We start from the raw sequence: 72,089 nt of genomic DNA on the forward strand, positions 1-72,089 counted from the left end.
ACTTACCTTAGGGCTACTTGCCAATTTTGTTTGTAATAAAAAAAAGAAACTAAAGAAAATAAAAAAAAAATAAAAAAATGCAAATAACAATTCACATTGAATTCTAACTCTAATCTCCTAAAGGGGTTAAAATTCCTAATCAGTTACAACTACCTAATGGTCTAAGTCTTCTAACATGATCCAAATACTTCATAACACCTCTTGAATTAAAAGAACACAGAAAAATAGATCAAATATCAATTAGAACCTAAGAACACACAAGAACTTACATAAACATACAAATTTCAGATTTTGGCAAATGGATAGTAGTAAGAAATCCGATTTTTGAAAAATAGTTAGACATGCCTAAAAATCATGAAAAAATTACATAAGATAGCTAAAACATCATACAAGATCATAAAATTTATAAACCAAACAAAACCCTAGCCGAATGGTCTACACAAATCGTAACTTTTTACAGTGACAGAATCGCACTATTTTTTTGTAAAATTCATAACTCGTCAACCACAATAGATATGAATGCAAAACCAATTGAAAAAGATTCACAAGATTTTGAACTAATTTTAGATACTAGATTCACACAAAAATATTAACAAACAAGAGAGATATGGGCTTCACAAGTCAGGTATTTTATAAATTAGGTTTTACAGGAACCCTAAATTCAAACAGCCATAACTTACAAAATATAAAAGCCTTTTTAGTGATTCTTGATCCTAAAATTAATAAAATTTTGTTTAGAATATGAATATAATTTTTCTAAAATTTTTACAGATTCAGAAGATAATAAAAAATAATAAAAATATGAGAGATAAAAAACTGAGTATATGTAGAGTTGTGTATCTCCTAAAATTAAATATGATTACATAATCTACATGAACATGTAAGCTAAATTAAAAAACAATGAGTATAGAATTAAATATTACAGGGCATAAATCTTAAAAAGAAAATGACAAAAACTAACCTTGAGGAAAAATCTTGTAAGAAAATCTTCTTGAAGAAAAGAAAAGAACTAAAAGAGTTTTGAATATCTCTCTAAATCTCCTATAGCTCTAAAATATCTCTAAAGAGTTCTGAATTTTCTGAATCTCCTTTTTTTCTCCCTTTTCCACTAGGGTATTTATAAGGCTTTGAGAGAGAGGTGTGATAGAGTTTGGAGTCTTAGGGTGATAAGGTTCAAATAACTTAAACAACTGGGGTTGCAGAATTTGAGTGAGACTAGGATATGATTGTGGTGTTTAAACCAATAGGAAGAGAGGGAGAGGGGGTGGCACCAATAGGGAGTGAGAAAGAGAGTGGGGCCGAGTGGGAGAGAGAGTTTGTATGGGAGAGGGAAAGATGTGTGGTAGGGTTTGGGATCCTAGAGTGATAAGTTTTAGATAATTTAAACAAATAGGATTGGGGAATTTGGGTGAGACTGAAGTATGGGTGAGGTGTTTCAACCAATAAGGAGTGAGGAAGAGAGTGGGGCCAAGGGGGAGAGAGAGTTTGTGTGGGAGAGGGATAGAAAAAAAGATATTTTCTTATTTTAATTTTCAAAAAAATAAATTAAATATGTCATATTTAAAATTTCCAACTAGACTTTCTTAAGTCAATGGGGCTTAATTAAACTTAATTATATCCATTTAAGAACTACCCATATTAAATTTAAACAAAACAAATTTTTATTTAAATTTAATTAAATTAATTTCCTAAAAAAAAATATTATTATTATTATTATTATTTTTCAAAATCATGCTACGAAATTAATAATTCAGTTCTATGCCTTCAATTACATCTTAAAGTCAAATAATTTTTCATTATCGGGTTTTTCACAGCCTCAATGCACATTCTCATCACAAAATAAGGGTCTTCACTCGCATTTGATTAAATTGATTGATTGAGGATTGTGAGGGTGAGCTAAGCTCCCCAAAAGAATACATTTTGTGATTACAGGTCAGATGAGTTAAGAACTCATCGTTGGATGGTCCAGGTTATAGCTGGACTTTATCCAATTGTTTTCTTTAAAATGAGCTCAAAATATGGGTTTTATGGTTGTACTAGAGAATAGTTAGGCTTATTACGGGGTTTGAAGGCTTTATGCTGATCCAAGTCTTAGTGTCGATCCGACCCATAGTTTGGGTCGTGATATTTCTTCTAAATTAATGAAAAATAAAGAGAAATGAATGTTATTTATGTTAAAATACTTCTATATTTATAATATAATAGATATAAGAAAAAAAAAGAGATTCTAATACTTATTTGCCCTCTTTTCTTTAAAAAAAAGTATATTTCTTTCATATTCTAATAATTTATTTAAACAATATGAAGTAAATTAATATTATTTTATTTTATTTTTTTATTTTTTTTCTTGTTTAATTTATCTTCATTTATCTTGCACAATTAAGGATTAAAATAAAGGGTTAAGATTCTGTCGAAACTATTATACAAAGAAGAGTTTCACTGATCTAGTTCTTAAAAAAAAAAAAAAAAGAGTTTCACTAGTCTAAGTAATTTGTTTCGCTGTATAGCTGGAATTTGCAGATTTTTGGGTTTGAAATTCTAAGGTATGTGGTCGGGAATTATTAGCGCAATACTTAATTCTATAAATATTTTTATAATAATTATTGAATTTTAATTTTTTAATAAAATTTATTAAATTTTAATTTAATTTTATAAAAATTGATTTTTTTTAGGTGGCCTAATTTAAAAATTAATGAGTTTATTTTCTAATAATTTTAAAATTTATTTTTTATTATCTCAATTAAATTGAAAAATTAATAATTCGGATTTTTAAATTTTTTTTAAGTAATAAAAGAATTAAAAAATATTCGAATAGAGTAAAATATATAAGACACCTGCATGTAAATGCTACCTTCTTTTCAACACGAAAAAGGCGGCTGCATCTATTTTAAAATTTTAATTTTTAATTTACAGTAGGTTAAATATAGGTATATTTTTAATGGGCTATCATATTTAACTTTAAAAAATTTCTAACAAAATTTTAAAAAGTTACTTTTTTTATTAGCTGATTAAACAAAAAATTTAATTAACTAATATTTTAATAATTTAAAATTTTATTTTATTGACCTAATTAAATTAAAAAATTAGTAATTCATATCTTTAAATTTCCTTTAAGTAAGACATATAAATTCTAAATGTTTCCTTTATCATTACTCTTTTTTATCTAAATATTGTGTCTATCATTTATTGATATTTTTTATTGATTTAATTAAATAAAAAATTTAATAAACTAATATTTTAATAATTAAAAAACTTTTTATTAACCCACCTAAATTAAAAAATTAATTCTCTATATTTTTAAATTTTCTTTTAGGTAATTAAAAATAAATTTAAAGAAATCCAATTTGTAAATAAAATACTTCAAACGTTTAGGCCTAAATATTGTAAACATCATTGACTTTCAATCTTAAATATTGTCTCTATCAGTACATGGCAACCCATCTGCGGTGTAGAGCCAATATTGAATTTTTTTGGCCGAATGAAGATTCTTGAAACTCACTGTTGTTTCATTTCACAATAACATTGTTACGTAATCGTTTTTGCCATTGTCAGTTGTATATAATTCAATCTTCTCTTTTGTATTTTGAACTTATATTATCTCCGCAAAGCTTGGTGATTATGGTTTTTTTTTTTGGGTTTTTGAACTATTTAAATACATAAAATAAATTACTTTTTGATAAAAAAATAATAATATATTATCCATCTTCACTCAGCATAATATTGGAATCAAAGTGAAAAATTGAGTTTGAAAATAATTATTATCCCCACAAGAAAGGTGTTTAATTGGAGTTCCATTGGTCACTATTATTAATAGGAGGATGCTATAATGACACTTGTTTGAGTTAATTTTCGTGGGTTTTGTTCTCTATGTTTGTGAGAAAATGGAATGTATTGAAATGAAATATAATAATTATCAGTTTATCACTATAGAACTTGTTATCACAATATAATTTCTTAATGCTATGTTTTTATTTAAATTTATGTTGATTTTCTAAAAATAGAAATTTATTTCATTTTGAATGGAATATAGTTTTTTTTAACAGTTATTTAGTTCTTAATCACATTAAAAAAATATCATTTTTATATTTTGATTTTAGTTTTATTTTTAATATAATTATATATTTATATGCTATTAAGATAGTAATATATATATATATATATATATATATATATATATATATATATATATATATATATATATATATAACACTTAATATTACTTTTTATTTTTCGTTTATTATTAATAATTTTAATTATTAATATATTAAAGCACCTTATATCTTTTAATTATAAGTGTATTAATATATTTTATAATCTGTTTAATTTTTAATTATATATGCACCTTATAATTAAAAATTATATAATTAAAAAATAATTAAAAACATATTATATCATATACTTTTACTATTATTTATATAATAGGTTTAACTTCTTAAATATTATATATACACTTTATAATTAAAAATTACATAATTAATAACTAGTTAAAAATATAATATATACTGTATATTAATTATAATTGAGAAATAATTAAGAACCCAAAATTAAGAGCTTTAGTTGTTATGCCTTCAGCTCTGGTTGTTGAGCATATTGAAATCTAAGTTGACAAGTCTAAATTAGAAACTTTGAGCAATCCATTCTAAAGCAAGGAGCTGATAAAGTATAGCAAGAAAAATTTAAGCAAGTGGTGGAGATTTTAGAGACTTCAATGAAAATTGAAGAAAATCAAGTCAGTTCTTTCCTACTAAATTAAAGATTTCTTCTATTAAAGCTGTTGTTAATTTTCTATATTCGGATGTTTTCAAGGATTCAAAGGAAAGCATTAAGTTCTTTATTTCAAGCTCGTTGCTACCATCCAATTAGACACAGTTTATTATTCTTTGAATTTAATTCATAATTCTTCCACATTTCAATATTTAAGGTCGAGTTTTCTCCAATAAACTCCAATTTAGGGAGAATAATGCAGTATTAAAAAATATAATTTGAAAATTACATTCCATGTAAAGTTAGTAAGTTTAAATATTATTTAGGAAATATTAATAGTATTTACATTACTTGGGAATTCTATTACTATTATTATTTAGGAGATAGTATTTTAATTATTTTAAAAAAATTATTTTATTTAATATTTCTAATTACAATTGAAATTAGGTTCCTAATCCTACTGTGATTAGGATTTTAGAAAATCTCCACATATTCAGATCTGATTATTATGATCATTATTGAGAATTAAATAAAATTTTGATAATTAATTTTTCTAGAGAATTTGTTTCTCTTAATTTTTTGTTACTTCTTATCATCATTAAAATTTACATATTCTTCATGAGGTTCAGCTAATTTCCCTTTATGTTTTAGATGGTTAACCAACTCTGACTGGATGATTAACAGAAGGCATTTATCTTGAAATCTATTTTCATGATCATTGATACCATTCTCAATCAGGGAATCAGATTATATCTTAGGATATTTGCTGTATACTATGTCCAGCCTAATATCACACATTTGAGACTGAACAATTTGCAGCAAGAACAGGTTTAATTTGCATTGCGAGACTGGAAAGGAATATTCTGACCCTAAATACAGGTCTTTCTTGCCCTGAAAGGTGCATGCTGAAGGGTTGTGGCCTAGTAAAAACTGCCTCTCATGACCTTTTCTGTACTCGTACCATGAGACAGGTCCGCAGGGTCACAGCTAGCGAAAAAACTTTATTTTTGTAACTCTGCATGAGAATTTGAAACAATGATTACTCATTCGACTTAAATGAATCTAACAAGAACCGCATTGCCTTATCCCAGATTAAAAAGAAAAAAAATATCAGTTAAGAATCTTAAGAAAAAGAGCATGCCATCAAAACTTATGGTAATATTGTTACCCTTTCCCATCATTCCTTAAACAAGTGGTGCGACTAGAATGCTGTTTACTCTCCTTTGTGTTATCGGCAGAATTTGTTGACTATAAGCTTAAACATAACATAGTAAATCACACTGCATGCATCATAACAGCAACCTATATAGTCCGGCCATGATGCTCATACACCAGGTATTGGGAATTGAGTTGTAAGAGCTTCAACTCTTGTCTGGAGATCTGACACTCTATCCTTCAAAGAGAAATCAGGGGATGCAACAAATTTCAAGAAATCTTGAAGCTTTGATCCTGACACTGATTTCTTAGCTTCAATTGTTATTTGCACACCCTCATGAATATAATCAGCAGTCGCTACAAATTCTTTCTCTGTGAATCCTCTGGTAGTCATAGCAGGTGATCCAATGCGAATGCCACCCGGAACTAGGGCACTCTTATCTCCTACATAATTCAATATTAGAAGGAATAAGCATAGGGATGGTGGTATAGGTGAGGGAAATGAAACACAAAAAAAGGGTGGAGAATGAAGCACACCAGGCACTGAGTTCTTGTTGAGGGTAATGGATGCCAAGTCAAGAATTTTTTCCACCCGAGCTCCATCAATGCCCTGTTGATGCAGGTTGTTGATTGTTATCGAGTAACTAAATTGAAGAATATACGATGCATAGAACACTTTGATCCATGATATCATAGCTAAGCATTCAAAATAGTAATCAAGTCATAAAATATTGGGAAAAACTGTCTTATAAGATTCAGTGCACATATAGATAAATCTGAACCATTAGAATATCAGAGTAAATCTAACTACACCGTTGAATCATTTCTGCAGTGAGAATTCTTTTGAAAATTGGATAATTTCATTTGATCATTCTGTGTATCTAGATTTTACACTTTGAAATAGTAATTCAATCATAACAGCAGGCAGAGAAACAACAAAGAAGCAAGAAACTTACCAGTGGCCTCAAGTCTACAAGAACCAGGTGATTATCACTTCCACCAGAAACCAGTCTATATCCAAGTTCAACCAATCGGTTTGCAAGAGCTCTACAGTTGGAGATGACCTATAAAACACAGAAACTAACTAAAATTAGATGGATTAGGATGCAACTCAAACCAAGCTTAATCACTACTGTACACTACCTGCTTCTGATAACTTTTAAATTCCGGGGATTGTGCATGCTTCAAGCAAACTGCTAGTCCCCCAATTGTGTGGTTATGAGGACCACCCTGCAAGAATTTAAATATAGTTTTTCAGAACTCAAGTGCATTTAGGTGGAACTCCACAGATGCAAATGAAACTCAATGAAATTGTGACATGAATTAGCAACTAACCTGTAGGCCTGGGAAAACAGCATTATTGATGGCAGATTCCAAATCAACTCCAAGAACAGGATCCTTTCTGAAGAAGATCATGCCACCTCGAGGACCCCGTAGAGACTATAAAGAAAAGTGTGAATATATCAGGTTTTCCATGTGCAGGTCATAGCACAGAAAACTAGAAAGTTTGGACAGGTAATATGGTACTTGGAATCTATTGGCAACACTATTTCACAAGCACATCACCCTCAAATTAGTATCTAAACGAAATATAGCAGTCTACATTTCATGCTATATATTATGCATGAGCAGACTCAGACACAGACAGTAATACCATGTAAAGAAAACCCTTCTAACATTGTTTTTTAGCCTACCTTGTGCGTAGTTGTTGTCACAATATCACAATACTCAAAGGGGTCAGTAACTACAGAAGCAGCAACAAGTCCACTTATGTGAGCCATGTCCATCATGAGAAAAGCACCAACAGCATCAGCAATCTTCCAATAGATATTGATCATAATTAGTTAGTTGCTAAAGAAAGGAAAAGTACAAATAAATAAATAAATAAATAAATAAATAATAAAGCAAAAGAAAATTAACTAACTACATTGTAACCCCTTACCTTCCTCATGCGAGGATAATCAAAATCTCGAGGATATGCACTAGCACCAGCAATAATTAGCTTGGGTCGGAAGAGGGTAGCTGTTTTCTCAAGCATATCATAATCAACCAGGCCTGTAGGAAAGGTCAAGGAAATTATTAACAAACCATTCAGCAAATATGAGCAACCATTCCTAATCTGACTTAGAAATAAATGACCTGTAGATTCATCAAGTCGATATGGCATAGACTCAAAATAAATTGATGTGCCAGATACTCGTCTTTTAGGAGTCATAAACCCGTGAGACAAATGTCCTCCATGAGGTAAGTCCAAACCCTAAGTTAGCACACGTAAAAAAATGAGGATTTCTGCATTCTGAAACCACCACATTAATAATGAAATTGAATAAAGAGAGTAAAGAAGACAATATTGTACCATTATCCTGTCATGTGGTTTAAGAAGTGCAGTATAAACCTCAAAATTAGCAGGAGAACCAGACAATGGTTGGACATTAACACCCCACTTCTTGCCATCTAAGTGGAATGCAGCCAAAGCCCTTTCTTGACAAAGGATCTCAAGCTCATCAATATACTCATTTCCACCGTAGTATCTGATATTTAAAATAAGATTGTTAGCCATATACAATTACAATTACAATTAAAAAAACAACACAACACATGTTTACCTTTTACCAGGCAATCCTTCAGAATACTTGTTTGTGAGGCATGAGCCAACTGCTTCCATCACCGCTCGGGATGTAAAATTCTCAGAGGCAATAAGCTCAAGGCTTTTGAACTGCCTATTCTTTTCCTTGTTAATAATTTCACACACCTCAGGATCCGCTTCACTGAGGCCATAGTCTATAAAGCTGCTCCTTTCACCTATACATTGTAATGAAAATTTGCATTGAAAAAGTGTCAGGCTAGTATAATTCTCCACGGTTACAAGGCAGAAGATACAATTAGAATCAAAATAAGGTACAGGAAAAGAAATTAAATACATGATCATCGTTGATTAGAAGAAAAAAGAGACACCACGAGAATTGAAGCAGAGCCCAGTTACCTGCACTTTCAGGCACAGGGACAGACACAGAAGAGGGTGGCCTCCCAGTGACCAAGCTACCTTTAATACTAAAATATCTACAAGGCGTCAACGAATTGACCTCAATCTGATGTGGAAACCCAGTAACACTGAACCTTTTTGGAGGGAAGGATGATCCCTTGGTCCAAAGGGGCTGCTGTAAAGAACCCATCACTGCAGCTCCAGTGCAAGCCTGCATTCTCGCTTCAAATATTACACTGGACAAAGTTCCAACAGTTTCAGATGACATAATATAAGAACTAAAATAAGAAAAATAAATTTTTTTATTTACTATAAATACAAGAATCTTATTCAATAAAAATATAAAATCAAGCAACAAGCTTTTGAGTGAAAGAAATTAAAAAGTGGGCATAATTCAAAAGAAAAAAAAAAAAAAAAAAAGCGATCGATAAATGAAAAGGAAATGGATATCAAAGTATGGGAGAGAGAGGTTTACCAGAGAAAATTTTCTTCCTTTAATCTGGAAGATTGGGAAACAGTATCTGTGTAAGGAAGCTCCAGAGAAAAAGAGCTTAAACCCTAGAGTTGCTTGAAAAGAGTGAACCGCGCCCCCCCAGATATTATTTTTTAGCAGTGGAATTTGGGGAATGGAGACTCCAACCCGGATCCTGTCGCCACGCCCGTTAGATATTAGAAATTGAATACTAGATAACCTCAGATGTCCGTGCGGGAAGTGGAAAAATTCTCGGCCTGTTTGCTTGTAGAACTGAAATAATTTTTGGAAAAAAAAAAATTATTCAACCCGTATTATAGTCAAATTAATTATTTAATTATTATATTTTAAAAATAAATTAATTAATATTTAAATTTTAATTACGTCATATATTTGGTCTCTGAATTTTTATCATTCCTTTTTTCATTAACCACATTTGAATCTCTTAATTAAGAGTTAAATTAACAATAATAAATTGAGACGCCAAATAATCAATAAAATTAAATATGAGATACTAAATCAGTTATTTCTAAAAATACGATTATTAAGACATTAATTTTAATATAATCAATGGATTAAATAATAATTTATCTAATTATTTTTTAAAAACTTTTTTTAAAAAAATAAAACATAAAGTCATCAATTTATTAAGTAAAAAATTTTTAAAATTTTATTAACATTTAAAGACACAATTTTAAGTTAGTTTTATACTTTTTTTAATAAAAAATTTTAAAAAAAATAATTACTTTTTATAATAAAAATTATACTATAAAATTAAATAATTATTATAAACCTTAGAATCGCAGGATCCTATTTTACGAGTGAGGATACTTCAGTTGTAACTTATGTAAAAATTAAATATGAATTTCTTAAAAATTAAAAAATAAAAAATTATTTTCTACAAGTAAGCAGATTCTCAAATTTTATTTAGTGATTTGGTTATTATTCGAATTAATAAAAAAACACTTACAATAAAATTTTTATAAGTATATCCATCAAATTTAAATTTAATATTTTTAAAATTTTATGATATACGTAGAATTTTGCAGATTCATGAGAGAATGATATGGTGCATACCTAAGATCAAATATGGGAACATGAATGAAACATTTCACATTGAAAAGAGTTGGAAACAGAAAAACATTCATAAGAATGTGACATTCCTTATTGTATAGCACACTTTTATGTCTCAACAATGACCAGGCTTTAGGGTAAATTTATGAGGTTAAAGTGAATAATATTATGCACTTGAGTTGGGTGTTACATATAGTATTAAAGCACACTACTAAAATAAATTATTGACAATATTCATTATAAATAACATATAATAAATTCGACTTAGATTTATGATGGTCATTGTGGAGACGTGCCACGGGAGTTTTATGTGATCGTAAGATTCCCAATAAATTAAAAGGAAAATTTTACCGTACAGCCATACGACCGGCTATGCTATATGGTAGTGAGTGTTGGGCACTGAAAGAGTCGTATGCATCTAAGATAAGAGTTGCAGAGATGAGAATGTTAAGGTGGATGAGTGGTCATACTAGACTAGATAAAGTCCGTAATGAAAGTATTAGAGAAAAGGTAGGAGTGGTGCCAATTGAAGATAAGTTGAGAGAAGGGAGATTGAGGTGGTTTGGTCATGTGAAGCGTAGACATACGGAGGCTCCAGTTAGACAAGTAGAGCACATTAGGCTAGATGATAGAAAGAAAAAAAGGGGTAGACCTAAATTGACTTGGAGGAGAGTAGTACAGCATGACTTAGAAGCATTACACATTTCTGAGGATTTAACCCAAAATCGTTCAGAGTGGAAAAAGCGAATCCATATAGCCGACCCCAAATTTTTGGGATAAAGACTTAGTTGAGTTGAGTTGAGTTGAGTATTGTTCCCTAAACCAGAATCAACGGTTAAATGATTTCATTAACTCTCCCATAGGGAGGACTCACCACTAAGTCATAATGGATCTCCAAAAAGTCAAAAGAATGGACTACCTGCAGTTGATTCAAATCATTCACTACAAGTGAAGATAATTTTTATTCTTCAATGCTAGTTAAAAGAATCAAACTGAGGTTGGACGCGTCTAACTCTTAAGACTTACCACAAAGCAATCACGCTAGGTGGTATATAAAATTGGTGTTGAGCTAAATAAACTTCGTTGTTGTTATCATTGTGGTAGCAAATACCCCCATTGTTATTCTAAACGATATTGTCATCAATTACTCAAATCACAGGTTGACAAAATAAAAATTCCATTTTTTTTTTCATTATCCTGAGTCAAACTCGCACAGTTAGAAAAAAAAAAAATAAAAGAAAATTTATTTTTATATAATATCACAAATTTAACTCCAGTAGAGGCTTCAGTTAATAGTTATTATTTTGTATTAAAACAATATAATTTAATATAATAAAAAATAGTTTTAATATATCTAATTTATAATAATTCAATAGATGCAATTTAATTTTATAATTATATAAAAATTTTCTAAAAAAGTAAAACTTGAACTGAAATTGAGGCATCCCAGACTGAAGCACTTAAGAACTGAACTAAAAATATGAAAAATGAAACTATTTGGACTGCAAGACTTTCAGCAAATTTAATCAATTCTTTTAATTTTATCATTAGAACTAACGTATACCATAATTATTATAAAAAAAAAATATAACCCTTACCCCTAACTGATTAAATTAAGAGAATAAACCAAAATTGTAAAAAGTTTCAAAATTTATGAATTTTTTTTTTTAATTTTTTACATTAAACCTCCAAAATTTATTATAACAAATTACTCCTTATTGCATTTGCATTCTGCATTAACTGGATTTTTGTTATGCAAGATCGCACTAAACAAGAGGTTGAATCATTTTCTAATATCAAAAAAAAGAGTTTTAATCCAACAAACTCTTCAGTCAGAAACCCGATTATCGTCATTAGTCAATAACTAAAGTAAAAGATCCGAGCCACAAGTATATCAATATCTTTTCCTTCCTGCACATTGCACGCAATTATCAGAAAAGGGGAAAAGGAGAGATGGGAGTAAGAGATGCCATGCCACAACGGCTTTCGAACATTATCAAATGTACACAAAGTTTGATTTATTCCTTTTTATTAAGAAACATCACCCAGCATTTATTCTCCATTCCACATTTGAAAAGGTCTATCCTGTTCTGCGCGTGTCCTGCACCACGTATCATTTCCGTAAACAAAAGATAAGATAAAGCACACAGCATATATAGGATGAAATCGTTTCTGGAATATAGACGTGGCACGCAGTTGCAAAAAGATTTTAATATGCACCAACGAGACTTCCTATATGAAAGGGGTTTGCCAACTGTTTGTAGTGACCCATCAACCAATTGGCAGACTGGACGCACAACGCGGAGTAGAAACTACACAACTATAGTAAAGAGGTCACTAGAAACAAACTTTGGGCATAGACTACATCTCATTATTAAGCCTTTAATCAAGTCTTCCAAACATTGAAGTACAATATTCCATGAACAGAAATCTATGCTAAAAATCATTCGAAAAAGTGGTTGACACTTACTTGTGGTCTGAGGGATTGGGCCTAAGTTCATAAACAATTGTTGCAACAACATCCCTCTTCAACTGTTAACCATAGACAAGGAAAAAACGTGTCATTAAAGGTACCAACACTTCATCCACAACACGGATTGACAATACCACCAAACTTGATCTTTTCACATTATTACCTGGGTGGCTTCACCTTTAAAGCCAATATAGTGTATGCGACTTGTATCACCGCCAAAATTATCAGGGAAATGCAATGTGATGCTTGACACACTTTGAAATTTGGCATATCTATTTAGAAGAATTTATATTACATTAGAAATGGGGGATAACTGATGATCATATACTAAATTGTAAAGAAGAAATACAATTGCCAACTTGATATGGTATGCCGCCACGGAATTGTGACGAACCATTTGCATCTCTCTTTGATCAGCACTGTAATTGTTTTGAAGGGAATAATTACCTTGTCTGGTACTCTAGCACTCCTTGCAAATTTTCAACCAGATCCCACTCCTTAAAAAAAAAAAAAAAGAATATTTAAGTGCTGAATTTATCTATAAGTCACCAGCAAGCTAATGTGTAAATACCTGAACAGCTTGCATACTATGAGCGTCTGAGAAATCAATGCCATCTCGATTGGTGAACCTTACATATATTCCAAAAAACAATATCAGTTTTTTTTCTCTTATAAGAAAAGATATCAAGAAAGAATATCATTTAAAGGCAGCACTCCAATAATCAAATTCAATATTACTTTCTCCTATATTTGTTCTACATGAGACAAGTAAACATGACTAACACGCAGGGGAAGAGAAGAAAAAGGAAAAAGAGGAAAAAAAAAAAAAGACCCTTTGCAGTTGTGTCCTTGAGGAAGGGGATAGAGTGAGGTCTGTAATCCAATGACTCGAGAAGAGGACCAAACGATGGCAAGGCCAGAAACTCCAGTTAGCCTAATGCCTTGTGAATGTTGTACCCGAAGTCTTGGTTGGAAGCTTGTATTTATAGGAATGCTACCTCTAAACACACTACAGTAGTCAAAAGAGTGATAAAAACTGCTCAAAATATAGAGAATGAACTTACACTCTCATCTTTGAAGGGCTTGTTCCATCAGCATCACCAATAATTGAAATGCTTTTTATCTTAACATCCGATGTAAATCTATTAAATAGAAAATAAGATATCAGAAGAGTAGTTTCTGGGATATGATAAATAAAATTTGTAGGAAAAAACATGCAACTACACCAGTGAAATGATAAAAAAAGAACTTTCAGAAAAAAGAAAACAGAAAACCTCCAAATTGTACTATCGAAGATGAGGGCTCCCTGAAACAAATTACACTTATGAACAGTATAAATCCTGTTATTCCAAAACTATGTCTTGAAATTTGAAAGAAAGCAAAAAAGACAAGAAAGGAAAGAAGCAGAGTTGATTTAGATTGCTCGCAGAAACAAGTGCTTGGAGTCAGCCAATGGGTTTAGTCTGGAACAAGTTCTCCAAAGCAGTAAACGCAATTTCAGAAAACAATCTTTTTCCCACAAGGCAGTCACCATTGTGTCACCCACATCTAAGTATGTTACAGTATTTGGGAAGCCATGGTTACTGGTTAGATGCCAACACAACATACAATAAAGACCCCCTACTATACAAGTCATTCACTTGAAGCCTGAAGGGACATTGTAATTCTTCAAATTGCAAACCATCATACAACGAGATCTACAAACTAGTACAACACAAAATGAGAAGCAAAAATTCACCACATAGGATAGGTTTTATCAATCCAAAAAATTATATGAAATATATAATCATAAAATGGTACTATATAGCAATCACATACTGTGTAAATCTAAAATATATAACAATAAACAAGGCACACAGACTTTTTCACTCACGGGATATAAACAAGCAATTCAGGATCACCCTCGTTGCTTTCCAAGTGTTCCTGAAATGGCAAAAGAAGACAACACGAGGATTTTCAGATGCCTTCCACTATTAAGTAACAATATTTAGGTAAAGGAAGGAAAAGGCATACCCCGGAAGAGTCCAGGCGCTGTTCCCAAGCTTTAAAAACTGACTTAACACTTCCCCGAACCGCTTCGTTCAGAGCCGATACCTAAGGGACAAGCACAACAACAACAGAGGCAATTGGAAATCGAAATTGAGAGAAATCGGAAAGAAGCAGGGGATATAGAAATCATCAGAGGTTGAAACCGGATTATATACAAATTGCACAAAAGAAAATTGGTCATCTTTTAATGAACAAGAGAGACAAAGAGAGATTTTTACCTTAGAGAGGTCTATGTGCTTGTAGAGAGACCAATTAGAGGAGCAATCGTGATCTTCACAGCTATGATCATGTAAACAAGCCATTTTTCCCTTCCAATTTCCGAAATTCTCAGTTTCAGCTGCGACAAATAAGAAGGAAAACGGTAAAGCTAATGCCTGTTGCAGAACATGATATAGATAGGAGACAAGAAACGTAAAGAGTGTAAACTGTATATAGGGGGGAGCCAAAACTCACCGTTTCCTATATTCTTAAAACGCACCGTTTTTCGAATTTCCTTGCTTTGCCAAAAAAATCACAGCCCTCTTCTTCCAATGCAATTCGCGAAGCCAGAGAGAGGGAGAGGGATGGAGACGGTGGATGGAACAGAGGGCTCAGGCAGGGGAAGATATGCGCTGAAGCCGATGAGGATCAACTGCGAGGACATATTGTTTTGCATAGATGTGGATGCAGAGTCTCTTGTGGAAATGAAAACCGCAGGCCCCTCTGGGAGACCTCTCACCAGATTGGAGTGCATCAAGCAAGCTATTCTTTTCTTCATCAACGCCAAGCTCTCTATCAACCCCGATCATCGCTTCGCTTTCGCCACTCTAGCAAAATCCGCCTCTTGGGTACTGGTTATCTCTCTCAATTACCTGTGCTTTGTTTGATGATTTGTTTTTTGTGAGATTGAATGAAATGGGTGAGATATTTCATTCTTGCTAAGGATATTTTTCTGCACTTATTTTTTAGCGGATAGATGCTCCAGGTTGATCACGTATTCAAGATATCTGGATGAAAATTCACGATTTCTCTCTGCTTCTTATTATAAGAAAAATTTATTCTATTACAGTCATGGATAATTAATCAATTGATGTGGCTAACTTGCCACTAATCTAGTTTGGGCTTGAAGGGGAAAAGTGCACTAATGTTTTAGCATGTTTCTGATGCTTTAAAAATTTAAATTCGCATTAGATGTGAAATTCTCCTGAATTGTGAACAACAAGTTGAATGGGCATTCCCGGAACAAGGGAATTTGTTTATTTAGCTGAAGTACAGACCTTATAATTTACAAGAAAGTTCCTGTGTTGCTTGTTTGATATATCATAGCTTCGAAAAGAGTTTAGCAGTGAAGTTGAGTCTACAGTAGCTGCTCTTAGGGGGCTCTCAGCTACTTCATCTTGTGGTCAAGCAGACCTCACACATTTATTTCGCTTAGCAGCTCATGAAGCAAAGAAATCACGTGCTCAAAACCGGATTTTAAGAGTGGTAAGTACTTCTTGTGTTCATTGTTCTGTACACACACTCATGCTCTTGTTGCTTTTGGCTAAATATAGGTAATGTGCATGTCATCTATCCTTTCATATGCTGCAAAATAATCACTTGTTCAATATTGCAATCAATGAATTCTTATCTCTTTGGAACAGGGGTGGATTCAGTGGGGGGGGCAGTGGGGGCAAATTTCCTTTCAGAAAATAATTTTTTGTGTAAAATTCTAACCTTGCTCCATATTTGAAGGCAAGAACAGATAGTGGAACAGAACACAAGATAGACATAGAAAACAACGGAAGATATCATAGAAAGAGACCAATCAGAAAGGAGCAGGATAGGAGGAGTATCAGGGTTGGCACTTGGAATGTTAGATCACTTACAGTAAAATTAATGGAGCTTGTGGATACCTTGGAAAGGAGAGGGGTGAATATTGCTTGCATTCAGGAGACTAAATAGGTAGGAGAGAAAAGTAAGGAAGTGGGTAATTCAGTGTACAAATTATGGTTTACCGGAAAAGAGAGAAATAAGAACGGAGTGGGTATAATCATAGACAGGACATTGAAAGACGCAGTAATAGCTGTGAAAAGATTAGGAGATAGAATTATACTAGTAAAGCTAGTACTAAAAGGAGAAATAATAAATATAGTTAGTGCTTATGCCCCACAAATAGGACTAGACAGTGAGAGTAAATAAAAGTTTTTGGAAGATATGGATGATTTAATGCAAAGCATACTGAATGAAGAGAATGTTTTCATTGGTGAAGATTTGAATGGACATGTAGGAAGTGATAGACAAGGTTATGAGAATGTTCATGGAGGTTTTGGTTTTGGCAGTCGAAATGAGGAGGGAAGAGGAGGGAAAAAACATCCTGGATTTTGCTATGACATACGACCTAATACTAGCAAATACCTACTTTATAAAAAGAGTCACATTTAGTGACTTTCAAAAGTAGGCAACATAGAAGCCAAATCGATTTCTTTTTAACCAGGAAGACAAATAGAGCTCTATGCAAGGATTGCAAAGTCATTCCAGGAGAGGCTTTAACAAGTCAACATCGATTGGTGGTCTTGGATGTCAAGTTTAGGAACAATTCAAGTAAGGTCAGAAGAAATAGTGTAGCTCGAACAAAGTGGTGGGAGTTCAAAGGAGTAAAGCAAGTGAAGTTCAAAAACGAGCTTCTCGAGTCCGAAGTATGGAAGCTGTGTATGGAGGCCAATGATATGTGGATACAGATGGTATCAAAGATTAGAGAAGTAGCTAGAAAAGTACTTGGAGAGTCTAAAGGACATGGACCACCCTCAAAAGAGAGATGGTGGTGGAATGAGGAAGTACAAAAGGCAGTGAAGAGAAAAAGGGAATGGTATAAGAAATTACCTAAATGTGATAATAATGATGCAAATGAATAGTACGAGATAGCAAAGAAAGAGGCAAAAAAGGCAGTTAGTCAAGCAAGAGCACGGGCCTTTGAAAAGTTATATGAGAAACTTGGAACTAAAGAAGGGGAGAAAGATATTTATAGATTAGCAAGGCGGAGAGAAAGGAAATGTCAAGATGTTAATCAAGTTAGGTGCATTAAGGATAAAAAAGGAAAAATGTTGGTGAAAGATGAGGACATTAAAGAAAGATAGAGAAATTATTTTAATGATCTCTTTAATAATAGTCGAAATGGTAATAGCGTGAATATAGACTATAGAATAATAGAAAAGAATGTGAATTATACTAGAAGGATTAGATGTTTAGAAGTAAATGAAGCACTTAAGAGAATGAAAGTGAGTAAAGCCTATGAACCCAATGAAATTGAAGTGTGAAAGTGTTTGGAAGATATGGGAGTGGCATGATTAACTAAATTATTTAATAAGATTTTAAACTCAAAGAAAATGCCTGATGAAAGGAGGAGGAGGAGTATTTTAGTACCTATTTTTAAAAATAAGGGAGACATACTGAGTTGCTCAAATTATAGGGGAATTAAACTCATGAGTCATACTATAAAGTTGTGGGAGAGAGTTGTGGAGCATCGACTACGTCATGATACTTCTATCTCTCTCAATCAATTTGGTTTCATGCCTGGTTGTTCAACTATGAAAGCGATCTTTCTCATTAGAAGCTTGATGGAGAAATATAGAGATGTGAAGAAAGATCTACACATGGTTTTTATTGATTTGGAGAAGGCTTATGATAGTATTCCAAGAGATGTCTTATGGAATGTGTTAGAATAAAAGAGGGTATCTATTAGGTACACACAAGTGTTGAAAGATATGTATGAAGGAGCAACTACTATTGTGCGTACAGTGGGAGGGGACACAAGAGATTTTTCGATCTCAACTGGATTACACCAGAGATCAGCCATAAGCCCTTACCTTTTTACATTAGTTTTAGATGAATTGACGAAACATATATAAGAGAGTATTCCTTGGTGCATGATGTTTGCGAATGATATTGTTCTGATAGATGAGACACAAGGAGTCAATCGAAAGCTAGAGGTTTGGAAAAGTACTCTAGAGTCAAAGGTTTTAATTTAAGTAGAACGAAAACAGAATACATGCATTGCAAGTTCAGTGAAGGCCAAACGGATGATAGGGAATGAGTTAGTTTGAATGGAGTTGTAGTGTCCCAAAGTAATCACTTTAAATATCTAGGCTCAGTCCTTCAAGTGGATGGGGGATGTGAGGAGGATGTTAGTCATAAGATTAAAGCCAGATGGTTGAAATGGAGACGTGCCACGGGAGTTTTATGTGATTGTAAGATTCCTAATAAGTTGAAAGGAAAATTTTACCGTACAGCCATAGGACCAGCTATGTTATATGGTAGTGAGTGTTGGACACTGAAAGAGTCGTATGCGTATAAGATAAGAGTTGCAGAGATGAGAATGTTAAGGTGGATGAGTGGCCATACTAGACTAGATAAAGTCTGTAATGAGAGTATTAGAGAAAATGCAGGAGTGGTGCCAATTGTAGATAAGTTGAGAGAAGGAAGATTGAGGTGATTTGGTCATGTGAAGCGTAGACATACGGAGGCTCCAGTTAGACAAGTAGAGCACATTAGGTTAGAGGATAGAAAGAAAAAAAAGGGGTAAACCTAAATTGACTTGGAGGAGAGTAGTACAACATGACCTAGAAGCATTATATATTTCTGAGGATTTAACCCAAAATCGTTTAGAGTGGAGAAAGCGAATCCATATAGCTGACTCCAAATTTTGGGATAAACGCTTAGTTGAGTTGAGTTGAGTTGTAAATAATCTTCTCTTATTAAAGTTTAGATTGTTCATATTTTAGATCCCTAAAATTAATTAATTTGTTACTAATTGAAACAAGCTTATTAGTTGCATATATGAGTATGAATGCATATTTATATTTCTATCTATTGCCCCCCACTGACAAGAATTTTTGGATCCATCCCTGCTTTGGAAATATTTGAAGCAGGATCATATAATCTAGTTATTGTATTGTATATTCATGGCTCTAACTTAATCTAGTTTATTTCAATTAGCATTAGAAGATATTCAAACCAAAACCCCCCTCCTTCCAAAATTATGAATTTCTATTCCTTATTCTTATTGTGAACTATTCTGAACCCTGACATTATGCTTTTACATTCCATTTGACATGGCTACAAAAACTCTGTTTGTGTCAGATTCTCGTCTACTGCAGATCATCTGTTCGACCGCACCACCAGTGGCCCATAAACCAGAAACTCTTCACTTTGGATGTGATGTACCTCCATGATAAGCCTGGACCTGACAACTGCCCACAGGCGGTCTATGATGCACTAGTTGACACCCTTGAACATGTTAGTGAGTATGAGGGTTACATCTATGAGACCGGGCAGGGCCTACGAGTCCTCCTGCGTCACTTGTCTATTATGTTATCACACCCTCAGCAACGTTGTACACAAGATGACATGGACATAAAGTCTCTAACAAAGAGATCTCCTGTAGCTGATTCAGCAAATGGTGAAGATTCTGTTCCTATATCTAGCCAATGAGATCATCATCAACAATTCAGTTTACAATTTCATGTTGTGTCTTTGTTTTTGGCTTTATTTGTGAGCTATTAAGCTTTCTGCTGAAAATGTGAACCTTTGGTTTTGTATGCGCTACTGAGCTTTTGCTGAAGTGAGTCAGATGCTTCAGCTAATGAAAATATGTAGTTTAAAATGAACCATTAGCAAGAAATTCATATTTACTATCGTAGTTGTTATTTAACGAACAATGTGACTTGCAAAAGCCGAATTGGTTACAGACTTCGGCCTCCCAGTCACACCTTATTGTAGCCTACCATCTTCATCTTTCTCGTGTGATGAAAACATTGCTAGCATACTATACTGCAATGTGAATTTACTTGAAGTCTTCTCATTACAAATTGGTAAGTTGGCTTCAAGAAGTCAATTTAGTTTTGGAGGGATGATCGTGGATCCCTTTTGGTTGATTTTGGAGGCAATTAAGCTTGAGCTACACGATAAACGTAGCCCTTTTCTTTTACACTTTTTATTAATTTTCAAGCTATCTACTTCTATGATTGTCTCAATTATAATATCGGCTTTCTTATGTTTAGCATTCACTTGCTAGCTTCACGTGGAAATGGCATGAAGTGGTTTGGTGGATTCATGATTGAGGTTTTCCTATTGTTCTGTTCACCCTTCTCATCCTAATGATACAAATGTGTGTGTTGTGCGTGTATATGTGGGTAGATTACTATGGGGTCCCTATATATGTTCAAATTTACTAGTTGGTCTCCAAAATTTTAAAATGCAAATAAGATGTCTTTCTATTTAAAAAAAAAGAAAAAGTCTATTGTTAGGTTTTTCCATTCATTTTTATGGTTAGTCTGATACTTAGATAACAAAATGAATAAGAATATAAAAATTGTTGATATGGCGCAGACGTATAATATCATATTTGCTACATCAATGAATAGTCAATGATATTTAACGCCATTAGCACTTCATTAGTAAAGTATTAACGGTGTGAAATTACGTGTTCTCATTTGTAATAAAACAAAGTGTAAGCTTTAAAAAGTGAATTTTTTTCATATTTTTTTAAATTATTAAGTAAAATAAAAATTTTTTATCAATTTTTGGTTTTGCCTAATTTGTTGGAGTTAAAAAACTAGAGTAAAATTGTTAAGATAAAGAGTGGCCACGGTTCAGGAATCGCCGGTTACAATTTCTGAACTGTCGGTTTAGGTTCAATGAAATCATGAACCTGAACCAAACCGCCAGGGAACGGTTTGGAGGACGGTTCCTGAACCGCCGATTCCGATTTAAACCCCGGTTTAAAATAGTTTGAAGGGCGATTCAAAAAAGAATGGTTCAAGACAGTTTGGAGGACGGTTTGAAAGTGGTTTAAGGATGGTTTAAGAGCAACTTAGATAAAAAAAATTAGAGAAAAATTTTATTGATTCAAAATTTAAGTTATATTTGTAAAAATATTTTAATTTTTCTTAGAAATCTTTCAATCAAAATAAAATAAGAAAAAAAAGAAAGAAAATAATTTATCTTTAAGAAAAATTTAATAAATAAAGACTTGAACCTGATTAAAAAACTAGAAATGAAATTAAATTTTTTTAAAGAAATTAGCAAAAATTGTATGAACTTAATTTTGCCTAAATATCCCTTTAGGATTTAGAAAAATAAAAATTTCTAGTTCTATTACTTGCCTTTTTTAAAAAATTATATAATAATTGATAATTAAAAAGTATAAAAGAGAAAAAAATTAAAATAGATGGTATTGGAAATTTTATTGAGGATTTAAAGTAATAACAAAGTAATTGAGATAGTATTAAAAATTTCAGTAAGTATATAAAATAATAAAGTAGGAAAATTGAGAGAGTATTGGAAATAAAAATGAGTGTAGAAAATAATTATTTAGAGAATTTGAGAAAAATTGAAAAAATATTAAGAATTGAAGAAAATGCAGAGAATAATTGTGTAGAAAATTAATGATATATATAAATGAATTAGGAGTGAGGTAACATATTTATTGAATTTTTTTATATTTAAATCGCTAGTTTAATCCGGTTTGAAATTGTCGATTCAATCAGGTTCGGAACCGCCGGTTCACGGTTCTTAAAAAATATGAACCTGAACCAAACCGCAGAAGAACGGTTTCGGTTCGGTTTGAAGTCGGTTCCGATTTTGGTCCGATTTTGACTGAATCGATTTTGGTTCGGTTCCCGTTCAAAATCAGACCGTGGCCACCCCTAGTTAAGATTAGTTAGCAATGTCACGATCCAACCTATGGGCCGGACCGGCACTAGGACCTGAGCTAGCCTAAAGCCCTCGAGGCCTGTAGTAAGCCTGACTAATCCTTAACCCAATCCTAAGGCCCATTTAAGCCCAATTTCAAGAATTCAACCGGACATAGTCCGGCCATAATATGGACCATACAACGAGGAGTTTTTGACTCACCAAACCTATAAACACAATATATATAATAATTTGGAGAGCTCAGCTTACCCTCCACATACTCATAATGGCATAAAATCAAATGGGAGCTCAGCTCCCTAATCCAATCCAATCATACGCACACATACATGCATTTAATGTTCTTACAAATTCAACATAATATTATATTATAGTCCCAAATTGATTAAAATAGTCCTAACACATGCAGAGTCTGGAATTTAGTAAAACTATACAAGCATAAAATATATTAATAGATTGCCTGCGAAGGAAAGAGACAGGTTAGAGCTCAACAAGAAATCTCATGTATCCTGAAAAAATAAGGTGAACAAGAGTGAGCGTTCGACTCAGAGAGTAAAATACTGATTTTAACCCTAATTTCTATAGCTATCTAAAGCTAATGCATCTTGAAAAGTGGAATGCAACACCATCAATTTTTTTATATAAATCACATCATAACAGCAAAAAGGTAATTTGGAGCACTTACACACCCAATAATGTTCAAACAGTACATATATAGGAGTTGATCCCCTATACAGCTCTCTCTTAATCCAACCTTTGCCAGTGAGTGTCTCTCAAGCCAAACTTTCGCTTGATAAACAAAATGCGGGGGCCACCGAGATCATCTCGAGTCGTGCCTACCCCGACTTATCCATAAAAGGATTGGGTCTTAGCTAGTCAAGCTCCAGCCGTATCTACCCGTCCTGTCCATAACCAATACCACACACCCCACGCATGCCAACACATGCACACTGCTCCAAATTATCATAAAATAACATCCATAGCATATCATCAATTGAGAATGCAATATAAAAGGTGCTTAGTATTTAATTACATAGATATATATTTATAAGTGATGTATGGACATGCCTAAACAAATAATAATATTGAAATTATAATTAAAATCAATATTTTACTCACAGACTTGAACCGAGGTTACTGCGGTAGCTGGGCGGAGGAGGAAGGCTGTCCCGGCTCATCTGACAATTTCATTATAATTATTTAATATATTTGACTCAATACAAGTTTAGAAAGGACCAAAGACACCCTAAGTTGTGTTGAAAATTCGGCAGAATCTCCCCTATACCTAAGACCTACCCAACTTGCAAAAGGGTTCAAAATACACTTCTATATTCGTAAGTCACACAACCACAACTCAATCACATCACATGGCCCCTCTTGGTCCCATCCAAACAGTCAACAACCATAATTTAAAAAATTACAATTTAGTCCCTATAACTAACTCTTTTTGCAAAAACTGCCCAAATGAGCTCTAAAAATTCTAAAACTTTGCCCCGCGGTCATTACAATATTATTAAACTAATGCAAAAGGAATTATAATTTTCTAACCTATCACGAATATTTTATAGATTTTTAATTGAAAGCAGGCACTAGATAATTAAGAAAAATGAGGTTTTGGGTTTATCTATGCCAATTTCGACTCTTGGGACGCGTCCAAGACATCTGAAAATAATGGGGTGGCTTATAATCTTGACCTGATTCTGAAGCTTTCCCGATAGCCTTCCTGCCGGACTCGAAATTATAGACCCGAGCAACTATTAAATTTCTACGAAATTAGCATACCTACGCGAAGCCCACAATACGGGAGTTAGTACATAATTTTTACAAAATTTATTAAATTTATTTAATGCTCGAAAAAGTACTGAGAAGTTCCGTAGGACCCATCGGAAAATGGTCTCAGAAAATTTTGAAATGGGTATTGCCGCGAAGCTCTCGTCGAGGGCAGCACTCCGGTACTCTCAGATTTTTCGTGGGGTTCACAGTTTGCCAGAAATTTAGCCTAAAAATCAAAATAAACTAAAACTTTTCGGACAAAAATTGGACAACCCACTTAATGGATTTTTATGTTCTTGGTGTCTATGGAAAGCTCTCGAGTTGTAGATGGGTTTTGGGACAAGACGCGATCTAATCGATGGCCGGATCGGCCAGATTTTGGCCGAGAAGACTAAATAGCATGCTGCGCACGTAAGGGTCTTTGGGCGCATTTTTTCGGCATTTCAGGTGATGACTGGCAAGGGGGAAGCTGCCAAGGTGGTCACCGGTGTGTGGGGGAGGGAGGAGAGTGGCTAGCTGGCTGTGGGAAGGAGGGAGGAGAGAGAAAATGGAAGAGATAGAGAGAATGTCGGGGTGTAGGGGAAAGGGAAAAGAAAAAGAAAAGAATCGGTCCGATTCAATTGGTCCGACCCGATCCAGTTCGATTCGATCGGTCCGATTCAAGATACCTTAGGCAGCCGTGAAACCTCACCATGAACAGCTTGTCCTTGCATGTAAATGGTTGTTTGAATGTTGATTTAAATGTTTAATTGTATTGAAGTTGAATTTCATGCGTAAAGTTTGATTTGTAGGCTTGAAAAGTGACAAAGGAAGTTAATGGGTATGTGTAAATTTGTGGCAGCCTCATGAAGAAGATTGAAGTATTTAAGTTCATGAAATATTTGTTGAATTATGTTGCTTATGATGGCAGCATGTGTATGTGAATAATTGTTTGGATTTGGACATGTAAATGAGGTATGTTCATGTGCTTAAATTGTGTAAATGGACTTAGAAAATTCTGGGTTATAATGTGTATGTTGAGAATGGTTACAAGCTGTCCAAAATGACCAAAATGTGTTGCTAAATGTGTTAATGGTAAGGTACAAACCAAAATTGGCATGAAGGAAGTAATTTGGTAAGTGTTGAATATGTAATTAGTAAGTGTTTGAAAAGGATGTTGAGGGCAGTGTGCAAATAGGCCTATAACCCTAAGTGTGTGACTCTAATTGGTATGAGACCAATCGAAAGTGAAACTAGGCACAAAATGTGCCAACTTTGGTGAAGAAAGCCTACCTAAATTTTGTCCAAAAAGTAACCTTAAAAATGACCAAATCCGGATTAGTGACTAGAAAGCCTGGAAATTGACTATTTAGGCAGCAGTTAGTGTTTTGACCATAACATACCTCAAAAAAGGTCCAAATGACCTAAAATTTTTACCATGAATAGTTTAGACATAGATCAACAATTCTTATGAAGACACCAAAGCCCATAAATGGCCAGAACCAAGCCAAATAGCTTGCACAAGTTCAAGTACCAAAACTGGCCGAATCAAAAGTGACCTAAGCCTACCATTTTAGTGCATTCTATACAGCATTGGTAAATTGACCATATCATGGTTTACACTACTCAGAATAACCTGAAATTTTCCCCCACGTGCAATAAGACATAGACCTACAAGTTTGTATGTTGGACCGAAACCCGAAAACCGAGGGAACTAGGTCGTCCGGCTAGGTCAAAACAGTACACCGAAATTCGATAAATTGCAATAAAATATAATACACTTGGAAAATGAAATTGGTAACATATACCAATACTAAAGGGCTATAAAATGTGACATATTGCTAACATTAGAATTGACTCATTTAGAGTGCATCAAGGGTCAACATTATAGGTTGACTAATGAAATGAATTGAAGGGAATAGTACCAAGAAAAATTAAATATTAGATTTTATTGTTAGAAACGAATTCATTGAGTACTGAGACACTTTAAATTTTGTGTTTCAGTTGAAAAGGCTATTGAGAAGCATAAGGAACACTGAGTCAGGGCCAAGAGGCATATATAAGAGGTTTGTGCATATTAATTTTTATTTCTCATTTTCTACATAAAAATTTAATTGAACATTATAGTTTTAAATTGTGTCTGTGCACAATACTTTTTATATTCACTGCTTTTACCAGAAAATTTATTTGGAGAATTGAGTTATGAATAATTTTTTATTGTTTTAACATTGGGAATTGTATTTGGAAATTATTGTGTTGCCTACTTTGCAAATGGAAATTTTAAGATAAAATATGATTTGTGGTTTGTATGAAATATTTAAATATAATGATTTGGAATTGTTTTGATTCACATTTAGCATGACAATATTACTATATTCCTCCTCCATTTATGGGGTGAGTGTGATTATAATCCTCCCTCTTTGACTTGTTAGTCTAAGGTGAGTGTGGATGAGTACTCATTATCTAGCTAGCTTCCTTCCTCCCTTATTGATTTCGATTATTGGGGTGAGTGTGCCTTATTATGATGTACACATGGCATGTTCAAAAAAATTTGTGTCATGGCCTAAATTGTGTTATTGATTGGCAAAACTTTGTTACTCAGTTATTTGATCAAATTGTGTTATTGATTGGCAACACTGTGTTATTCAGTTATTTGATCAAATTATGTTATTGATTGGCAATACTGTGTTATTCAATTGTTTGATCAAATTTATGTTATATGAGTTTTTAAAAATTATGAATTGTTTGGATTATAAATTATCAATAAAAGTTTTACATACTGCATTTTAAATTGTTATTCTGTACCACTGAGTAAATTTTACTTAGCGATAGCTTTTTTATTGCTGTCGCAGGTAGACGGACAGACAGAGCAGCAGAGTAGGCTGCTTGTACTATATTTTAAAATTTCACCGGGTATATTGAGTATACCATATTTTGTAGTTTTTGTTGTAATGTATTTGCGCTGTATGTATATATTGTACTTAGTCTTGAGCAGTTGTAAACTAAAATTGTAAATTATTTTGGCTTGTAAAAATATTGTGATATATTTATCTTATCTCAGTTTTTGGAAATACTGGAAAATTAATTGTTGAATTGAGTTGATAATGTTGAGAAATTCATTGTGTTGAACAAATTATTGGGATTTGGAATTGAGGAATTATTTATTTAAAGTGCTTTTTACAGGTTTTTGAAGAACTGTTTTATTTAAAATACAGATGGCACTTTGGCAAAATTTTTACAGAAATTATTGATACTCAAATTTGTTATTTTGTTTCACTTCAGTTAAAAATTTTTAATACCTGTCAAAAGTGCTCACCACTGTAAAAAGAAGTAAGAAAAGTTTTAAAATCCTTTGTAGTGTATTTAATGGGTTATCAGTAGACGAAGTTGGTAATTCATTAGATATACTATCCTCTAGTGTCTAAATTGTCCTTCAGACTGTCCGTTTATCTAAGGATGGAAGGCGATACTAAAGTTTAACTATGTGCTAAGTGCCTCCTATAACTTTCTCCAAAATTGAAAAGTGAACTGGGACCCTTTATCAGATATTATGGAAGCAGAAACTCTATGCAATCTGACTATTTCTCGAACATAGAGCTTGGCGTATTGTGCAACAGAATAGGTGGTTCACACAGGTAAGAAATGAGTTGTAAGAAATGAGTTGTTTTAATCAGACAATCTATAATTGCCCATATCGAATTATATCCCCACGTAGTACGAGGCAACCCAGTTATAAAATCCACCGTGATCATTTCCCACTTCCATTCCAGGATAGGGAGCTCTTGTAGCTTCCTTGATGGCCTTGGTGTTCAAACTTCACTTTTTGACAAGTCAAGCACTTGAACACAAAGTCTACTATGTCCCTCTTCATGCCATTCCACCAGTAGCTATCCTTCACATTATAGTACATCTTGGTGGAGCCTGGGTGGACACTGTAGGGTGTATAGTGTGCCTCTTGTATGATCTCATTTCTGAGGTTGTCCACATCGGGCACACATATCCTGGAACCTTGCATAAGAGCGCCATCATTAGCAAATCCAAATTCACAACTTTCATCCGGCTGTACTCTTTCTATAATCTTCATTAATTGTGGGTCCCTATGTTGAGAAACTCTGATTCTGTCTCGTAGGTTTGGTCTTACTAAAAAATGGGCCAATAATACCCCCTCATCTGAAATATCCAAGATCAGACCTTGATCCATCAACTCGTGTACTTCCTGAATTAACAGTCTCCTCACTGCTGATATGTGCACTAAGCTGCCAGAATATTTTCTGCTCAAAGCATCTATTACTACATTGGCCTTCCCATGATGATACTAGATGGTACAATCATAGTCCTTCAGAAGCTCCATCCATCTCCTCTGCTTTAAGTTTAAATCCCTCTGTTGAAAGATGTACTTCAAACTCTTACGGTCGGTGTATATCTCACACACTTCACCATATAGGTAGTGTCTCCAGATCTTTAGTGCAAAGACTACAGCCGCCATTTCCAAATCATGAGTAAGGTAGTTTTACTCATGCCTCTTCAGCTGCTTTGAAGCATAAGCCACTACTTTTCCATGCTGCATCAAAACACACACCCTAAGCCAACTCTGGAGGCATCACAGTACATGGTATATCCTTCACCACTCATCGGTAATGTCAACACAGGGGTTATAGTCAGACATTCCTTAAGTTTTTGGAAGCTCTCCTCACAATCATCTGTCCAAATTAACGAAATATTCTTCCGAGTTAACTTAGTTAGGGGAGCTGCTGTCCTGGAGAAATTCTGTACAAAATGTCTATAGTAGCCAGCTAGGCCTAGAAAACTTCATACCTCAGTGACTGTTATAGGCCTAAGCCAATCAGTTACCATCTCAATTTTCTTGGGATCCACTCAAATGCCTTTAGTAGAAACTACGTGTCCCAAGAATGAGATGCTTCCTAGCCAAAATTCATATTTTGAAAATTTGGCATATAGCTGGTGCTCCCTCAAAGTCTGCAACACCATCCTCAAATGCCACACATGCTCTTCCTTGGTCCGAGAGTATACCAAAATGTCATCTATGAATACGATGACAAAACGGTTCAGGAACGGTCTGAACACCCTGCTCATCAAGCCCATGAAGGCCGCTGGTGCATTAGTGAGTCCAAACGACATCACCAGGAACTCATAATGACCATATTTAGTCTTGAACGCTGTCTTTGGTACATCCTCATTCCTGATTCTCAACTAATGGTAGCCTGACCGTAGATCTATTTTGGAAAAGAATCTAGCCCCTTGGAGCTGATCAAACAGATCATCGATCCGAGAAAGTGGGTACTTGTTCTTTATAGTCACCTTGTTCAGCTGTCTATAATCAATACATAACCTTAAGGACCCATCTTTCTTCCTCACAAATAGAACAGGAGCGCCCCAGGAGGAGGTACTTGGATGGATAAAACCCTTGTCTAGAAGCTCTTGTAGTTGCTCCTTCAGTTCCTTCAATTCTTCTAGGGCCATCCTGTAAGGTGGCATTGATATGGGGTTTGTACCTAGCACAATGTCAATGCAAAACTCTATTTCCCTTCTTGGTGGTAACCCTGGAAGCTCCTCAGGGAAGACATCCATAAATTCTCTGACAACAGGAACATTCTCAATGTCAACACCTTCTACAGATATATCTCTCACTAATGCCAAATACCCTTGACACCCACGCCTCAATATCTTTCTAGCACTAATTACTGACACCAAGTTATATGGAGCCAAGCTCCTGTCACCATCAAAGCTAAACCTTTCCACACTAGGTATATGAAAGTACACCCTTTTGTTCCTACAGTCTAAAGTGACATAATGAGTTGCCAGCCAATCCATTCCCAAAATTACATTGAAATCTATTACTGGTAGAGGAACCAAGTCTGCTGGGAGGATCCTTCCATCCACTACCACTGGGCTACCTAGAAAAACCATATCCACATCTATGTTGTCACTAAGAGGGGTAGCTACAGACAAGTGGCATTTTAAAGTTGTAGGGTTCCTACCCAATCTTATGGCAAAAATGGGGGAGACAAATGAGTGCGTAGCACCAAGATCTATCAAAACACGAGCCTCAAAGGAACATACTAAAAGAATACCTACCACAATTGCATTAGAAGCCTGACCATCCTGGTGGGTCAAGTTGTAAACTCGAGCCTGACCCCTACCTTGCATTGCAGAACCCTAAAGTTGACTTTTACCTCCTCACCTGCCTCCAAATCCATACCCTCCTTGTCCTCAGCCCTGTTTGCCACTGAACTGATTGCCCGCCATGTTGGAAGCACCAGGATACAATTGACGAGGAACATTTGCAACAGAACCTTGTGACTCCATCTGTGGCTCACTGAGCATGGGACATTCTCTAGCAAAGTGACCCTGTTAGCCACACCGGAAACATACTCTTGAACCCATCATACAAGGTCCTGAATGTCCTCTTTCACACTGCATGCAAGGTGCCAAGGAGGATCTTGAACTAGACCCATAACTCCTGTAACCCGAACTGTGACCACTATTGGATCCATACCCTGGTCTGAATCCTCGAGATATGTGTTTAAAACCACCCTTCTTATTGTTTCTACTTCTTCCTCTACAATGAATTTGGCCCCCACTATCCATGGTACCCATGTAGGAAACACCCGAAGAACCCTCTACTCTATTCTTCTTTGCCCTTCCATTGTCATCTCCTGTATAGCTGATTTCAATCTGTCGGGCTCGATCAACTACCACATCGAAAGACTGATCAAACATCATGGCTAGGTTAGCATACTTCTTGTCCAGTCCCTTTAGGAACCTCTTTACCTTCATTCTTTCTGTAGCCACTGCTGTGGGGGCACACCTACTCAGTTTCAAAAATTCTGTAGCATATTCATCTACGGATCTACCATTTTGCCTTAAGGCCTCAAAGGCCAACTACTTTTGGTCTCTAAAGCTTTCTGGTACAAATCTATTGACGAACTGTCACACCTTACCCCTTCGTAAAGGCATAACATGATACCATAGTATACCTAATAAATTATAGAATTTTGCCTATCGATAACCTATTAAATATATTACAAGGGATTTTAAACCAATTTCTATTCATTTTAAAGTTTGGGGTAGTGATGATCAAGTAATAAAAAAAAAAAAACCCTTAATTGAAATTTAGCTCATAAATTAAAGTTTTGATTAGTTTGGGATTTTTAAAGATTTTACAGAAAATTCGGCAGAATGCCGGCTAAAAATGTAGAAAATAGTTCTTCCAAAACCTGATAAAAACACTTCCAATATGTAATAAATCCACATATCTAATTTTTCTCAACACCATTTGATCTCAATCAACTCAATGTCAAGCAAACTCAATATTTATAGAATACTAAAAGAAATTTAACTACTTCATTTATATAAAAAAAAAAATATAAACAAATTTATATTACAAAAATTTAAATTGACCAAAATGATAGTACAACTTTTATACAATTACTCAACGTTTACATATAGATACATATAAATCAATTTACATCAGAAGAAAATTTACAAAGGGGTATGACTGATATATCCGAGATAAATCCAAACACTGCTCCAATTTCAATCCCAAGCAGCTCATTCTGCTGCTTTATCCTTTTCTCTCTCTGCGATAGCAAGAAAAGTCATCGCTGAGTAATTTTACTCAGTGGTACACAACTAATATCAATTAAAAATCATTATAAAATAAAATAAATCAATTCATAACAGATCAAGGTTTTCATAAGAATGAAGCATATCCAAATTATCAAATCACTAAGAGTCATTATATTTCAAACATAATTCACAAATCTCAAAGAAAAAGTGTTACCATGAACACACAGTCTAGACCATGACACAAAATTCACGATCAATGACGTGTTGTACACCACGATAAAACAAATCACCTCACTAACCGTTATTAATAAGAGAAAGGCTAGCTAGCTAATGAGTACTCATATAGTTTTACCCTACTAACCATTATTAATGGGAGACATATGCAATTTTAATTGCTAAATCCCTAATAGCCGTTACTACTGGGGAGTTCTGAATGGGACTGTCATGTTAACTGTTACAATTTAAAAACTAATTCATAAAATTTCCATTCAAATAATTGTATTTCAACTCACTTAACACAAGTCATTCAAAGAATTTACCCTTATAGGGTTGGCAACACATAATTCATAAAATTCAAGGAGAAAATTATAATTGCAACCAAAACATTTATAATTACCATTCATTCAAAACAATTTACAAAATTAAAATCAATTGAATAAAATTAGTTGTGTACAAACCTCAAATGAGTCGCCTCTCTGCCTTGACTCTCTTTTTCCTTATCCTTCCCAGTCTCTTTTTCTACTGAAATACACAATTTAAAGTGTTTCAATATTTATCCAAATTATTTCTAACAATAATTCTAATAATTACATTTTGCATTTAAAATTTACTTATATAATCCCATAAATTGAGTTCTTTGTGTTCTTAGTTATAGTGGTTACTATTCACTTGACTAATTTAGTAAAATGTTGAATTTCTCATACTTAATAGGTATGCTAGTTCTAATTACCCCCACATACCACATTTTGGGTCCTAAATTTGTTGGCATTGGTTGCCAATCTCAATTCAAAACTCATTGGAAGAAATTCCAAAAATTTAGATTTTGTCTCCTAAGTTTACTGTTTCATTGAACCAATCTACAGTGGAAATTTGGCTAAAATTTCTTCATCAAAGTTGTTCCTTAATGTCTTAGATTTAATTCCCTTTTTAAATCACTCCATTTAGAGTTTTGTAGCTCAAGTTATGTCATTTTTACTAAGGCTGGCCGGATTGGTCAAAACACAGAAATTCTGGACAAATTTAGGTCTGGCAGATTTGGTGACCTAAGTTTGGTTGGCAATTTGACTAGGTTATGGTCATAATTTGGGTTTGTGTTCTTCATGAAAGTTGTTATAATATGTCTAAGCTTTCCAATGGTATAAAAATCAGGTCATTTGGACCTTTCTACACAAAGTTATGACTATTTGAACATGTACTGTTCATGTGGTTAGTTTTGTCCAGTGGCAGGGTACCTAATCCGGATTTAACCAAATTTTACACCAACTTGTGGTTGGTTTTAGGGCAAAGTTTCTGCATAAAAATTGTTGCTTTGGGTCTTAATTTTCATCTTCAATTAGCTTCACACCAGTTGGAGTAACAGAATTTCAGTTATAGCCATTTGAATGGGCAAGGATCGAGCTGTCCAGATTTAGACATTACCACATTCACACTTCCATTCTATTCCATGTATTCAATCACACTCATAAACATACCAATTGACCAATTTAAGGATCAATTATGTCAATTGGGCATCAATTCACCAAAATCCCTAAATTTTCCAATCAAAACCCAAAGTGCCAAGAACCCTAATTTCCAATTGTCCCAATTCAAGAAATTAAAGTGTACCACTAACATCTACTCACTCAATTGGGCTTGTATACATGATTAATTGAATTAAAGCACATCATTTTCCTCAATTACCCATGGCTGCCAAAATTTCCTCTCCCTTTAATATGCATGATTTTTCCATTTTTCTAAGTCAATTCTACTTGCTCAACATTAATTCCACAACTATAAACCAATAGGAATGTAAAAAGAAACTTACCTTATATAGAGCTCTTAAATCCTCAATTCTTTCTCCAAATTCTTTAAATTTCTCCCTCCATTTCTTCTTATCAAGGTCAATTAAGAGGTTTTTATGGGGTTTTGTTAGGGTTTATAGGGTGGAATCAAGCTTTGAAAGCTTGAAAATGCTTAACAATGGCAGAAATTTTTGAAAGAGAAAATGAGAGAGAGAGTGGCGGCACTTAAAGGAAGAAGAAGATCAATTTTAGCTTTTTAATTTCCAATTATTTCCTATTTATACTTTTCCAAAAATAGTTAATTAAATTATAAATATTTATTATGTCATGCTTGCATCATATAGTGATGTCATAATTCCTTTTAAGTTGATTTTCTTTTCTTTTTCTTTCACTCACTTCTTCACTTGTAGTCTATTTTTCACAATTTTAATTTCTACATTTTAATGGACATTTAGGCTAAAAGTCACATCTAAGGGTGAATTGATCAAATTGCCCCTTACTGGTCTAATCCGTTTTTCCAATAGCATTAAATTGCTTCCAGAACTCTGGTTCAATTATTTAAGCTGGTTCTTTATTCTTTTTTGTGATTTTCACAGTACCATTAACTTCGCAATAATCCTTAGGATTGGGGTCCCACTAGAGAATAGGGCCGTGACTGAACTCGCAGTCACTTTCCGGTTCGGTTACCTATCGCTGTGGCCTAGACTCATTTAACCCATTATGCCTTATTTTCTTGATTTCTATTTTACCTTCATATAATTGTTATTAATTTTTGTTTATTGCTTTTCTAAGTGACTTAAATATGGTTTTAAACCCCTTGATTGTCCGGACCAACCCTAGTCACCGGAACAGTGAAATGTACAGAACTAATGAATATAGGGGTGTTACACGAACAGTTCCACAAAGTGGGTCCAAGATAATTCCTCAATGCGAGGTAGTACGTAGTTTGTCATCCACTGCCTTGGCACTGGCCCCAATATATGCTACACACACTCTACCAATCTCCTGTCAGTTAAATGCAGTTCCACCCCTGCCTATTTGCAGGAGTCCAAAAACCAGTAAGCATCATTAGTTAAATCATAGATACCAGGCACCAACTTATTAAAATTAATTATTTGTTTGTAAGATTCCCCTCTTGATGCAGTGGGCTACTGCTGTTATGGATGGTGGATCATATATTGTGCCATCATATCGATGGTTCTTTACAATCCGGCTAGGGTAGCTGCCATTGGGTCCATAGGACCCAATGTCACAAAAGACTATTCCTGTACTAGTGGTGGCTGCTCTTCAACTTGAGCAGCTCTAGGTCTCCAAACTTGAGCAGCTCTAGGTTTCCTGCCCCACCTCCTCGGGGTAGGTGCCTCATCTTGTGTTGACACCTCGTCTAGTACATCCCGTTCTGGTGTAGTGGCAACTCTTTTGCTCTACACATTTTTCTAAAATTCAGCAGCACTAGCCCGTAAAATTCAAAACAGCATGTTACACAGTTTTATAAACTCATATTTACACACAATTATACGAAGCAAAAACTATAAGCAAAGATGACAATGCAAGGATGAATGTGGACCCTATTCTCCGCATGTGACTCCTACTAGACTCTTCTCGAACTTTAGACATACATTCCCTATGAACCTAGAGCCTAAGCTCTGATACCATATTTATCACTACCCAACCTATGGACCGGACCGGCACTATGACCTGGGTCAGCCTAAAGCTCCAAGGCCCGTAGTAAGCCTGACTAATCCTTAACCCAATCCTAAGGCCCATTTAAGCCCAATTTTAAGAATTCAACCTGACAGAGCCCGACCATAATATAGACCATACAACGAGGAGTTTTTGACTCGCCCGACCTGTAAATACAATATATATAATAATTTGGGGAGCTCAGCTCACCCTCCATATACTCATAATGGCATAATATCAAATGGGAGCTCAGCTCCCTCATCCAATCCAATCACATGCACACATACATGCATTTAATGTTCTTATAAATTCAACATAATATTATATTACTGTCCCAAATTGATTAAAATACTGCTAACACATGCAAAGGCTAGAATTTAGTAAAATTATACAAGCATAACAGATATTAATAGATTGCCTACGAAGGAGAGAAGCAGGTTAGAACTCAACAAGAAATTTCTTGTATCCTGAAAAAATAAGGTAAACAGGAGTGAGCATTAGACTCAGAGAGTAAAATACCGATTTTAACCATAATTTCTATAGCTATTTAAAGCTAATGCATCCTAAAGAGTGGAATGCAACACCATCAAATTTTTCATACAAATCACATCATAACAGCAAAAAAGCAATTTGGAGCACTCACACATCCAATAATGTTCAAACAGTACGTATATGGGAGCTAATCCCCTATACAGCTCTCTTAATCCAACCTTTGCCAACGAGTGTCTCTCAAGCAAGACTTTTGCTTGATAAACCAAATGCGGGGGCTAGCTAGATCATCTCGAGCCGTGCCTACCCTGATTTATCCATAAAAGGATCAGGTCCCAGCGAGTCAAGCTCCAGCTGTATCTACTCATCCTATCCATAACCAATACCACACACCACATGCACGCCAACACACGCAACTACTCCAAATTACCATAAAACAACATCCATAGTATATCATTAATTAAGAATGCAATATAAAACGTGCCTAGTGTTTAACTGCATAGATATATATTTATAAGTGATGCATGGGCATGCCTGAATATATAATAATATTGAAATTTCAATTAAAATCAATATTTTACTCACAGACTTGAACCGAGGTCATTGCGACGGCTGGGAGGAAGAGGAAGGCTATCCCAACTCACCTGACAAATTTATTATAATTATTTAATATATTTGACTAAATACAAGTTTAGAAAGGATCAAAGACACCCTAAGTCGTGCTGAAAATCTGACAGAGTTTCCCCTATACCTAGGACCAACCCAACCTGCAAAAGTGTTCAAAATACACTTCTATATTCGCAAGTCACACAACCACAACTCAATCACATCACATGGCCCCTCCTGGGCCCATCCTAATAGTCAACAACCACAATTTAAAAAATTATAATTTAGTCCCTACAATTAACCCTTTTGGAAAAACTGTCCAAATGAGCTTTAAAAATTCTAAAACTTTGTCCCGCGGTACTTAGCAATATTATTAAGCTAATGCAAAAGTAATTATAATTTTATAATCTACCACGAATATTTTATAGATTTTTAATTGAAATCAGACACTACATAATTAAGAAAAATAAGGTTTCGGGTTTACCTATGCAAATTTCGACCCTTAGGACGTGTTCAGGATGTCAGAAAATGGTGGGGTAGCCTAGAACCTCAACCCAATTTTGAAGCTTTTCCAGTAGCCTGCCTGTCCGGCCAGAAATTGCAGACCCGAGCAACTGTTGAATTTCCATGAAACGAGCATACTTACTCGAAGCCCATAACACAGGGTTGGTACATAATTTTTATGAAATTTATTAAACTCATTTAATGCTCAGAAAAATACTGCGAAGTTCTACAAGACCCACCGGACAACGGCGTCGAAAAATTTTGAAATGAGTATTGCCGCAAAGCTCTTGTCAAGGGGAGCACTCCGATACTCTCAAATTTTTCGTGGGATTCACGGTTTGCGAGAAATCTAGCCCAAAAGTGGAAATGACCTAAAACTTTTCGGACAAAATTTGGACAAACCGCTCGATAGATTTTTATGTTCTTAATGTCTATTGAAAGCTCTCGAGGTGTAGATGGGTTTTGGGATAAGACACGGCCCAATCGGTGGTTGGATTGACTGGATTTTGGCCGGAAAGACGAAACGGCACGCTGCGCGCGTAAGGGTCTTTGGGCACATTTTTTCAGCGTTTCAGGTGGCGGCCAGTGAGGGGGAGGCTGATAGGGTAGTCACCGATGTGTCGCGGAGGGAGGGGAGTGGCTGGCCGGCGGTGGGAAGGAGGGAGGAGAGAGAAAACGGAAGAGAAAGTGTCGGGGCACGCAGGGGAAAGGGAAAAGAAAAAAAAGAGGACCAGTCCGACCCAATCCGATTCGATTCGGCCAATTGGATTCAGGATACCCAAAATTGAATTTTTTACTCTGCCTTGGGACCAAAAATAAGGCCCAAAAATTCTCAAAAAATTTCAGAAAACTCAGAAAAATTCATAGAGTCTAAATATTGTTTTAGTTTTTCCACGTGGTTTTTAAATTAATTTTTAAAAATCATCTAAATTTCACATTTTTAGAAAATCGAACTCAATTTTTATAATTCGAAAAATTTCAAATAATTTTTCAAAATTTAAATAAAATAAAATATTAATATTTACTCATAAAATAATTATTTTAAAAATTAGGAGTGTTACAAGCAAAATTTATTACTAATAATATATATTTATTTTAATTTGTTAAGAGTCACTATACATACAAATACATTATAACCCTCTCTTATATAAAAGGAGAGGGGAGACAAACATAATTAATAGCATATAGATAGGATGTTGTTGTCCTTTATATCTTTACACATAATAAAGCACAAACGTATATAGGCAAAGTATAAATAAAATAAAGTAGACACGTAATACAACTGGCACACTTATTTATCGACAGACAAAATAAAGTGAGCTGGCATTTTCTTTTATTTAAAAAAGTATTCGAGAGTCTATTTGAGTAAGGCATAAGAGAATCCAAGATAGTCAAAATGAATTCTGGCTTGAACTCATATTGAAATTCTCATTTCTACTGTTTTACTGGTGTTGAATGAAGAGCAAATTGGTCCAATTTAGAGGTCTGGACATATTTCTTACCTGCTATTCATCTTATAAAAATAATAAATTTAATTTTTCTGATTCAGAAATCAGATCTTCTGTGTATATTATATAGACTCAAAAAAAGAAATATTCTTTATTTTTTTTCTGTATTATTCAATATGTAAAAAAAATTATTTTTATAAGGTTTTATTCTTTTTCAATAATGTGATACAACCCATAGAAAAGCAATAATCTTGATGAAGTTGCAGAACTTGATAAGATGTTATAGTTATCCAAACTGCTACAAATGTAATGGGAAAGGCAGAAGAATTGGAATTATTGAAGTCCACTAAGCATATGAAGGTATCTGATCTGTAATTGGATGCAAAGAAAGAAATTTTGACACGTATGAGAGCTAGAGGAGGTTGGAATTGCCACACCATGCCATGTTATATCTGGACAATTGTTCTAGTGGATTAATTTCCAATTATTCATTCTGTTTGAAATAATAGAATTAAATTTAATTATATTAAAAATTTTAATTTAAATGAACATATGAAAAAATTTATTTGTTTGGAATATTTTTAAAATAATAAAATTTATTTAAATTTTATTATTTGGGATAAGTGAAATGAAATGTATTTATTTTTAAATTTTACTCTTATTTACAAAGGAATAAATATAATTTAAGTAAGAGTGTTTTAAACATTTAAGAGAAAATTTCATTAAACTAATTAAATTCTTACAAAATTACGTTAATTTTGATATGAATTTATTTATTTTAAATATGAGAATTAATATCAAAAAATAAGTTGAGTTAAATTATTTCATTTTTAGACTTTTAAAACTTGAGAATTATAAATGGAGAATGAGAAGTATTCTAGCTATGTAATTCATATTAATAAATACACTTAGTACGTAGTTTTAATATATATATATATATATATAGAGAGAGAGAGAGAGAGAGAGAGAGAGAGAGAGAGAGAGAGAGAGAGAGAAGGAAGGAGCAAACAACAAACTTAGCAAATCACCATCCTAGGATAGGCTACTCCAGCAATTAGCATCACCTTGCAGCAGAGGCAAAATCTCCTGAGGAGGGCTGAGAAACCGGTAGAAGCCAAAATACAGACCATGAACAGATTTAGCCAACCAATAAGCACAACTATTAGCTTCTCTATAAATATGCTTGAGATGCACACTCCAATTCCACTTAAGTAATTCACAGTTTAAGAGGCGTAGATTGACCAAAATATCATTGCAAGCCGCGAGACTATCAACTTGCACAACAACTTGCTCATAGCCCAAGTCCCAAGCAAGATGGAAACCACGAAGAACACCCCAAAAACTCAGCACTAAAATTATCACACTGGCCAATGAAAAATTCAAAACCAGTAATCCAATTTCCATGAGAATCACGCAACAAATACTAATAAAATGATAAACAAAGCATAAAAAAATAAAATAAAATGCTAATAAAAAATGCTATTTGTTGCGTGGTTATTAAAATTATTAGACTTTAAATATAAAAAATATTTTTAAAAGTGAAATTTTAAATTTTATAAATATTGACTAATTATTTATTTATATATATAATTTTTTAAAAATAATTCACCTTTTTTCTAATCTAACAGAAAAAGTTTTATAATATTTGAAATTACAAACCTAAAAATTTTCAAATTTTTAAAGGACAGTAAAAAAAATTTAGATAATTATTTTTTTTATATTAAATAATATTTTAGTAGTTGAAATTTAAAATATTTTTAAATAAAAGTTGATATTTAATATAATAAGTTAATTTTTTATATAAAAAATATAAAAATAATAATGAAAAAGAAGGTTATGCCACATGATAATTCTTAAGCACTCTTATTAAGTTAGGTGGCACATTCTTATAAAATTTTACATATATATATATATATATATATATATATATATATATATATATATATATATATATATATATATATATATATATATGAACAATGGGATAAATATTGAAAATTATTGTTAAAAAATTATAAATAAACATCCTAATAGATTTAGCTTATATTATTCTTTGATTTCAAATTATTATTATTATTATTATTATTATTATTATTATTATTATTATTATTATTATTATTATTATTACTACACAATTAAGAAACCAAACAAATAGTTAATTTTTAATTTTTTTTAAAAGGAATATATACTTTAAGGGAATGCTATACATTTATTTCAATATATAATCAATTTGTATAATTCTATTTACAAAATTATATTTAATTATAATAGATATAGTCTCAATCTTTATGTATAAGCTCTTAAATTTTAAATGTTTATGGGAAAATACAATGATTTGAGAAACTTCACAAATACATATTCATATTGAAACATGATTAAAGAAATTTTGAGTAGCTTCCAAGACAATATTGTCCTTTTGGGAAAAGCTCAAGTTATCTTTGTAATAAAAAAAAATGAATTAATTTGTCTAAAAATGTCCTTAATGTTTGTGTTTTTATGTCCCTTCTAATTAATTACTAATTTCCCTCTTATTTTCAATCTCTATGGGGAGATTTTATAATATAAAAAAAAATTAGGATTTTATTTATAAATATAGGTAGATCAAATTGTCCATTTAATAGGAGGTTAAAAATAAAAAAAAAAATGAATTTTATTTTTCTGTTATGTAATTTACATATAAACATGTGAATTATTTTATATTTTTTTAAAAATCTCTACTTAAAAATTATTTAATATATATATATATATATATATATATATATATATATTTAATTTGCTTGGAGCATGAGGCCTTAAGATTTCCGCTACCAAAAAGTATATGATTATGATACTCATTAGCCTCTATTCCAATCATATGGACTCAATGTATTGATTATCCAATGCTGCAACATTAGTAAAATCTACTCATCTCTTCTAATAATAATAATAATAATAATAATCTGTACATTTTGACCAACCAACCACAAAAACAATACCTTCCTAAAGTTTATAAGTCAAACGGCAAAGACATTATTTATTATTGATTAATGATCTCTAAGGAAGCCCGCAGTTTAGACGGTGAATATTATTTAGTTTATAAGTCAAATGGCAAATCACAATCATGCTTTCACCGATTACAATTATCTTATAAGGGTGGAAAGCTAACTAATTAATCGGTTAGTTTTAATTTTTTTAGTAATGGTTGGTCCTAGTTCAAATAAGTTCATCTCACTCGTCACGAACTCTTGCCTTGACCTTCTCACTCGTTATGAACTCTAACCTTGATCCAAACCTTGATTCAAATCCAAATAAACTAACTAATTAATCGGTTAGTTCTAACCTTAAGTCTCAAACAGAAAAACGCACTTCAGAAAAAATGCTCTTGCGCCTTTTGGTGTTGATTTTTGTGGCCCTGTCTTTTCAAGACACTAATTTATTATTGTCAACTTAATATATAGGTTTGCACATAATTTTAATAAAAGGTATGGTTTGAACTTAAATAAAATAAATTAATTCAAGGATCACCAGGTTTCAATAAAACCACAGCCACATTATATGGGTTGCTTCTGCCTTTTGTCATGCTTGCTTAATGCTTATGGTATTCTGATTCATAATTCCCCAATTTAAGACTTAGTCTTATAGTTAATAATATTATATTGAACTAGGCCACCAACTGCTTACATCTTTTCACAAATTTGTCCAAACCTTCACAGGTTTTTAATTAACACACACCACTTTAAAAAATTTTGGGACACTACATTAAGGACATAACTTTTGAGATTTGAAATTTGTTTTTCATTCATTAAATAGTGATTTTATTACTTTCAAAAAAAAAAAAAAAGAATTCATTAATACTAGGAATGGCAAACGGCTAGAGTTTTCATGAGTATTTATTCGACCGAACCCTAATATGATGGGTTTGAGTTTTATATAGTCTAGTTTAGAATGGGTTTGAATTTAAAAAATAATACTCGTGATGGGTTCAGGTTTTACATGTTAGGTATCCGTTACCCGAACCTGTTTATATAAATACTTAATTAAATATAAAATATATATTTTTTATAATAATATTTATGAATTTTTATATATTTTATTTTATATAAAATGAAATTTAAATATTCATGAAATTATTAAACTTTTAAAATATAAATTTTTAAATTTTTAAAATATAAATTATTAATTAAAATAATTTTTTATGTAAAATATTAATTAAAATATATAAAATCAAATGGGTTCGGATTTTTTTTTGAATATTAATAATCGGGTTTAGGAAGAATTCGGATAGTTGATAATGAATTTTAATCAGATTTTAGACGAATTTAAATTTTAATAATATTAATCGGGTCGAATAGAGTAATTTTCGCTGATACCCTATCCGTTGTGAAGGCTAATTAATGCCAAGAAAATGAGACCCTAACCCTAAATGCTGTGATGAGCCCCCACCTGTCAGTCACTTTTTCTTTTTGCTTCTTTAAGAAATGAATCCTTGATCAGTGCGGCAGAAGTGTCCTTAGGGTTTCACAAACATGAAAATTGAAATCCATGATCCATATGTAATTCGCAAAATCATGATCTTTTTAACAAGTTTGGTGAAGATTCCTAATTAACTCTTTCTTTTATTTATTTTTTTTTTAATTTAAAGACAAATTGAAAAACAAGATATGTATTTGAGTATTGCTCAATATAAATAATTGGTTATATAAATTTTACAATAAGATGCTAATCCTACACATCATATGCCTCTTTAAGTGAATCTTGGGGTAGTCTAAAATAATACACAAACACAACATTAAAAAACAGTGAATTATTGAAGCAGGTTGTGCTTTCAGCTCACTAGGAGCTACTTTCTAAGCTTAAATGTATTCATTACTTGGCTAACATGCGCATCTTGTGGTCCTTAAATTCATGATTAAGGAGACTAATTCATTGGTCATTGGAGTTTAATAAGTTGGTGGAGAAATAAGAAAACTTGTACAAGTTGAAATGGGAATCTGCATATCCTCTGCATCTTCAGAGATATATCAGGCAGAAGATGGCCTTGATAATATTATACACTTGGAAGAAAATATTGCTTTTAATGGAACTGAGAGGCTTGGTTCTCTTTACTCCAGAGAAGGAAGCAAAGGGTTAAACCAAGATGCTGCTATTCTTCATCAGGTTGGTTAATAGATTCTCTTTAGATTTCATCTTTAGCTATTTTTGCTATTGTTCTCTTCTTGAAGATGTTTTCTTCTTCATTAAAATCTAATCAGTTGAATTCCTGAAGTTTCTTTGCCCATGGATTTATAAGTTTGTGTACTTAGTATACATGGTTGTTTAGATCTTGTATATCGATTGAACTTTTTTTATTTACAAGGGTTATGGTGTCCAAGATGGAGCTTTCTGTGGAGTTTTTGATGGGCACGGAAAGAATGGCCACATAGTGAGCAAGATTGTGAGAAACTGCTTGCCATCCCTGTTACTAACCCAAAAGAAGGCCTTGGCTAAGATGAAGACAGTTGCAGATGGCAAAAATGTAGTTAAAGGTGATTCATTACCAAGCAAGAATTTTTATATATGGAAAGAGGCTTGTGTTAGTGCCTTCAAGGCTATGGACAAGGAGCTCAAGCTTCAAGAGAATTTAGATTGTTCTTGCAGTGGAACCACAGCAGTAGTTGTTGTGAGACAGGTAAGTAAGAATTTAAGAACAAACAGATAGGTTTCGGATTTTGATTCATCAATTTCATGTTATTTCTTATGTTGAAAAATCAAACAGGGAGAAGATCTTGTTATAGCTAATCTTGGAGACTCAAGGGCAGTGTTGGGTACAATCAATGAGAATGGAATCATGCTTGTTCAATTAACCACAGATTTGAAGCCTAATGTACCAAGTATGGCTTTTTTTCTTCACCTTCCCATTTGAAAGGCAAATTTATAACTAGTATTACAACCATAAGCAAAAATCCTACTGCTGAGAGTTACCCAAATTACTGTCTTCATTGGATTTTCACACAATAGTTTTTGATAGATCAACTGTCAACTACAATTTCAGGTGAAGCTGATAGAATAAGGAATTGTAATGGTAGAGTGCTTGCCCTGAAGGAAGAACCACACATCCATAGAGTGTGGCTACCCCATGAAGACTCTCCAGGCCTAGCCATGTCTCGAGCTTTTGGAGATTTCCTGCTCAAAAACCATGGAATAATTGCATTACCGGAGATCTCTTATCACCGATTAGCACCTACCGACCAGTTCATCATTCTAGCAACTGACGGGGTAAGCCTAATTCCATGAAATGTTGATTGAGGCACTTTCAGTACAATTGAAAAGTGAGAGCATATAATTTTCCTCTCAAAAAGGGTAAAGTGTTAATGGCTGTTGGGTTGCTTTTCACGTGGGAATTCAGGTGTGGGATGTGCTTAGTAACAATAAAGTTGCATCCATCGTGTGGGCGGCAGATAGCGAACAAGCGGCAGCGAAGGCAGTGGTGGAGGCTGCTGTAGCCACATGGAAGAAGAAGTTTCCAGGTTCCAAGGTGGATGATTGTACGGCAGTTTGCCTCTTCCTGCATAAGAGGCAACGGCAGGATTGCAGCTCATGAAGACGTCATCTGTTAGCTAAATAAGATCTTAGTAATAGTTCCAGATAAACATTGCCATCTTTCTTTTTGATGCAGCTTATATTGGAAATGCTGTTGTCTATTTAAGATATGAGAGACTATAAATTCTCCTAAGACTATGATATGTAGCCACATATTAATACAGACAAAGAAATACACAAAGTTAATTTCTCTCTTGTATGCATAATTGCAAGGAACTGCAAAAATTAACACTGCAAAACCATATATTTTACATACAAAAAAAAATATGGTTACATGGCTTTAAGCTCCATTCTTTCCATTGATTTCATACATTAGCATTACCTTTTAGAGCAACGCAATCACCTGTTTGGCCTTGTATGGATTCGTTCCATATATTTTTGCTAAAGAAAAAGGAATTAAAGTTTATTTTACACTACAGCTCCAAACTGCAATGCGGTTGTTATCTCGCTCAACTAAGAAGGAATAATCTACGATGATAATAACCAATAGCAGAAGTTTATGCGGCAAGGAAACAACATTCTATATTCAAGAGGTAGAGGCCAAAAACATCAATTGTTAATCTATAAAACCAAGAATGGATATAACACTTTCCAGTAAATAAAACATGACAGAAATTTCCTATTTTGCATCAAAAGAAAACAAAAATGTGTCAGCAAGCCCACAAGTCACCAAGCGAATCAAAGCCAATATCCACGTTTCCCAAAAATCATGCAGAATCATTTTTTGAGTCATCATCAAGTAGGTCATCATATGAAACAGGTACCCTCATTCTGTCATGAACAGATCTTCGCTTCTGTTCATCATTGGACTGTTCATGCTGATTTTGAGGTACCAGTTGAGAACCATCTGGAACACTGGATGCAGCCTCATCAGTTAATGAAAATGCAGTTTCTTGAGAAGAGCACTCCTTTTGCTGTGGTGCTTGCCGAATTTTTGGCCGTTTAAATTGTTTCTGAAAAAAAAGAAAAATAATTCCAGGTTGTATAGATTAATACTTGAAAAGTAAGTCAACAAAACTAGTGCTCAAGTAGGAGCATATCAATGGATAAAGTTTGCAAATGCAATACGATGATTCCATGTCCGAATGCACTTATTTACATAATCAAAGCATAATTCAATATGCAAATACATGCAATTACATTAGACTAGCCAGCTTAGTGCTTAGATGGGGCAGTTTCAATATATTTACTGGAAATAATATTTACACACCTCAAAGTCCTTAGCCTTTTTCATTATCTCTTTGTAGGCCATTGGTTCTCTTGTTTTCATTATGTTCCATAATATTCCACCTCCTGTTCGAAAGCGTCTGCCATCAGCAGTCATCTGTCCTCCACAAGACTGAATTGCATCCACCTGAAACTTCAACAGGTTAGCATTGCACATCCAGTAATATATATAGAATAGGGGAAAAAATTGTGCAACAGCTGTTCGACAGATAATCCTACTCAGAAAATATAACAGAGCAAAGATATTGAGAATACCATCAAGATGACAAAGCAAGTAATTGTAGCTTAAGAAAACAACCATAAGAATCAGATAAATAAAAATTACCATTCATGAGACCACACAGCTAAGCAACCAACAAGATTGTAATTATATGTGCATAGCAATTATGGAGGACAAACTTTATCAAATCGTAATAATACTGATACTCTACGCAAAAGTGTGGTAGCAAAATCACAAAAGCCCTTAAAAAAAACTAGTTGCAAAAGTTTGACCCTTATATGTATAGCTTTTAACTAATACAAAGTACAAACATGTATCCCATTGAGCATAAAGGCCAAAAATAAAAGTAAACTTACACCACACATTATGATATAACTTTCACTCTGTTCAGAATATGAGATCGATAATCATCATACCTTAAAGAGCCAAACTTTAATAAGAAAATCAACATCATCTCATCCACATGAACAAACATAAAGGATTAATTCTTACAAGAATGTAGGAAGTATCTATTTCTATGGTTGTCTTTAATATATGCAAACCTATATGGTGGAAGAAACAAATTGACATGCATACAAAATCAACAAAGTAAAATATAACAGTAATCAATTATTTAATTATAACCTACACAAAGAGAAAATGATGCAGTGGTTCAGCCAAGGTATATTTCATCTCAGAGCACAGAATTTGAAGCAGCAAAATGATTCTGCAACGAAAATCTGCAAGGGTTGTGAAGAAATATATTGCATCAGATATTCAGAATGACTTTAAATAGAGGGGATACCATTGCTGACTCTGGGCCAGTCCAAATCTAAATTCTCACCTTTTCTATCAGGAACCAAGTAAATATTACTTGTCCATACCAAAACAGATGGGCGGTTTGTTCCTAAAGATATTGTCATAGGGAGGGAAAGGAGGCAACAATGGGAAGGGTAAGGTCATAAACATCCGCAGAAACACCTAGCAGTGACAATAGAAACCACATCTGGAATGATCATTGAGAAATAGCAAGAGTCCAAGTAGAGAAAATTGCAAAAGGCACGGACATTCTAAACCAATAATAGGGGGAACTGTTTTGAAGAAAAATGCTCAAATGAGAAAAGCACCATTGGGATAAATACATATCCTTAGAACAATAAGATGCATCAAAGCATCTTAAAATGAGATTGTAACACCATACAAATATACCCCAACAATATCTACTGTGTGGTTCTTCTAAGGCTGTGTGGTTCTTCTAAGGATTAAGTCAGCATCAGGAATCCATAAATTTGCCATCCAGATAATTCCTCAAATGCATATTTGCCTCGAAACATCACATCACATCACAATCTTGCTAGCAAAATCAGTTATTAAACTAGCTGAACATCAGTCTTGCTTTTTATAAACAATAATTACTTAAAGCAGATCACTTATCTATAAACTTTCTTTCTGAAAACTACCTCTTTCACCAGATCACTTAACGCAGAAACTCCCAGACAACCTACAGCAGTATATACCATGTAGGATTTTTTCTCTTTCAGACGTCTACATGTATCTAGCACAAACCTGCAAAAAAGAATAGTAACCATGACCATCCCTCCTAGGCATACAACATAATCAACAAAACTAATTCAAAGAAAACATACAAGACAAAATAAAAACGTGAATTTAAGGATTCCATTTCTACTGCATTTCAGTAGAAAATTTACCTGTTTATATCAGTTACATTTGGCCCTGTATTGCCTTTCTTTTTCCTATTCTTCTTCTTATTTTCCCTACGCCTGCGGTTTTTGCTCTGTGAAGCTTGATTTCCAACAATGTCACCCACACTCCCACCACCACCATCACCACAGTTTTGTCCCTGATCAATTTGTGACATAGGCTCGACCAACTCTCCTTCTTCCACATCAACCATCTCAACATCTTCAGCGTCTTCTAATCTGTCGTCTTCTTCATAAATAGCTTCCAATACACTCTCCGCTTCCTCCATCGCGAGTGGCTGATGATGTGTATGCTGGTTTTTGAGGGGTTTTTCTAGTGAAACAACGGAGGGAGGGTTCCGTTTTGAGAGGGAACAGCGCGTCGACGTTACGATTAGGGATATGGCATAGCTAACGGTATCATAATACGGTACGATGACAGCGCTGCAGTTGCCATTGATAAGGAAATCCAAATGGAATTCGCCCGATTTTTATTTGCACATATAGGGCAAATGCCCACCAAACAAAGATGTTGAGGTACCATGTGGGCTAGGGTTCTTATTGGGTTTACATGGGCTTAGCGCTTTGCACATGATCCCAACATTCCAACCCATTTCAATATTTGATAGGAACCTATGGGTTTTGTCTTTAGCTCACCTCACGGTGACTTGAACATGCTAGTCTCTAGCTTGTGGCCCAGTAATGTATTCAAGAAGAGAACCATTGATACCTAAATTGTTCCCTGTGGCTATGAGTATATTATACACTTTGATAGATATAGATTTAAGTCCCACTCCTTTAATCTGCTTACTTAAAAAAAATTATTCCTGCCATTAACAATGGCTACACGCAACTTGATTGTTGATCAACATGAATTCAATAATAGAGATTCCAAGCAAGCTCCAAACCCCGAAGTAACACTCTAAAATTTTAATTGATAAACATCACAAGATCCTATATATATATATATATATATTTTTTTTTTTCTTGAGAATGATACCTGGTATTTTTATTAAAAAACTTACTACACATCATTTTTTATTAATAACTCTCTTTTATACTAATTATTATTTAATTTTTTTTATTTTTCTTTTAAATTCATTATTATTTACAATACTACCTTAATATTTATAATTTAAATTATTATTTTCTTTAAAATTTATTTTTTAAAAATTAAGATTTTTTGTGATTAAATGTAATATTTAAAATTTATTTATATTATTTTTTCATAAATTTATTTATGTAAAAATATTTTTTATCACATATCACTTTTCATAATAATAATAATAATAAAAGGTCGCTGATAGTCATTAATTTAAAGAAAATTGATCATTAATTTATGATCTTATAATTAATTATTATATAATTTAATCAACCTTAAATTATTTTATATCTTTAATGATATTTTTATTATATTATTATATTTTTTATTATTTTTATTATGAAATTTTTGTTAAAAAAATGAGAGATAAAAAGTATGGTCTACGTAAAAAGTTATAAAAATAAAATATAGAGATTTGACTTATTTATAATTAGCATGTATTATTTTTTATGTTAATAATTTAATATTCTTTTATTTCACTTTTCTAAAATTAATTAATACTGATTATTATTATCATTATAGTCAACTTATGGTCATTGAATTAAAACGGTTAAGTAAATAATAAATATTTTACTATTTTAAAAATTGAATTTAAATATTTTTATTATATTTTTAATTAAATAATATTTAATTATAAAATTAAATTTATATTTAAATAATTTCTATTTATTTATCTATATATAGTATGTCATGTGAGATGTCTGATATATATTAGCCTCTCTCCTCTTATTAAATATTTTTATTTCATTTAAGTACTCTTAATTTTTTTTTTAATTTACTCTATTTTTTTATTATTTATTTCAAAAATTATTAATAATCATTCTTAAAATTTATTTATTTAAATATATTTAATTAATATTTATTTAATTATTATTTTTTTATAAATTTCTTATTTAATATTTATTAAACTTTTCAATATTTTATTTGATTATATTTATATATCGAATATAATTATAACTAATATTTTAATTATTTATATTTTATTATCATTAACTTTCAATAGAATTATTTTTAAATTTTAGTTAAATATTTAAATTTTTATGCATAAATTATCTCTCAATTATATTTTTATATAGAAGTAAAATTTCAAAGATAAATTACAAATATGATTACATGGAAATTTAGCTACAATTAAAAATGATTAAAAAAAATTAAAGTTACAATATCAAAATTATGAGATTTGTCTTTTCAAAAACAATATATATTTTTAACATTTATTATATTAATAGAAGATGATAATATTTTAAAATTTTAATTTTATGAAATGTATTTATCTTATATTATAAATTTATGTAAAACGATAACTATTTTTGTGAAAGAATTATTTTATAAACAATATATAAGATTAATAAAAAAATTACACTTTATAAAAATTTAAAGATATAATATTTTCAAAAAAATAATATAATAAAATGTTATTTTTAATTAATAATAAAGTTATATATTTTCATTATTATTAAAATTAAATAATTCAATTCATTATTAGTAATTTAATATATTTTTTATCGTATTAATAACAAAAACTATTATATTTATATATTTTTTAAATTATATTATTTTCTTATTAATTTAATATATTTTCTATAATTGAAAAAAAAATATTAATTTACATAAATTATAAGATAAAATATAAAAAATTTCATTAAATTTAAATTATTTTTTAGAATAAAATAATTTTATTACATTTTAAACGAAGTAATCATGGAAATTATTATTAATATATATAAAAAAATTAATTAGGTATTTTAATCAATTACACTATAAATTAATTAAAAATTTATTATTATAACATATAAAAATTTATTTAAATTAAATTAAATAAGAGAGAAATTTTAATCGAAATTTAATTTAATAGTAATAATTTATATTATTTAAAATATAATTAAAAATTAAATTAAAAAAAATTATAAAGCATCTAGACATAGTATGAGTAGTATGCTAATTTTAAAAAGAAAACTTAGTTGGTTTAATTGAGTGACAAATTGACAAGTGTTAGGTTTGAATTTCCACCCAATTTCCTAATTTTAAAAAATATAATTTACATTGATTTCGTGATTTATTTGATGTTGAAAGGTTGAATAGCTGTACAAATACAATCAGTGACATATCATAATCCTATTGAAATGCAAAGCATTAACAAATATCAAATTTTGAGGGCGACAATATGGTGATGTAGCCGTTTTAAACATAATCTTAAAATAAGAATTCATACACTAAGTATGATTCTCCTTTGAATATGAATAGTGAATCTTGCCTGTATATGAGATTTGGCACATAAGTGCCAAAAACACTGAGTAATTTCCTTTAATCTTTGATAATTGCAGGTTTAATTGTGCTGAATTTCCTTAATCTAATCCATTACTTGTATATATATATAACCAACAGTAGCATATGAAAATGAAATATTTGGACTGATTTTTCATGTAGATCCCTGCTCCACCACGCAACTTGCAAGACAGGTATAATAATAGTTTGCAGCCTGGCTATTGAAATCAAGGACAAGCCCCTGATTATGAAATTTCATCCCTTGTTTTCTATCACCCACTTGATTATAACAGATGAATATTCATGTGTATCTGCGGGCTAGCTCCAGCCATTTGAGAACCAGAGTACTATATAGAAAATAAGGAATAGTATATAATATCCAGATACGAAACTAGGGGTGGGCCAAGGAGAGCATTGGGGTCCCTGAAATTTTGAAAAATTTTAAGGATTTAATGATAATTTTTCAAAATTTTTTTTTTCTATTTTTATATTAAATTTTAATGAGTATGAGACTTCGAGCGTTTTAAAAGTTTTTAGTAAGTTTAATAGTAATTTTATATAGATTTTATTTTATAATTATGAAACGGTTATCATCATTAGTTAATCAATTGTTCAATCAATACCTAAATAAATAATTTATTAATAAATTATTTATTTTAATTGGACCTCCTAAATTAAAGTTCTGACAATTTAAATTAATGATCTTATGATAAGAAAATAGATTAGGACTAACTCACTTTTAAAAATTAGTTCAAAGCATGGAGGATTGCCCAAGTCTTTAAAAGGGGCACATTATTCACATATATGAGTCATATGAGATTTTTAATAAACGCCCCTTACATCCTGGAATAATACTTATAAGAGATCCAAATATCAGTTATAAAGACTCTGATATCATGATAGCACACAGAGGGATAAATTTCAATAATTGTCCCTGAACTTATATATTTATAACACTACAATCTTTTAACTTTAAAATGTAACATAAAACCTCATAAATTTTCAAATTTTGCACAATAAAATTCCTCTAACTTTCAATTACTGATTTTTCAGTTAGAAACTGATGTGAATAGCTCCTGCGTAGTGCTTTGTCAACGTTTCTCTCCCCTTTCTTATACAAAGCGTAAAATTATTTTCTTTACATATGAAAAATTATTCTGTCTATAGATAGAAAAACGATTCAATTTACACATGACTTGAGAGAGAAAAGAGAAATATTTACTAAACTTCATGTTGGAACTGTTTAGGTCACCTTCTAACTAAAAAACTGATAATTGGAGGTTAGAGGGATTTTATTGTACAAAATTTGATAGTTGATAGGGTTTTATGTTATATTTTTAAGTTGAAGGACTATAATATTACATCTAAATAAGTTCAGGAATAGTTATCAAAATTTATCCAAGTTTTTTTTATAAGGGATGCATTATTTACAGATGTGAGATATTTAATATGTTGCACTGATTAAAAATAAATAAATAAAATGATAGTAACCTACTAATCTTGCAATTATGAACTTGGCTCAAAATCCTTATCCATGGAACATGTGCAAAGATTAAAAGGAAAAAAAAATTAGTATGATAACTTAGCTTGCAAAGAAAGAGTGTGATTTTTGTGGAAATCTCAGTTTGTAAGATTTGACACATTTTTAAACATATATGCTAATTATTCATTTCTTTGCTTGCAAGAGATAACAATCTAATTATAAGCATTTGATAAGCTAACAGTGGCATCTTTGTAATTATTTATTGAAAAAACATCATCCCAAAAAACTCAAGCAGCAGCTAGCCAAACCATTTCTTCTTATAATTTCTTAATGGTTGGTATTATAAAGAAAGATTCTATGTTGTTGCTATTCAACATTAATTTAGTATACTAAGCCTCCATTTGTTTCCTAAAAAATAATTTGTATATTAAAAAAAATAGAAAATATTTTTCATTATTTAATTATAACATTAAACTAATGGTATATATATATATAAATAAGTGTTTTCCTATTTTAATAAGATTATTAAAATTTTAAAAATGAAAAATAATTTTATTTTCTCTTTAACTTTAAAAATATGAAATCTATTGATTAAATTTAATTATTAAACTTAGAATTATTTCCACCAAAATAATTTAATCCAATTTAGCTTATCCACTTTTCCTTATATTCTCTTTATTATTATTATTATTTTTTTCTACCGATATGGAAGTCAACAATCACTTGCTTCAAACCGAATATTCAAAAAGTTTGGTATGAAAATGAAACCATGATGAATTAATTGATTTTTTTAGGTCCACAATGCCTAGTGGCATGGGCAACTTTCAAAACACAACTACAATAATTTACAGGAGACATCAGGCATGACGATGGATTGCAAAGATATTAGCTAGCTAACTAGCCAGCCTTCTCTGTGTCTGATTATGACTTAACACCTTGTTTTTTTATAAATTATTTTTCAACTGTATTTTTGATTCTATCTTAATACTAACCATTTCAAACAAATTTGGCTTGAAAGAAGAGATGATACCACATGAATGAAAAATTGACTCCTAAAAAAATAATCAATAGTTCAATTTTAGCATTTTTTTTAAAGTATTATTATTTTAACGTCGTAGATGTGGCTGCTACCATTAGTAATTTATCTTCAAATCCCTAAAAAAAAAAATCTCTAAAATTGGAATAATTTTTATTATTGATATCTGAATTCCATCTTATGTCTTATTTCTATCCCTTAACTTTAATTTATTATTAAAAAATCTTTAAACTTTAATTTTATTTTATAAAAAAATTCCTCTAACCTATAATAGTAGATTTTTAGATTAAAAAATTTCTCTAAATTACTGTATGATATTTACAAATATAGCTTTAACACTTTTTGATGAAGAATAAATCTTTATCTTTTCGAGGAAACAGATCGTTATGATTACAGTAGTATTTTTACGATAAGTCTATATGGTGATTAAAATAGTTGATTTTTTTTTTTAGTGAGAGGAAATTGGATAAAAAGATAATTTTATTATTATTTTTTAACTAGACCTATTATAGTAGGTTAAAAGAAATTTTGTGAAATAAAATTAAAATTTAAAGATCTTTTAGTAATAAATTAAAGTTGATGAAAATGAAATACGATGTAAAATTCAGAAATGACTATAAAATTACCCTTAAAATTGTCACAATAAATAAATTAATTTCATAAAAAATTTTAAAGTTATGTATTTATAAAAAGATTAAATGTAATTTTAAAAATTAAATAGCAAAAAAGTTTCAATCAAACACTATCTTAATTTTAGTTATAGAAGTGGGAAAATTCAAAATAGTGCTCCTACAAAAATAAAAAATTAGTTAATTTCTTGATTTGAAAGGGTAAATCCCAAATATTTTGTGAGTCAAAGAGTAATATAATGAGAATTAAATAGAATCCCTAAAGAATTTCTAAACGAGATTTTGAAAATTTATTGGAAAATTGAAAAAAAAATATTATCATAAGAAGTTAAAAAATATTTATTAAATGCGTTATATAGAAATTACTAAAAAAAATTATTTTAAAGTAAATTAAAAAATTTTAATAATAAAAATTTTAAAATAATTAAATTATTTTTTTAACATTATTTAAAATAATATTTCTTGAAAAAGTATATATTTTTTTTCCAAATTGAAAAAGTAAGTTTAATCACAACCTCAAACATTCTCTGTATAAAAGAATTGTAATCAGACAAACAAATAATTTGGTAATCTCCATTAATGAAGGGCAAAGCACAAATATTAATTCCATAATAAAGAAATAGAAAGAAGGGGATGGGGACGCAGGACACAGGAAAGGCAAATTGAAGATAGGAGAAGAGTGGAAGCAAGGGATTCTTCACTGCATCAATATCAAATGATCTGTCTGTCGTTAATATTCAGTTTTGTTGTTGTGTACATTGATTCTAATAGATTCCATTCCAGTCTCCATCATTTGGGATAAGAGTTTAGATTCCTCATGTGAGACCCTCCATGGCTTTATAAATGTGGTATCCATGTTGGACTTGTCTGCCATTGAATTTTAAATATTAGAAAAATACTTTTCAAAAATTATTTTATTATTAGAATATATTATATTTAATTTTAAATATTTTTAATTAATATACTAAAAAAATAACAATAATTTCAATAATAATACCATTTTATATATTTCACATAACTCCGATTTCCTTCAACTACTGCAAATTTTCCTTAACTGTGAGCTTTCCTCAGGCGTCTGCTTTTACATTCCCATCGGTGCCATTTTTTTTTATTTTTTTTTTATAAAAAATGAATATTTTTTTGAATGTAGCCATTACTATGCAACTCATGCCACCAATTAGAGGTTGGTATTTTGATTTAATCGACCAATCAGCACCCGCAACATAACCATATGTGGATTTAAGGGAAAAAAACGACTTGGAGTTGAGGAATTATTCATGCTATATATTATTTCTATAAATATATGATTTGTCATAGTTATATAAAATGGATGAAATTAAATTTGAAAAATTAATGATAAATTATAACATAATACTTAAAATTTTATTTAATTGATAAATAAAAATTTTAAATATGATCGTGATTTAACGTCGAAGTTTGATATTTTTAGTCAATTGATTAAATTTTATATTTAAAAAAAATATATTTTATATTTATTTTTATATTGAAATTTTATAATAAAAAATATTTTTATCAATTAAAATTAACACAATTATTTTTTGAATCGAGTAAAAAAAATTCTATGCATCCAAACATAAAATGAAAAAATAAATTCATACCTTTTTACAAAGTGTTTGCACTGCAACTTAAAACAATTTTGAAAAAAAATATATAATTAAAAAGAATCTATCCCACATGAATTATATATCTATCAAATAAAATGTATATATATACTTTACTATAATTAACATGTGTATTTTATTTAATAGATGCTACTATTAATATTAAATTGAGTTTAAACATTATTTTTTTTTATTGATTTTTACTAAATTTTTGAAAAACTCATTAATAAGTTCGAATTTTAATTAAAGAGAAATGAAGAAAAAAACTTAATTCAATAATATGTATGAATATAAATGTGAATTGAGCTAAACTTTTGGTATTTTTTGTACAATTGACCTTTAATAAATAATAAAATAAATTACTTATTTATATGAGTTGCCAATTTTAGTAGCTTTTCTTTCCAAATGAAAATATTGGTTAAATTGGCTCAATTTTATCCTACTAAATTTTTAGATGTTAAATTCTTAATACTTGAGAATCAATTTGCAAACTTTATTTGTAAAACCTACAATTTTCCGATGTTGGAAATTCTGTTATCGATGGAATATTCTAACGGAATTCAAGATTTCACAGGTAGGGAAATAGTGATGGAAAGTGTATATATATATATAAATAAAGGTATGTATGAAAATATTTTAATAGTTTTAACCAAAGAAAAGCTTTAAATGTGCTTTAGGCAGAAGAAAATTTGGCAGCCGAAGTCCTTTTTACTATTCAAATGCCCATTTGAAAGAACAGACTTCGGTAGCCGAAAGTCTCCTTGATAACAGGGGTATTTATAGCCCATTACAATTCAAAATTTAAAGAAAATGAAATTCTCTCTCTTTTTCGATCACTGTTACGTGTAAGGAAGATTTAGTTTGGTTTTTCTTGGTTTTATTGGGTATGTAGTGTGCTTTGAAGTGTGGATTGTCTTTGGAGACTCAAGAACTATAAAATAATTGAAGTTTCTTTCCCTCTCTAGCTGTTCTTATAGAAGAAAGGTATACCCATTCCTTTTCTTATCTTCAAAATGCTTGTTTGAGTGTGTTTTTATTGGGTTTTTGATGACTAGTTGTCTTGCATGTATGTTTTCTTTGGTAGTTTTGAACTTTTGGGAAGAATAAGAATCTATTACATGAATGAGTTGTTGAAGGTTTTATGCTTTGTGTGTCTTGGGGGTAATTTGTCAGTTGAGCTAGAATGTTGATAAGCATGTCTTGTGTAGAGGTTTAAGAAGATAAAGTTAGTTTTGAGTTTAAATGGATGTTTTAAAAGGAAGATTGAGAAATCTCCATTTACTCACAGTAATTTAATTGCATGTGATTTTTTTTTTTTTAAGTTGCTTAAGTTACTTCTTATCTTAAATATGAGGTTTTTATAGTTGGATTGTGTTTGAAACTTTGGGGTAAGTTTTGATTTGTTTTGGGAGAGATTTCTGTTGGTTTTCAACTTGGGAATTTTACAAATTTTCAGGTTTAGGAATCAAAAACCATTATTTTGGGAGTCGAAGCATGTAGTTTCTTAGAAATGAATCTGGAGAAATTTCAAGTTCGGTAACAGAAGTTTAAGACTTTGATAGCCATAGTGGCTACTGTCCGAAGTGGGCACCCGATATCCAAGGATTCGGTAGCTAAAGTCCAAGACTCTAGCAGCCAAACTTTGTTTTGCTAGCTTTATTTCTCCTTTAATTTTAAGGTTCCAAAACATAAATTTATAGTTTCTAAAAGCCTAGAAAAAGATGTTTGATATGTGCATAAAATTCTAGAGCTTCGAATAACTCCTTAAGTTCTGATGTGTATAAGATCGGACTTGAAAAACTCGGAAAGTTAAGGATTGGAGGATAGCTTTTATTCATGTTAGGTGGTTGATAAGCTATAAGAGATGAATAACTCTAACCCTAATAAATGTAAATTATTTAAATGTAATTCATGATCATCAACATGTATAATTTCATTGTTTACTAGGATGTATGTATCTAGAGTATGAATATGTTGTATTTTTTCATAATTGTTATTGATGCATTATATAATTTAGATGACCCACTGGTTTCCCCTATGTTATGTATATGTTATGTTTATAATATGATCATGCATGATCTATGGTGGTAAGACTAGATGAGGCCTAATAATCCCCTGGCACACTACTTTTAAGCAAAAGTTCTGAGGAGCCTTTGTATGAGTCGGACACAATAGATATATTAAGCGAAAATCCTTAGGAGTCCTGTATAAGCCGGGCACATTAGATTTGGAGAATCACTGGTGACCGCTCTATTTTATGTGGAATGTTTATGATGTGAAAACTCATTTAGATAATACATTGCATATATATGAAATGAATGCTATAATTAATTGATGTTAGTTAGTTTACTCATTGAGCTTGTGTAAGCTCACTTCTTTCCCCTAACCCTAGGTGCGAGAGTAGAAGAGTTTTTTGGCATTTGAGCAGTAGGAGTAGCTGTAGAGTTCTCCTATGTATGTTGTATGTTTAGTAGATGTAACATGCAAATGAATAGTTACTGTATTGGTATTCAAGATTTTTATAAATGTTTTATCTTAAGTATAAGTAATGTAATTATATATGTCCGAAATCTAAGCTAACTCCTCATGTGAGTATATATGTATTAACTAATTAGACTTTAGTGATTTTATATATGTAATGGTTCAAATTCTTAATCAATTTTTTTGTTAATTATGAATGAAAAAATTAAAGTGTAATGGTTTAGAGTATACTTAGATTCTGAGATACAGAGATATGTTTATGTTTATGTTTGACAGCTTGCTATGGATTACAACAGTTTTAAGTTGACCTGATCCATAACGCTGGTAACGATCTCCAAGCTTGGTCGTTACATTATTATTTTTAACATGTATATTTTTTTAATGTGTCGACCAAAAAATTTTAAGTGACTCACCGGTATACGAGTGATGCATTACCAAGTCACCTGTCGGGTCGAAAGCTCCACCGCGTAGATTTAGGGTTTTTTTTTTTTTAGAGGCTTTTGAGTGTTTGCCATTTGTAGGTGGATCGGTTTATGGGTTTGGATCTTTTATGTATTGGGTCTATGAATCTTATATGAACCCTCTATTTCTATTGCACTTTTACATTTGAAAAAAAAAAAATTGTGTTTAACGAAACAGTATTTATTTTACCCAAAATATTGTGTCCAGTTCCTACTATGAACGTGATGATAAATGGCTGCCAAACTCAACAGCACTGATTGAGGGAGATATGCTGAATCGGAAGATTTATTTTGTATTTGCATTTTTAATGGTAACTTTATTTCATTTTATATTTTTAATTGTAAATTTTATTTTATTTATAATTATTGTTATTATTAAAAGGTAATATTTTCTTAAATAATTTATAATTAGTTTCTGAAAAACTACAGGTCAATCCTTATTGTATTTATGATTAAGAATTTAGTCCTCCTTGAAGTTTGAGTCTACTAATAAATTAGTGTCTGCAGTTCAAATTAACTGTCAACTATATTTTAATTTGAATAATTTTAAAATTTTGTTTATTAATAAAATAATTCTTATATTTAAATTTTATATTTAAGTAATTATTAATTTTATATTTAAATAATTAGATATTTTATAAAAATATTAAATATTTTTTTATAATTATATTTGTTTAAATATAAAATAATATAAAATAGTTAATTTATTTTATAAAAAAATTATTTTGTTTATAGTAATATTTTTAATAAATGAATAAGGATAATTTATAAATTAGTCTTGAGTTATGTCAAAAATTATAGGTTAATCCTATTGTATTTATAATAATTTAGTCTTTAAAATTTGAGTCTAATTAATAAATTAATTCATGTCATTCAAGTCTATCATTAACTCGTTAACTTCTTTTTAATTTAAAATAATTTAATCTCTTAAATTTTATTTTATTGATAAAATAGTCTAATAATTTAAATTTTATATTTAAGTAATTATTTACTTTATATTTAAATAATTAGATATTCTATACAAATATTTATAATTATAATTGTTTAAATATAAAATACTTAAAATTAATTTATTAAATAATAATATGCTTTTTCAAATAGTAAAAATTTTTTTAATAACAAATAATATGTTTTGCTAAATTCTTAATTTTTTTTATATTATGATGTATAATTTTGTAAAATAATATTTTAGTATAGTAATTTTTAATAAATATATAATTATAAAATTTCTTTTAGCATGTTTTCAAAAAAATTATGAGAAAAAAATTATTTTGTTAATTTATTTATAATTTATAAATATTCTACAAAATACATTAAATATATATTTGAAATTAAAATTTTATTTCAATTAGATTATATAATTTTATAATCAATCAATTTAAAAGAAATTTAGATGTTTTTTCATAAAATACACAATTATTTAATTTTTCAAACAAATAATATTTATAATATATATATATATATATTTATGTACAATAAAATAAATAATTATTTAATTAATAAAATAAAATTTTAGAACTAATTATTTAAATTGAAAAAAAATTAATAGAGCTAATGTTCAAATTATTACTAGAAATTAATAAAAATTAACTTTAAATATTTAAATTATTACTAATAATAAAATAAAATTAATATGCCACAATTTTAAACATATTTTAAGAATTTATTATAAATTACTCAATTTACTATGCTGTAGCTTACTTTCTAATGGAATGGGAGAGCCTTTACTTAACCGACCATAAATGAGATCACTTTGGCCCCCACAGGCAGACGAAGTTTCCCATTTCCCAAAGCAACTGATTCCCAAAAATATCGGAAACAATAGCTATCCAATGCAGCAGATTCCACCATGACTTACATGTGAAGCCAAGTATGTGACGGCCCTAATGGATCCTGTCCCCACCAGATCATTAATCCATAATCCGAGACATATAATTCATCGGACATTTTACCAGTGGAGTTTAGCAGGCACACGGCGGTTTAGACTGTGTACTGGACCGAATCAACGGTTTCGGTCTTTAAATCAGGTCGAGATTGGAGAGAGGCAGATCAATTATGGTTTCTCCTTTTTTGAATCAAAACAGGTTAATTTGAATCGACTGTTCTGAACAGTTGTTGGCATGATTTAATTTATTTTAATTTTTAAAATTTTTTATATTATATAAATAATTTAATTTTTAAATTTTTAAAATAATGCACAATAATTTCTATAAATTTTTAAAATTAATTAGCATATTTTAATTTTTTAAATTGAATTTGAAATTTTTAAAATTTTATTTTTAAATATTTTTCACAGATTATATAAATAATTTGAGCATATTTAAATCTCAGACAATGCTCAAATAAAGTATATATTAATTTCTATGAATTTTTCAAATTAATTAACATATTTAAAATTTTTAAGTTCAACTTAAGATTTATGAAATTTTATTTTTTTATAAATTTTTTCGAATTTATGTAGATTATGTGGGTATCTTTAATTCTTGAAGTATTCTCAAATAAGCAATAAAATAATTTTTATAAGTTTTTAAAGTTAATTAGCCTGTGTAAATTTAAACCAAAACTAGAATTAGACTGAAACGGTCTTAACTTAGACCAAATCAGAATCCAATCATAACTGTAAAAAAACTCCAACCAGAATTGTTTCATAAACAGACAAAAATCAGTCTGAAAGCGTGAATGAACCGATTCAAACCGACTACTCAATGGGCCGGTTACGAACTGGACCCGCTCTTGGCAGGTCTGGAGTTTATTAGTATGGGAAATTCTATTTAGAAGAGAATTTATAAATTTCAGAGTGTATAATGCATACGCTGTAGTTTATAACTTCCAGTAATCATCTGTTCTCACGCTGAGGTGTGACGGTGGGATTTACCCTCGTCCGATCAATCACATCCTGACCATCCACAGGAAACGGGACCCACCCACGTGGAAAAAGTTTGGGCCATCGGTAAAGCACCAGCCGGCTATAAATGAACACGCCTGCCTGTTCTTCAAACCTGCCAATATTTTCAGTTTTCACCAACCTTTCAACGTTCCTCCCGCTTCACCGGAAAACCGATTATGACGCGCCTAGCCACCGGCGTAATTCTCCTTCTTTTTGCTATATGCGGTCTCTCCGTCGGTAGCAGAGACATCGTCGAAGACGTTATCCGGTTGCCATCGGAAGCGTCTAGCTTCTTCCGTCCTGGTGGTGCTAATGTTGCTGAAGATGACGACTCCACTGGGACGAGATGGGCAATTCTTATTGCCGGATCTAGCGGGTACTGGAATTACAGGCACCAGGTCATGATTAGTGATTACTAAATTTTCTATGTTATGGCTTTTTTTTTTTTTTTTTTTTTTTTTTTTTTTTATTTTGATGATCTTTGCAATTTCATCTTCATTCATTGTAGCTGAGCTTACCTCCCCCCCAACCCCCCGGTTAGTAATTTTAACTCGTTTATTATTGTATTTTGTAATTTGAATGATCAAGCTTATGTGGCTTTTGTGAATCTGATTTTTTTAACTAAGTTCTTTTTGGAGCTTGGAGGGTGGAAGATGAGTAAGTAAAGGGATTAGTAGTGTCTCTTTTTTTAGCTACGGGAAGTATGACGACAAACAAATAGAACTTAATCATGCTCATTGGTGTATTGAGTTGTGTATATTGAAGTTGCTAGAGTAAAGAAACGAGGGCAAACTTAGGAGTTAAAAAAAGAATTAGTGGTCTTAATGGAGGCAAATGATCCACGTAGCTGAGTCTAACTAGTTTAGAATTAAGATTTAGTTGGGTTGATGTACATTTCTAGTTGTTCTTAATTCCAAGGTGATTTATGGTTGTTGAACTGTTCAAATATTGTCAAAACTCAAAATCAATAGTGAGCTCTTTATTGACCAGACAAAATATAATTAGTCTTTAACTTTCATTGCTTGTCTTGCTTTAACCAATGGCTTCAATTATTTGTCTTATTACTCTGTAATGGCTGGGGATGGGAATGAACAATTTCGTTGAGTCAGTGCCTATTGTGTTGCTGTCGGGCAATGAAATTTCTCAAAAAGCTTGCATACTTACAAATGACAACTAAACACATTGTCCTTTGTGTGGTTGTAATGGGCTTCGCCTTGATCATGTCTATCACGTCCCAGTAGACTTGATTATTGGAATGTACTTTAATCTCTATTGACACCCGCATCGAGCTTCATGAGGGTTTAAAAACACTATTGACATGTTACCCATCTTACATGGACATGTGATTGGTCTCTCTGGACTATAAGTCTGTCAATCAATTGTGTATTAATCCCTTTTCTTATCTTCTCTATATTTCTTTCTTGTTGAGGGAAAACAAGTGGAGGAGAAGAAGAGAATTTTTATACTTGTTACAGAGGTAGATGAACTAAAAGCTTGTGAATTTGGACAGTTCTTTATGATCCAATATTTCATAATTTAGCCTCTGTTTGGGATGAAGTTTCATAAGTTTCAAAACCTTGGATATTTGTTTGGGAGAACCCATGATTTTTCTAAAATAAGATTTTTGGAGGTTTTTAAAAATCTTACCAAAAAAATCTATTTTCCAACCCTCCAAATTGATGGGTTGAGAAGGTTTTCTTTTAAAATATTCAAATATCTTGAAGAACTCTTTTCATCTCAAACAATAAAAAATTAAAAGAATAAAAAATAATGAAAAATTTTACTTTAGAAAGCCTTGCTTTAAATAACTTTATCTCATCTCAAGCAGAGTGTTAGGGGAATGGGTCACTAGGAAGACTTCTTTAGAGAACAACAAACACCGGAGACAAAAGGGCAAAGAGGTGAACTGGAACTGCTATATCCATCTGATCCCCTAGCAACGCTCTCATAAGAGAAGGCACTCTTTTTGCAAAATAATGTGCATCTTTTATAACAAGATATCTGTGGTTAATTAGAGAAATGTGCAATTTTTCTAAAGAATGATCCAATAGATCCACAAGAACACAGTTGATTCTGATTTGTCAAAAATCCATTACAAATTTGTGTCATAAATCTCAGTGGCTCCATAATGTTCAGTTTAGAGTTGCTGACATTTATCATTTTATCTTTTGACTGATTTTGGCTATGTACCTTTGGTTCTTCAGGCTGATGTTTGCCATGCTTATCAACTCTTGAGGAAAGGTGGACTGAAGGAGGAAAATATCGTGGTTTTCATGTATGATGACATTGCTTATAATGAAGAAAACCCAAGGCCTGGGATCATCATTAACAATCCACATGGCGAGGATGTTTATAAGGGTGTTCCAAAGGTGTGTTTATTTCCAAAGCTTAGTTGTCAAATTACCTATGCATAAATTGCGCCTTCCTTCTCATGAGGTGGATTTTCTTATGGCAGGATTACACTGGTGAAGATGTTACTGTCAACAATTTTTTGGCTGCTATCCTTGGAAACAAAACTGCTCTTACTGGTGGTAGTGGGAAAGTTGTTGATAGTGGTCCTAATGATCATATTTTCATTTATTACACCGATCATGGGGGTCCTGGGATACTAGGTTAGTATCAACAGAAATAATCCTCTATTGGAATTTGCTTAAATTTCAATGTAATCATTGCATGCTTACAAATGCATCAGGCAGGAGAAAAATATTAAAAAAATATATACTGCCCCTTCTGATTTTAAATTTCAAAAATGCTGACCTTGCATTTTAGTTTCAAACTAAAGCCATAATCTCAGGAAACATACTCTTCAATGCTTCTATGCCCAATCTAGTTGTAGTAGTAGGGACTAGGATGCTTCTGAAGAGTTGGTCACCAAACTAAAAAATAGTTTATATGATGCTGTGTGTAAAGGTAGACAACAGCAGTAAATAGCTATGAGAATTTGAACGTTTTAACTTTTCCTTTTCCTAATTTCCTCATTCCCCTTTGGACTAAGGTTCAATTTTGAGAAGGGATTGAATGGGATTTAGGATGCCTTAAAAGTTTTCTTGTCAGCTATAATTAGAAACTCTCAGTCTTTATTGTGCATAGGCACTAGCGGATTGAAAGTATAAAATAAGAGGTCAATTGATCCCTCTTTTTTAAGAAATATTCTTTGACAATATATATATATATATATATATATATATATATATATATATATATATATATATATATATTTATTGATCCCTCATAAATTTAATCATTGAACCCTATTTTTGATAAAATTTAAAATTAGTTCAGATAAAAAAGTATTTTGTGCATTTAAAAGTTTATTTACTTTTAAAATTTTATAATAATTTTTTTAATAATTAGCTTTATCAAGACAAAATAATATAGTTGTATTTATGATAAATTAATAAAAGACTTCAGTTAATTTTTTTAATTATATTTTATTAGTTATTTTTTATATATCGACATCGGAAAAAAAATTTTCTAGATCTGCCATTGTGCAGAGGTTTTGAGGTTAAACAAGCTAGTTTAATATAGTCTTTCCAATTCCAAGCAGTTAGTATGTATTGCCTAGCCCCAAAAGACCACTCCAAGAAATGTTGTTTTCTTTGCTAATCCATCTTACTCAGTGTTCATTGAGTTGAACTGTTATTTATCAGATCTCGTGAATTTTTCATATTTCTGAATGCTAAAAATTGGTACTTGTCCATCTTGTGGTTTATCATCAGGGATGCCTACCAATCCTTACCTTTATGCTAATGATCTGATTGATGTCTTAAAAAAGAAGCATGCTTCCGGGACCTATAAAAGCTTGGTAATTACTCATTGAACTCAATTAAAAATGTTGTATATCAGTTTCAGCAAAGTTAAATTTTTTTGACAGGCAATATCTTTAAAATTGTAGGTGTTCTATCTTGAAGCTTGTGAATCAGGGAGCATCTTTGAGGGCCTTCTTCCCAAGGGTTTGAATATTTATGCAACCACAGCAGCTAATGCAGTAGAGAGCAGTTGGGGCACCTACTGCCCCGGAGAGTATCCCAGTCCTCCCCCAGAATATGACACATGTTTGGGTGACTTATATAGTGTTGCTTGGATGGAGGACAGGTATGCAGAACGTATTCAAATTTACTGTTTACCTAGATGTTAGGAAGTTGGTATTGAAATGGGAGCACATGATTCAGTTGTTTTCACCACCCAACCTACAAAATGATGGCAATAAATTTTAATTGAAAAGCAAAACCATTAGGCACAAGCAGATGATTTACTTCTTGTTTTGGCTGAACATGAGCTTGGGCTTTTGGGTACATTCTCAAGGCTAAATTTCTTTTCTTTTTATTATTATTATTATTTTCTACAATTTGCTAGGCTGAGAAATGAAATCTCAAGTTTATTAACATATTTTTTTCAAATGATTGTTTGTGTACAAGTTTTAATATTTTGAACTTTTCTACAGTGACATACACAATTTACAGACAGAAACTTTATACCAACAATATCAACTGGTAAGAACATTTTTCCATCCACATTACTTTGCAATTGTGGAATAACAAAGTGATGTAGTCAAGAAAAACTAAATTTAGGAATTCTTTTGATTTATTTTTTTCATCTTAAAATTAAGTTTAGGTTTCTATTATTTAGGAAATTTAATTAGGAAGTAGTATTTTAGTTATTTGGGAATTTTATTGTTTAGAATTTCCTAATTAGTGTTGGTTATATATTCCTCATTAGATTGGATTAATATTTTCTTATTTTAAAATTCTTAATCCTAGTAGTAGTAGGATTAATATTATACTATAAATAAATCATCTAGGTATTTTATTAGAGAGCTTAGTATCGTTTATATTGACAATTTAGAATTAATAGAATTTGATAATTCATTTCTTCTTTATGGTTCTACATCACATAGTCATTAAATTTTATTTGTTTGAAGTAACCAGTGGAGAACATTCCAAGTGCCTTCACTTTCATATGGTGTTCTTTTTTGCCTACATTATCATCTGGTTTTATTGTGATCCATTTACAGGTTAAAAGGAGAACTGCGAATGACAATTCTGCATATGGCTCTCATGTCATGCAATATGGTGATACAGGACTTAGCACAAATAATCTCTTCCTGTATATGGGTACAAATCCTGCAAATGATAACTATACTTTTGTGGATGAAAAATCTTTGAGACCTCCTTCAAAAGCTGTTAACCAGCGTGATGCTGATCTCGTCCATTTCTGGCATAAGGTATTTGTTCTACCTCTTCATTCGATATAAAATTGAAATATTGCCTTTTTAATGTTGTGAATAATTGATTTGTGGATGAAAGGATGAATTTACTTATGCGAAAAAACCATTATTTTTTATGGTGAAGGTTGGTGCAATGAGAATGAAGATTATGATTAAATTTGTTAAAATTGTCAGAATTGGAACACATTTAATGATAGCAGAAAAAGTTTTTAGGGAGTTTGTAAAATCACTTCCTGGGTGCTATACTAGGTGTTCGGTGCACAAAGTCCTTATACGTGGGTGGGGAAATGCTAGGCTGGTAGATAGAAAACAGAAGGTAGGAAGAAGATTAATATGAAACTTATTGTAGGAACTGGGAAGTCATGCATCAGTTGCAACACCATGGAGATGATCCCATCTTCAGCACCCTACCGTTTTCAAAGCAACCAACTCTTCTGCTTTTATTCAATCTGACCATGGCTGCCATCTATATTTTCTGCAGTACCGCAAGGCCCCTGATGGCTCTACTAGAAAGGTTAAAGCTCAGAAGCAGTTTGTTGAAGCAATGTCTCATAGGATGCATATAGACAACAGCATGAAACTTGTTGGGAAGCTCCTATTTGGAATTGAAAAAGCCTCAGAGGTGCTGAACGCAATTCGTCCTGCTGGAAAACCTGTTGTTGATGATTGGATGTGCCTCAAAACACTGGTAATATTTCTTTTTTAATACTTTCAGATGACAGATTTGATGTCAACTGTACCCTTTTCACTTAAGTTACCTCGTTCGGTTGTGCAGGTGAGGACATTTGAGACACATTGTGGATCCCTGTCCCAGTACGGAATGAAGCACATGCGGTCTATTGCAAACCTCTGCAATGCTGGAATTGGAGAGGAACAGATGGCCGAAGCATCAGCACAAGCTTGTGTGAGCTTTCCATCTGGTCCATGGAGCTCCCTTAACAAGGGTTTCAGCGCATAATTGAAGAATATCCATATATTTAAAGGATATACCATTCAATTATATTATCTACCGTTACAAGTTTGCTGTATTGTGATTATTGTCCTTGCCATTGCTTCTGTGTAAATATAATTAGAAGCAGATCTCTACCTGAATGCCATTGTAATTAACACGTTTCATATTTAAGAATGCATGAAAATTTGACTTATCGTGGCATGATTGAATCATAACTGTTGAGATTAATGCCATTTCGTAAGCAAAAGCCATATTGCCATTAAATTTAATCCCTTTCTCCTGGAATCAAACCCTCGATGGGTTTTCAAGTTGACCAAAGTTTGACAGTCCGCAATTGCAGTGGCTTTTGTGACAAATCAATCAACTGATTTTTACCTCAACTAGAAAATTCAAGTAATGGATTGCCTCAACTAGAAAATTCGAGTTCAAAAAAACATGGTCACCTCTAGCACCATGACACGTAGAGTCATACAAGAATAGGAAAAAGAGGATCTTTTCGAAGGAGGAAAGAGTTTTACCATATTATGATTAGTTAAAAAATCAAATAGAGGATTCCTCATCTATCCCATATGAGAGTTCGAATAGTATATAATGTGAACTTGTTTATTTAAATAATTAATTAAATATTAAATATATTTTTATAATAATATTCATTAACTTTTATGTATTATATTTTAAATTAATAAAATTCAAATATTTTATAAAATTATTAAATTTTTAAAACACAAAATATTAATAAAAAATATATATTTTTTTATAAAAATTATTAATTAAAAATAATAAAAATAAATAGATTCATAAATTATTCAGTAATAATAAAGAACGCATTCAAATAATTCAAGTAAAATTTTCATTAGATATGGGACGAATTCAAAAGTTAAATTGGCACGAATTCATTTATTAAAAATAATAATGGATAGAGTGATTTTAACAAAATCCTGCCATCCCCACTCTTGATCGGTCTTTTGCCCACATTCTACTCAAGAAAATTACACCATTCTGTTTTTTTTGAAAAAAAAAAAAAATTACAACATGATATTTCCCATCAGAAACACCAAGTGATATTTTGATGGTGCTGTATCAATGGACGAGATAGAAGAGCAGCAGACCACTCTCTGATCCTACCAGAGACCAGGATATTCTTGGACCAGAAGAGCTAAATCATCGAAGATAGAAGATGATACACTTCCATATTAAGATGAGCTCACAAACAGAAAAATGCTATTGCTATACAAACAAGAAGTTGATAGTATACCACACGCACGCACACTAAAAGATAAGACACACGATTAGTCTAAGGCTGAGCAAACCACCACTTGCTAGCTATTTTCAACTCTATGGCCATCCTAGTGATTAATTTAATTTCCATAAATAGAAAATCTCACCAAAAATGTTCTCTCGAGACAAATGACATGCATAAATCCTCAAGCGTTCACACATGGACTACCACTCATAGAAACTAACAAAAACAAAACTCACAACAGCATATGAATTGTTGAAAAATCCAACTTAACCATTGCAAGCAAAACCTGAAAATTAATAAGGGATTAAACACTAATGATGTTCCCTAAAACTATGCAAACAACAAAAGACACAAAGGCCCAAGCTGAACCATATAACGAAGAAATAGAACACTACCGATGAATTCAAAGTTGCAAAGCTGACTGTTACAGCTCATTCATGTCACGACCCAACCTATGGGCCGGACCGGCACTAGGACCTGGGCCAGCCTAAAGCCCCCGAGGCCCGTAGTAAGCCTAACTGTTCATTAACCCAACTCTAAGGCCCATTGGGCCTAAATTCAAGAAAACAAACGGACAGAGTCCGGCCATAAAATGGACTTTCCAACGGGGAGTTTTCGACTCACCCGACCTGTAAACACAATAAACAATCCATTTGGGAGCTCAGCTCACCCTCCACATACTCATCAACATAATAATAAATGGGAGCTCAGCTCCCTCATCCAATCCATCAAAACAGACTTAAAATATTAAGTTTACAGGTCCAACATGATAATAATATTACAGACCAAATTCAAATAATTACTGCTAACACATGCGGAAATTCTAGGAGTAAATAAAATTACACAAATATTGATAAACAACCTGCGAAGTATAAAAACAGGTTAAACCCAGAATAAAATATCCTCCTGCAGCCTGTAAAAATTTTTGAACATGAGTGAGCGTTCGACTCAGAGAGTAAAATATCAATTTTAACCATAATCTCTATAACTATCTGTAACTAATGCACCCTGTAGAGTGAAATGCAACATCAACATCATATTCACATCATAGCATCAAAAAGGTAATTTGGAGCACTCACACACCCTGTAGTATCAATCATAACATATGGGAGCTGATCCCCTATACAGCTCTCTTAAATCCAACCTGGTGCCAGCGAATTACTCAAGCTCGGACTTCCACTTAATAACCAATTCGAGGGTCCCAGCGAATTACTCAAGCCGTGACTACCCCTCGAAGGATCGGGTCCCAGCGAATTACTCAAGCCGTGGATCGCCTGTCCTATCCATAGTCCACACCACATCACACGCACGCCAACGCACGCACACTGCTCCAAATTACCACAACAACATTCATGGCACATTAACAGTTATGAATGCAACATAATTCGTGCCTAGAGTTTAACTACATAAATATATGCATATAAGTGATGCATGGGCATGCTGAACATATAATAATATCGAAATTACAATTAAAATTAATATTTTACTCACAGACTTGACGACAATTTCATCGTGGTGGCGGAGGAAGAAGGTCATCGGCTCACGACAATTACATTCTCAGTAACACCCCAAATTTTATTATTTATGAGTATTTTTGATATTTTAATTTTATTTAAATTTTAGGAATTTTTTGAGATTTTTGATTTTAAAAATCGGTTTATATTTTACAAAAATATAAAATTTGATGATTTTTAAAAATTAATTTAAAGACCACGTGGCAAAACTAAAAATATATTTGGAGTCTACGTATTTTTCTGAGTTTTACGGAATTTTTTCGGAATTTTTGGACCTCGTTTTCGGTCCCGAGGCAGAGTAAAAATTCAAAATTTTGTATTTCGAATCGAACCGGCCGAATCGAACCTGACCGGATCGGACCGGTCGAATCGAACCGGCTCCCTTTCCTTTTTCTTCTCCTGCGCGCGTCGTCCCTCCCTTTTCTCTTTCTTTTCTCTCCTCCTCCTCGCGCTGCCGCTCCAGCTCTCGGCCAAATCCGCCGATCCGCCGCCAATTGGACCGGGTCTTGTGTCTAAAATCATCTACTCGGCGAGAGCTTTCCATAGACACCAAGAACGCCGAAATCCATCGAGCGGTTTGTCCGATTTTTGCTCGGGAAGATTTTAGCCCATTTCGACTTTTGGGCTAGATTTCTAAACCGTGAATCCCACGAGGAAACCGAGGCCACCAGACGCTCCATTCGTCGAGAGATTCGCAAAGACATAAATTTCGAATTTTTCAGACAAAGTTTTTCGGTGGGTCACAAGGAACTTCTCAGTGTAATTTCGAGCATTAAATGAGCTTAGAAAATTCTGAAAAATTTATGTGCTAACCCCCGTGTTATGGGCTTCGTGTAGGTATCCTCGATTCGCG

General features: G+C 31.9%; 6 protein-coding genes across 7 annotated transcripts; 3 read left to right on the top strand and 3 right to left on the bottom strand.

Moving 5' to 3' along the window:
- Nucleotides 1–5,394: 5,394 nt before the first annotated feature.
- Nucleotides 5,395–9,588, bottom strand: LOC110644800 (serine hydroxymethyltransferase 3, chloroplastic). Of its 2 annotated transcripts, XR_002492892.2 has the most exons (13): nt 9,318–9,588; nt 8,843–9,078; nt 8,466–8,661; nt 8,216–8,390; nt 7,999–8,116; nt 7,802–7,914; nt 7,554–7,676; nt 7,195–7,299; nt 7,003–7,089; nt 6,816–6,923; nt 6,397–6,469; nt 5,873–6,303; nt 5,395–5,719 (listed from the first exon to the last, which is right to left on the bottom strand). XR_002492892.2 is itself a non-coding variant. In XM_021797743.2 (12 exons), the coding sequence occupies exons 2-12, from the start codon at nt 9,057–9,059 to the stop codon at nt 6,029–6,031; spliced, it is 1,590 nt and encodes a 529-aa protein (XP_021653435.2). In that variant the 5' UTR covers nt 9,060–9,078; nt 9,318–9,588; the 3' UTR covers nt 5,843–6,028. The 2 variants fall into 2 exon arrangements, 1 of the variants encoding a protein (XP_021653435.2); XM_021797743.2 differs by lacking the exon at nt 5,395–5,719 and having other exon boundaries at nt 5,843–6,303.
- A 2,627-nt stretch (nt 9,589–12,215) lies between these two features.
- LOC110644798 (uncharacterized) lies at nt 12,216–15,312 on the bottom strand. Its single transcript, XM_021797739.2, has 9 exons — nt 15,129–15,312; nt 14,875–14,955; nt 14,735–14,784; nt 13,926–14,003; nt 13,433–13,490; nt 13,309–13,358; nt 13,025–13,133; nt 12,859–12,920; nt 12,216–12,489 (listed from the first exon to the last, which is right to left on the bottom strand). Exons 1-9 carry the CDS (start codon nt 15,210–15,212, stop codon nt 12,441–12,443), a joined length of 621 nt encoding a protein of 206 aa, XP_021653431.2. The 5' UTR covers nt 15,213–15,312; the 3' UTR covers nt 12,216–12,440.
- An 81-nt stretch (nt 15,313–15,393) lies between these two features.
- Nucleotides 15,394–20,534, top strand: LOC110644797 (uncharacterized). Its single transcript, XM_021797736.2, has 3 exons — nt 15,394–15,737; nt 16,216–16,374; nt 20,008–20,534. Exons 1-3 carry the CDS (start codon nt 15,441–15,443, stop codon nt 20,356–20,358), a joined length of 807 nt encoding a protein of 268 aa, XP_021653428.2. The 5' UTR covers nt 15,394–15,440; the 3' UTR covers nt 20,359–20,534.
- A 22,850-nt stretch (nt 20,535–43,384) lies between these two features.
- LOC110644802 (probable protein phosphatase 2C 72) lies at nt 43,385–45,407 on the top strand. The gene is made up of 5 exons (XM_021797747.2): nt 43,385–43,786; nt 43,986–44,297; nt 44,385–44,499; nt 44,661–44,884; nt 45,015–45,407. Exons 1-5 carry the CDS (start codon nt 43,613–43,615, stop codon nt 45,207–45,209), a joined length of 1,020 nt encoding a protein of 339 aa, XP_021653439.2. The 5' UTR covers nt 43,385–43,612; the 3' UTR covers nt 45,210–45,407.
- A 337-nt stretch (nt 45,408–45,744) lies between these two features.
- LOC110644801 (uncharacterized) lies at nt 45,745–48,785 on the bottom strand. Its single transcript, XM_021797746.2, has 4 exons — nt 48,344–48,785; nt 48,095–48,200; nt 46,419–46,562; nt 45,745–46,161 (listed from the first exon to the last, which is right to left on the bottom strand). The coding sequence occupies exons 1-4, from the start codon at nt 48,622–48,624 to the stop codon at nt 45,916–45,918; spliced, it is 777 nt and encodes a 258-aa protein (XP_021653438.2). The 5' UTR covers nt 48,625–48,785; the 3' UTR covers nt 45,745–45,915.
- A 13,610-nt stretch (nt 48,786–62,395) lies between these two features.
- Nucleotides 62,396–68,672, top strand: LOC110644790 (vacuolar-processing enzyme). Its single transcript, XM_021797732.2, has 9 exons — nt 62,396–62,698; nt 64,505–64,669; nt 64,756–64,912; nt 66,020–66,105; nt 66,196–66,395; nt 66,745–66,793; nt 67,315–67,524; nt 68,009–68,215; nt 68,303–68,672. The coding sequence occupies exons 1-9, from the start codon at nt 62,477–62,479 to the stop codon at nt 68,483–68,485; spliced, it is 1,479 nt and encodes a 492-aa protein (XP_021653424.2). The 5' UTR covers nt 62,396–62,476; the 3' UTR covers nt 68,486–68,672.
- Nucleotides 68,673–72,089: the final 3,417 nt, after the last annotated feature.

This window comes from Hevea brasiliensis, chromosome 11, assembly GCF_030052815.1.
Source record: "Hevea brasiliensis isolate MT/VB/25A 57/8 chromosome 11, ASM3005281v1, whole genome shotgun sequence".
Lineage (NCBI taxonomy): Eukaryota > Viridiplantae > Streptophyta > Magnoliopsida > Malpighiales > Euphorbiaceae > Hevea > Hevea brasiliensis.

Bases quoted from the DNA above. Each gene is read 5' to 3' on its own strand.
- LOC110644801 (XM_021797746.2), bottom strand. From the start codon at position 48,624: ATGGAGGAAGCGGAGAGTGTATTGGAAGCTATTTATGAAGAAGACGAC. The intron at 48,201-48,343 runs GTAAATTTTCTA...TCTTTTTTGCAG, and splicing joins AATGTAACTGATATAAACAG to GTTTGTGCTAGATACATGTA. The intron at 46,162-46,418 runs GTGTGTAAATAT...CTTTTTTTTCAG, and splicing joins AAAAGGCTAAGGACTTTGAG to AAACAATTTAAACGGCCAAA.
- LOC110644790 (XM_021797732.2), top strand. From the start codon at position 62,477: ATGACGCGCCTAGCCACCGGCGTAATTCTCCTTCTTTTTGCTATATGC. The intron at 64,913-66,019 runs GTTAGTATCAAC...GTTTATCATCAG, and splicing joins TGGGGGTCCTGGGATACTAG to GGATGCCTACCAATCCTTAC. The intron at 68,216-68,302 runs GTAATATTTCTT...TCGGTTGTGCAG, and splicing joins GGATGTGCCTCAAAACACTG to GTGAGGACATTTGAGACACA.
- LOC110644797 (XM_021797736.2), top strand. From the start codon at position 15,441: ATGCAATTCGCGAAGCCAGAGAGAGGGAGAGGGATGGAGACGGTGGAT. The intron at 15,738-16,215 runs GTACTGGTTATC...GATATATCATAG, and splicing joins TAGCAAAATCCGCCTCTTGG to CTTCGAAAAGAGTTTAGCAG. The intron at 16,375-20,007 runs GTAAGTACTTCT...TGTTTGTGTCAG, and splicing joins AAAACCGGATTTTAAGAGTG to ATTCTCGTCTACTGCAGATC.
- LOC110644800 (XM_021797743.2), bottom strand. From the start codon at position 9,059: ATGCAGGCTTGCACTGGAGCTGCAGTGATGGGTTCTTTACAGCAGCCC. The intron at 7,915-7,998 runs GTCATTTATTTC...CCTTTCCTACAG, and splicing joins TCGACTTGATGAATCTACAG to GCCTGGTTGATTATGATATG. The intron at 6,924-7,002 runs GTAGTGTACAGT...TGTGTTTTATAG, and splicing joins TTAAAAGTTATCAGAAGCAG to GTCATCTCCAACTGTAGAGC.
- LOC110644798 (XM_021797739.2), bottom strand. From the start codon at position 15,212: ATGGCTTGTTTACATGATCATAGCTGTGAAGATCACGATTGCTCCTCT. The intron at 13,359-13,432 runs GTATTTACACAT...TTTTTTTTTAAG, and splicing joins ATAGTATGCAAGCTGTTCAG to GAGTGGGATCTGGTTGAAAA. The intron at 12,921-13,024 runs GTAATAATGTGA...TATGGTTAACAG, and splicing joins TTAAAGGTGAAGCCACCCAG to TTGAAGAGGGATGTTGTTGC.
- LOC110644802 (XM_021797747.2), top strand. From the start codon at position 43,613: ATGGGAATCTGCATATCCTCTGCATCTTCAGAGATATATCAGGCAGAA. The intron at 43,787-43,985 runs GTTGGTTAATAG...TTTATTTACAAG, and splicing joins ATGCTGCTATTCTTCATCAG to GGTTATGGTGTCCAAGATGG. The intron at 44,298-44,384 runs GTAAGTAAGAAT...AAAATCAAACAG, and splicing joins CAGTAGTTGTTGTGAGACAG to GGAGAAGATCTTGTTATAGC.